We start from the raw sequence: 72,089 nt of genomic DNA, 5'->3' as shown, positions 1-72,089 counted from the left end.
TTTAAAATAGTATAAAAGGATGGCAAAACAACTGTGCACAATAAGCTTAAATGAAGTAAGTTCTCTACCTTTGAAGCACAGTACAAACCAGCCACAATTTCAGGCTCAAACCTCCTTCCAAAGCTCAAACTAGGCTCCAAGGGACGTCAGCTCCACGGTGGTCAAGTTTGGTTAAGGCTCTATGTGCAAAGGTGTAGAGAAACTCGAGTTTAAGGCACAAAACAAGAAGAGAGAGAAAGAGAGAGAGAGAGAGAGAGAGAGAGAGAAATTTCATCCAAATTTTCTAACCCCTCCAAATGGGGGAGAGCACCCCCTATATATAGAAAAACAAGATTAAGGCTTGAAATCATCCTACCATACACGTGTATGGAGATGCACTTCAGTGAACAACAGTTGGCACAGCTGGCAAACAAATATCTGAAAAATGAGAAAAATGGCCAGCAGGCACAAGCCATGGCCGATAGGCTGTGGGGCTAGCCGATAGGCCACCCTCTCCTTTAGACTTGAAATAACAAGCTCTTGGTCCACAACCAAGGTTCAAAGGCTCAAAAACGAGGCGCTCGGCCAGCACAAAACAGATAAGGTTCGAAGGCTCAAAAACAAGGCACTCGGCCAAGATCTTCGGGCACTCAACACAAACACGAGCATACAAAATCATCGAGTATTTAAACGACGACGTCCAAGTCTCGATGACGGTCAAAAATGGGGTGTCTACAATAACCCTCCAATTTTACATTTTCAATACCAATTTCATTATTTATGCAAAGTCAATATTGGAGACAATATAGGAAAAACACTCCCTTTTTCCCAAGTTCATCCCAAACACCAAAAGTCAACTATTTTAACACAATACAAGTTCATATCTACTCTCATAACCATTTCTATTACATTCATTTGACAAACCTCTCTTGAGATTTTAAATCAAAACCCTAGGTTTGTCTAAAATCTCCCAAATCCCAATCTTATCCATACAACATCAAATAACTAAGTTAAAAACCATATAAAAGTGTAGAAAATCTCTATCTCAAGCTTAGAAGACCAAAGGAAAAGATAGAGGAACTTCAAGATGCCAAAACCAAGCTTTAACCGGATGAAAAGAGAGCCCAGGACATGCTCTAAGTTTTGCAGACAGAAGAACATCACTCGAGCACAAGAATGGCCGCTCGAGTGCACACCCACTCGAGATTAGGAAACTCAGCTCGAGCGTAGATTACAAGCTTCCAGTAGTTTTACACACCTACAAAAGTACTGAGAGTTTCCAAAGCCCGCTCGAGCGCAAGAGGTGTTGCTCGAGCGGAAGAGCAAAATTCTAGGCAACAAGAGTTGGGAAACCGAACAACCAATCTGTCCCAAACACAACCACAACAATCCAATAGCCAAAATTAAGGGAAATGAAGATAAGCAAGACATATTCAATAGTACGATACCAAGAAACCCGAGTACAGAATACAATAAGAGTCGGGTGAAAACCGGAATCGCTATATTTTACACACTTTTTTAATACCAACAATAACCCTAAGGCTTAGTTTTTTTAGGATGAAATAGATAGAAAGTGGAAGAAAGAGAAAAAAAAAATTAAAAAAATTTCTATGAGTTTGTTTAGCTTGAAAGTTATGGAAAATATAAGAAAACAAATTTTCTTGTATAACCCATATTAGTATTGCAATTAATTTTTTATTTCTTGCGAAAAATACAAGAAATCACAAGAAAAATTAAATGTGTGAATTACCTATAACTAAACTTCTAAATTTTTCTTGCAAAATTTTCATCTTAATCAAATACTTACAAGAAAATATATTTTCTTTTCTATTTCTTTTCTTTTACTTCATTTTCTTTTACTTTCACTTTCTACCAGATTTTCTTGCTACTCAAACAGAGCCTAAGGGCTGATTTAACATTTTCCCTTACAAGATAAACAAAATTCTCATTTTTATAAGGTTTTTCTTTTGTGTATAATGCAAGTTATTTTTTGTGTTTGGGGTAAGCATTTTTTGATTTATTTATACTTACAAGATAAAATTTCACCTAGTGTACGTACTTTACGAATAATTACCAATAAGTCTTATTGAGTGGTTTTATTTACTCATAAAATCTTATGTGATCATGAAACCTTATGTGGTCGACTAGTTGACTGACAAGATTTGGGATCAAACGATCAGTCGATCGGTAAAGTTTTGTAACAAATTTGTGAAATGTTTTGCATATTCAAAAGAAATTAATTGAAACCATAGTTACTTTAGTTTTTAAATTTTTTTCTATATTTTATATTTATATTTAACTAATTTTTAAATTTTTTAAATGCACTTAAAAAAATTGTGAAATAGTTTTAAAAAATTACTAAATATTAAAACATGAAAAATGTGAACTCCACCCCCCTATAGTGATATATTTTAGAAATTCTCATAAATATTTTATGTTGTAGAAACATTTAGATTAGCAATATCTAATATATATATATATATATATATGACTGAAATATGAAAGATAATAGTTCAGTTAAATTTAAAAAAAAAGAATATATCAATAACAAAAAAATTAGAAAAATTATGAAAAACATCCTAGCGTTTGGCCATTGCAACAAAAATGAATCTTGAGTTTTTAATTTATTCAATTTAAACCTTAATTTTATTTATTTATTTTAATTTAAATCATTTTTTTATTTTCATTAAGTAAAATTGATGGAAAAAAAAATTATTCATTAAAAATGGACGTATACATAAAATTTTTTTAAAATATTTTCTTGTTAGGTTTAATAAAAATAAATAAATTTAATAACTAAAATATTTTTTTTCTATCATTTTTAGTTAACGAAAATAGTAGATAATTTAAATTAAAAACAAATCAAAAGATTAAGATTTAAATTGATAAAATTTAAAATTCAAGATTTATTTTGTTACAAAAATCAAATCTAAGTTCTTTTTTTTTTTAATTCCGCTAAAAAAATTAAAAATAATTTTAATTAAAAAAAAAAACAATGGCTATGCATGTGCTATGAGGAAACGAAAAATTATTTGGTATTCCAAGAATCTCACGTGTCTATTAGGGGTGAGCAGCGGATATACCGATCCGCCGCATTTTGGACGGATGCGTGATGATGAGCGGACGGTTGCGGATTGATTTTCTCCAATCCGCCAATTTGACGGACGGATGGCGGATTTGAGATTTTTTGGCCGCAACCGAACCGCCAAACCGCCAAATCGCGAGCACCTGTAGTAATTTATAAGACTTTGTATTTTCAATTTGTTTAAATATTCACTACAACAAAAAAGGTCTATGGTGACGAAAACGCATGACGAAAAAATATTTCGTCTCCAAATATACATGTTTTAGTGATGAAAATAAGATTTCGTCTCCAATTGTACTATTTTTAGAGACGAAAACCAAATTTCGTCACCAAATGCTTAAAAGCAAATAAAACAATTGGTGACAAAAAATTTATTCGTCTCTAAATTTTATTTTTCGTCACAAAACAGTTTCTCACCCTGGGAAAATTTGACGGAAGATTTGGCGCGATTTTGGAGACGAAATTTTTCGTCACCATTGTAAAAAAAATTTAGAGAGGAAATAATTTCATCTCCAAATGTATTATTGTTAGAGAGGAAAATTAAATTTCATCACCAAATGCTTAAAATAAAATAAAATAAAAAAAAATTGAGCCAACAGATAGATATCTCTCTGTTTAGATGCATGTATTTTACTTTCTATATCTCTCTGTCACCCCCTCATCCATTCATCTCCGTCACATCGTCCGTCCATCTTTATCGCAACGGCTAACCCGTACGTCGCCGGCTGGCGCTCGCTACAACAGGTATCTCTCTCTCTCTCTCTGCCATATTTTGTATTAAAACTACGTAGTTTTGAATGTTTTCTAATATTAATTAATTTTGTTACGATTTGAAATAACTATTAATAATCAGTTGAAAAAAAAATATTAATAATTAAATAATAAATTATTAAGAATATAATAATAATTATTTTTTAATAGAATTATTATTTATTAATTAAAATCATAAAATTTCTTAAATTTATTTATTTTCATTCAAAATATTAATTAAACCTTAATAAAGGTAAAATTACAAACATAAATAATAAAATTTAAAAAAATATAAATTAAAACCAATTTTTACTATAAAATTTTGTGTCAAATTTCCTCTCAATATTTGATACAAGCTCCTCAAAATTTTGCCTCAATTAAAATTTCCTCATAAAATATTGTCTAAATTTCTACTCCCTGGTCTGAAAAAAAAAGAGAAAGGGAAAAATAGAGAAAGACTAACAGGGGAGATGTGTTCGAGAGAGAGAGAGAAGACGAAGAAGAGATGGAGGGAAAAGAGACCATGAAGAGAGACGGAGGGAAGAGCAGTCCTTTGGAGCAACAGCCATTGCTTCGCTCGTGACGGCCATTGCGTTGCTCGAGCAGTCCTTCGGAGCTACCTCCTTCGCAGCCCGGTTCGTCTTCGCTTCTCCCTCCGGTCGACGAAGGCCCGCGAACGAAGCAAACGGAGCCGTCTCACCTCTCCCTCCGACCGGAACTCTCGCACCTCTCCCTTCCACCGTCCAATTTCAGGTGCATGTTTAGATACTAGGGTTTTGAGTTTTGATTTGAGGATTTTCAATTTGAAAATTAGGGCTTAGGGTTTTTCAATTTCAAAATTTGGGGCTTTTGAATTTGGGGTTTAGCGTTTAACTTGGATGCTTGTTATGAATGTTTAAATGGGACTTAATAATGTCAATTTACCAAGTCTCTTAACTTCAATTGTTTTTGGTATTGATTTTGTTAAATTTTAATTTTTTTTTTTGATGGCTTCTATTTTGGTGCCACTGGTACGTATCTATGAAGGTTTCAATTAATGCCAAGACTCAGTAGTGCTTCAAGAGAGAAAACAAAGGTATTGTTGATGTCCAATTTAATTGCTTTATTTACATCTATGTTATGAATTCGTACAAACATGTTATTGATTGCTTTAACCATCTGGTGTGGTGGCTTTGGGGAGCTGTAATAGAAAGGTGATGGTGGTGGAGATGCATAAGTGTAAGGCTTGTAGTCAGCTGCTACATGTGTAGCTAACAAACATATTGTCAAGGCACATAGTGCCATTGGCAAAGAAGTGGCCATTTTCAGATGCACTTCTTAGGCTTTGTTTGTAATACCCAAAACTACTACTACTTGATACTTCTAGAAAGGGAATGCTAACCCTTTTTATAGCCCTTCAATCAGTGTAGGTATTTGTTTAGTAGTTGATTGAAGCTTTCTCCCTCTTAACAAATTATATTACTTTAACAACTGGACGTGGGTTCCCACTACCTATATATTTTGTGTACAAAGCGAATAAACACTGAATATGGGCAATGTGCTGGAATTGAAGAGGAGATTTGACCAGTTCTAATTTGGGGTTACATAATAAAAAACTTGCCAATTAGTTGACATTGAGTGAGCCCTGGCTGCAGCTGTCTGAAATGTGACATGGTAGGAAGTGATTTTAGTTTTGTAATATATGTATTTATATAAATGGACAAGTTATGTATGACATGTATACTTGTCAAGAAAAAAGAAACACAGGTTTTGTTTGTAGAACACATGAAAGATTATATGCACATGCACAGGTTCTATAAACCGACCCTCTGTTCTATGTTCATTTTGCAGGGAATTTCTTTCCTTGAGTCCTTTTTAGGGTGTAAATATGGAGTGAAAGCAATCACCGCATTGCGTCCTCCAAAGCCGAATGAGTTAGAGATAGCTATTACAAATAAAGAATAACATGATAGATTAGTTGAAAATATACGTATGTGGGAGAAAAGGAGCTATATGTTTCATATTGTTTAGAGAAAATCCTATTGTAATGCATTATCATTTTGTTTCTTTGGTTCATGTTTTAAAAATTGACATGTGTAATGTGTGGTTGATGGTATTGTGTGTTCAAATTTGAAAGCAACTTGTAGGATGAGTAATTCACTTGCTCTCTCTCACACACACATACATAACATCAACGGGAATTTACTTTTTGATTTGCCTGGATTATAGAAATTGAGGAAATTATTTATAGGTCTAAAAAGCAATTGTTGTTGAAGTTAAAGAAACATGTATTTAAAACTACGCTAATATTTCTAGAAATAGAAAATGATTTGGAGGTGCCTTAATTTTTAAGTATTGAATATGTAGTTATGGGAACATACCAGGGAAGTGTCTAAAATACTTGTATTAGGAAACATCTGTTAAATGCTTTTGTAAGTAATATTGGGCTCATTTCCTTGAATTCTTAATATTGGGCTCATGTGTGTCTCCGAAAAAATGGATGGTCTATTTTCGAAAACACACTTGTCCATTTTTTGGAGGGGATTTCTGCTCTCATGTTATGAATTTGTACAAACATAGGATTTGGAGGGGATTTCTACTCAAATGTACATTTGAAACGAATAAAGTGAAGGGCTGGAGATGCCTTTAGGCATATTCAATGTGCATGTCCAACTAGACATATTGGACAAATATTTCATATCCTTAATCAAGTGTCGAGTGTCTGATATGGTTAATTAACAAATTTAGAAGAGCACGTGTAACACAAGTTATGATTTTCATTATTAACACAAAATTGAAATTAAAAAATAAAAATAAAGAAATAGGGAATAGGAAAGATAGAGAAGGATTACTTCAGGTTATGCATCATACTTTCTTTTATCTTTTTTCTTTTTTCTTGACAAGTATACATGTCATACATGACTTTATTTTCTAAGGATCCATTATTGCATAGCTTTGAGTTGGTTTTGTGAAAGAGAAAGGAATCGTGAAATCAATATGCTTAAATTATTTATAGCACTCAAGAGGATTCACATTTGCTGCATATCACTTGAATATAAAAAGGCATTGAGTGCAAGTTTAGTGCATCTTACACCTTTGCATCTTACACCTACCTTTCTTATTTTCTTTATTTAATTCGGGGTCATGATGGGAGATAGGCAAGATTTGTACCAAATTTTCTACTTCTTTCTACAGTTTGTTGTGGTTCACCATCTCCATTTTCTCTCTCTTTTCTTTTCTTTTCTTTCCCCTTAGTGTTTCTGAGAATCACATTAGACCTCCACAAAATTGGAAACTCAACTTTTTTTTGTTAATTTTGTCCATTTTTTCAAGTTATAGCATTGATATTGATGACCTTGTGTAGTGATACATACATTACTAGGATAAACAACAATGAGTATCAAATAACAAGAGGAACAGTAAGTAATTTTCATGTTGGTGGATAGCAGAACTATTTCTTCATATCTGCATTGATTTTGAATACATTCTATTATAGTGGAATCTCCTAGTTAAAATTCAACTATCTTTCCTCTTCATAACCACTAAAACAGTTAAGAGTTTTTTTCTTGTTTATATGCTTGGAGTGCTTTGGTTGCTCTGCAGGAACTGAACCGCATTGCAGGAGTGGACAACAACTGCAACTATGTGAAGGCTGACTTCATGAATATGCCATTTTTTTACAACAGTTTTGATGCAATATTTGCAATAGAAGCTACCTGTCATGCACCAGATGTGGTATGCTGTCAGAATGCTCGTTAGGTTCATGTGTAAATTTGTCTAATCTTACATATTGGGTTGTATAGGTCCCTCTATTTATATATAATTTGTTTAATCCTTTTTGTGTGTGTGTGTGTGTATGTGTGTGTGTGTGTGTGTGTGGGTGGGTGGGTGGGTGGATGTTAACTAGGTGGATTGCTACAAAGAGATTTTCGGAGTGTTGAAGCCAGGCCAATGTTTTGCTGCTTATGAGTGGTGCATCACTGATTCTTTTGATTTGAACAATGAAGAGCACCAGAGAATCAAGGTTTTACTGATTCAATATGCCTTTTGACTTGCTTTCTCTGTCGGAAGACAAACTTAATTTCTTTGGAAACAGGGTGAGGTTGAGCTTGGTAATGGACTTCCAGATATCAGGTCAATGAAACAATGTCTTGAAGCTCTGAAACTTGCACTCAAGTGGATTCACATTCACTAATGTAAGTCGTAAAAGTTTTTGGAACAAGCACGGTAAAATTTGGTTTAAAATTTACTTTGAAATTTTTATTTTTTCTCTTCTAGGTTGCATATTAATATATTTAGTGAATGGTTACCTTAACCTTTTGTTGTTGTTGTTGTTGTTTTTTTTTTTTTTTTTTTCTTTTTAAATGGCAGATTGAAGATGAACGAATTTGGTAACCTGCATAGCAAGAGTTTTTTGTTAATATTACCAGACACATCCATCACAGTGTATTTATACTTTTTGTTGATATTACCAAACATGTATTTTGACTCTGTTGTTTTGGGTTATGATTATATTGTGATGGATTTTATCTTTTTGTTGATATTTTATTGAATAGATTAAAATGAACAGGTTTTTGTTGATGTTACCAAATGAACAAGTTTTTGTAATGATTTGTAATGGATATTATATTCAGCAGGTTATTAAAATGCACAAGTTATTTTGATTGTGTTGTAGTTTTTTATTTTACTAGAATAGATGTTATAGTTTGGATGTTATATATTAATTTCTTAATACTATGAGACATGTATTTTGCTTGGGTTGTTTTATGATAATGAACAGTTTAATTTTATATTGATTTGTATTAGATGTTTTATTTAATAGATTATTAAAATGTACAGGTATTATTTATTGAAAAAAATATATAAATTGCAAATATAACCCTCCCCTTAATTTTTAAAATTTATTTATTATTGGCGACGAAAAAAATTGACACTAAAACTTTCTAATCCCAACAAATAATTTCGTCACACACATTCACTATTTCATCACTAAATTAAAATATTTGTTGACAAAAGTTTTCGTCATTGAAGGATCTTTTTTTTCCATCTTTTGGTGACGATATTTTCGTCACTAAAAATTTTATCACTATTTTTAATGACGAAATATTTTGTCACCCAAAACAAATATAATAGAAGTTTATTTAATTCTAGTGACGAAATGGACGTTATAGGTGACAAAATATTTAACATTTAGTGACGAAATATTTCGTCACCAAATACCAATAATAGGTGACAAAATAAATTTTCGTCATCGGGTACTTTTAGTGACGACGAATTGATGACGAACGTGGTGACGAAATTATTTCGTCACGGATCAATTTAGTGACGAAAATTTCACTATTAGAGACGAAATGATTTTGTCATTAAAATACCATTTTGTTGTAGTGATTATGTTTGTGTTTTCAATTGAAAAAGAGTTTAAATATTCTGTTGAAAAAAAAATTTCAACTTGAATATATTTTTGAATTGAAAAAAATAAACATATTATTCATCTATATTTTTTAGTTTTTAAATCTAACTCTAAAAATAAAAAATAAAAAATATGATATATGCTGGTTGGTTTTTGTTTTCAAAAACATATGTAGATGTAACAATATAGAGACATTCAATCTCTACTACTGCTCTGTTTATGGTTTTGGTGGTTTGAATTGTTATTATATTTTAAGAATCACAGATTGTAATACTTTATAGGGATGAATCATGCTGTAATTGTAATATGTGGATGAAGCATACAGTGATCGTGATATTCTAAAGTTTCAAACTTTCTTTCTTTGGATAAGGCATACAGTGATTGTAATACTTTTTTAAGTCATTGACTGTAATACTTTTTTTTTTTTTCTTTTTTTTTTAAGGAAGTGCACAAGTTGAATTATGTTGAAAATTTATAAAATTTTAAATCGCCAAACCGATTCGCATCCATCCGCCAAACCGCCAATCCGCTCAATCCACATCCGCCGGATTGGCGGACGGATGCGGATTGATTTTCTTCAATCCGCCAATCTGGCGGACGGATGGCGGATTTGAGGTTTCGTGGCCGCAACCGACCCGCGCCCACCCCTAGTGTCTATGTTTCCATCAATCACCATAAACCATGCTCCATGCTATTTCTTAATCACCAACATAAATCTCTAGAGTGAGGATCCTCTCCTTGCACCTCCCGTGCTTGCGTCCGTCCTTGCAGGCCTTCGGGTCTACTTTTAGGTCCAATTTTGATAATCCGAACCGTTCATATTTTATGATTTATTCAGTATATCATACCTGTAAAAAATCAAGTTGATCGGATATTAGAAAGCATGTGTTCGGAAAACTGTTTATTAAATTTTTTAAAAAATAGTGTTTAGTTCAATTTTTCAAACACATACTTTTTGATATCCGATCAACTTGATTTTTTACAGGTATGATATACTGAATAAATCATAAAATATGAACGATTCGGATTATCAAAATTGGGCCTAAAAGTAGACCCGAAGGTCTGCAAGGACGGACGCAAGCACAGGCTTGCAAGGAGAGGCTCTTGACTCAAATCTCTAGGCCTATCTTCTCTTCTAATCACAAATCCCTGAAGCACTATGTGATTATACTTCATAATTATTAAGGGGTTATTTGAGATGACCTAAATAAATATATTTTTTGTCTTTTTATAAAATGATGTGCAGAAAAATAGAAAAGTGATGTGATGAAAAAAAGATAAAAAGATAAAAAGATGAATTATTTGAAGTATGTCAAACTTGGCCAAGTTTGGCATGTGTCCAAAAAGTTAAAAAGTCAAAAAGTTACTTAAAAAGTTAAAAAGTTATCATTATTTACCAAAAATCAAAAAATACGACTGCACAACTCTCGATCCTAATTTTTTCTTACACATTAGTTTATACAATTTTTAATATATATTTTTTCATAAAAAGTCAAAAAGTTAACTCAAGCAACCATATTTTTTTCCTCAATCTTTTAGTCTAAAAAGTCAAAAAGTACACTTATTTAGAACATTCCAAACAACTCCTTATTTTTGTCAAAACAAGAAATATATATATATATATATATATATATATATTGAATATTGAGTAGGGTAGCAGTGCTGCAGGTGGAAAAGTGGTGGTTTCACCAGGTGTGGGTCATTCATTGGCTACGTTAGCTATGAATCTGGTCAGGTAAACACCGGTGACCGGGTTCATCCAGAAGGGGGAGGTTATTGATTGGTTTGGGTACCGTAACGTGTCTCAATAATATTGTGATTGGTGATGGAAGTACAGTCTATGCACATGGTTGATTGGATGGATTAGAGTATATGATTGACATTATTAATTCGTTGGTCTAATTATTTTATGTTTGTTTTAACATTTTAGTTTAGAATTATTAATTCAATAGATAATTAATTCAATAAATTTGTAGGATTATTACTAATGTGGTAGGGGTGAGATTATTAATCTAATAGATAATTTATCCTATTAATCCAATTGGATAATGAATACCACACTAATTTGATAAGATTATTAATGCCTCACTATTAGTCTGTGAATAAAACATGACTTATAAATATTATACATAGTAATTGATATATTAATTAATGTAACAATATATATTATGATATTGACACTATTTATTATATAAATTATAAAAATTTAAAATTATGTCACATTATAAATTAACATACTAATTAATATATCAATTGATATATATAAAATTATTCATTGTGATTAGTGAATGGCATGGCCATACACTCCTAAATCAACCAATAATTTTTCCCTATACGGATGTAAATACAGCAATCCGACGGTTCACATTGCTTGCAACTGAGATCTGCACATTTACCGATCAATTTCCAATTTGGGTGGTGTTTGGGATGATGTTTATAGTGCCCATGTTATTTTAATAATTTTTAAATATTTTTTATAAAAAAATATGTAAAAAAATAAAAAGAATAATATGATAATTTATAGTGTTTTTTTATTTTTTTTGACTAAATATTTAGTTTCCAAATGAGACTTAAAATAGTTGATAAAGATTAAAAAGAATTACAATAGTCAATAAAATAAAATATTATATCTTACATATTAATTAATTATTTTTTCTCTCATAATTATCTATTAAACTATATAAAATATATATATATATATACAAATCATCTCAAAATGTAACTTTTATTTTTCATTGGAAAAAATAGTAAAAAAGCTGACTACAATAGCAAATTTCCCAAACCAGCGTACTCATTATAGGGATTTGCATTTGCAGGCTTTCTAGATAAGTTATTTTTAATATATCAGTATAGGGCTCATTTGAGAATTTAGCAATTTTAAGTTAATTTTTTAGTTTTTTTTACTATTTTATAAAATCAAAAATGTTGTGTTTAAAATGATTTGTGAATTTTTTTGTAATTAAACAAATACTTAGGAGAGAAAAAGTGATTGATTGATGTGTATAATGTAATATTTTATTTTATTGATTATTTTAACCTTTTTTTTTTTTGTCTTGATTAACTATTTTAATCAAAAAAGTTATTTCCAAACAAGGCCTTATAACTTAAAAGATTTATCGCTGCTCTATCAACTCGAATCCTTGATCGCCCGCTTGGATCTTAAGGTGTGACTATAACACCATTGGACCAAACCTTAATGTCGATATTCAATAATGTTAACTTCAAATTTTCTATCAAAAAATCTACCAAGCACGCAAATGAGTGTGGGTCAGACAATTTTTTTTTAAGGAGATTGATCAATAAGTCTCATATTTTGAACTTGTAATCCATATAGTTTTTTTTTTTTTTTTGGTGTGTGTGTGTGTATTTCATTTAATCACTTTAGATATGTAATGACTCATTTACTAGCCACATTGAAGTATTACATTTGAGAAAAGTACATGAAATAATTTTTTAGTGTGTCACATCATACTCGCTATATTGAAGTGTCAAATCTGAGAAAAGTACACTAAATAATTTTTTAGTATGTCACATGATACTTGCTAGATTGGAGTGTCACATTTAAAAAAAAAATATACTAAATTTTTTTTTAGTGTATCGTATCATACCTGCCACATTGGAGTGCCATATATACTTGTCAAATTAATAAAAACGTATAATTGTCCATCAAAATACTACCAAAATTGAAAATAGGGCCACAGAAGAAAAAAAAAAAAAAAAAAAGTCTCCACTAATAGAACTTAACGGATTAATAAAAAATATTTGAAACTAATTAGAGTACTTATTTGTGAGATAAGATTTACTGGCACATATCTCAATTTTTTTATATCCCTAGTATTATCTTATCCTATTTTTATCTAAGGGAAATTAGAACATTTCAATAGGTATGCTACAAAATTATAAAACAATAGAAAATAATTTTCATTATAATAGAAATAGAAATAGAAATGAAAAAACATATATGTGTAGTAGTAGAATTTCACCCTTTGAATTTACAAAACTAGCCTCCACTCTTGTTTTCCGCGTTGCTATTCCGACCATCACTCATCCCTGTCATGGCCTCTCCCACCGTCACGAAGCCTTCTCTACTCTCTCTGGATTATTTGGGAAGTTACAAAATAATCAAAAAGTTACTATTAAAAAATTATAAATATATATATTTTATAAAAAATAAAAAAATTAATTAAAATATTTAATTGTCACGTCTCAAACCTAGGTATGACCGGCCGAGACCCACAGGACCTTAGCTCAAGGCACACGCAAGTCTAAACACGAATCTATAATCACATTGAACAACTATACAATAGTCCGATAATAAATAACCAAACTCAATCTAGTGATATGCCACGAGTTTAAACTACAAAACCAACTGTAATCAATACCATTCAAATTTATGAGATATAAACAACTCACATATCAAAATAATCCTAAATGAACCCCAATAAAAATAAAAATAAAAATAAATATGCACAAACCTGACATAACAATCTAAATCAAAATAAATAAATGTCTTAGAGGTCTATGCAATTGAGTCTCCGCTACACCATGAATCCACTCTAAGTCCTTCTAACATTTAGAAATGATAAATAATTAAGTCAGCTGATAGCTCAGTGAGTAGCAACATGAATACTAAATACAGGTTTGAAAATAAGTTTGATTCCAAAATAAAATATATATCACAGAAACTAGATTAGTAGATAATTTATTTCAAAAAGAAGGTTCTACAGTTCAACAGTTAAAATACTCATGTCTCTCAAGAACATAATAAATGACTTTTTTTTACTTAAAACAGATTACAACATAGACATCAATAATTTTATGGGTACCAAGAATAACAAGGAATATGCCACACAGTTCTCAAGGCAATAAGCACGTTGTATCCAATATCGAACCAAGAGTGATCATCGAGGTGACAACCTGGACCTTTTTTCTAAGATGATCCGATTGAAGGTCACCTAGTCTAGCCTAGGTCTTTTCTTTACAATCGTTGAGCACCTAGAGTCATCACGGCCCAACCCGAATCTGTTCCCTAGTAGTCAAAGTCACCATACACAGTGGAATAATTTCCCTAGACTAAAATATATAGATGGTCCAGATAAGCAATATAATTCAGTTTCGCAAAGCATGGTAGTTCATCATTATAAACATGAAACCGTAACAAATAGTTTATAGTATGCCAAGTTTATACATGTTTCAAAAATAATTTAATTCCATTGATAATATAATAATTTATCAAAATAGTTTAGTCCTGAAACAACAATTTAATTTTTCAACAGTTTAGGGTAGGGGAACATTTATAAAAATATGTAGCATGGAATTACTCACTTGAAAACGAAATAATGTTAGCCTCAAATAGAGTATAAAGTCCAACTAGTGCCCTGAATCAAGTATGAAAACTACACGTCACTACTATAATTTAAAAATACTAAAGAATAAGAAACTAAGTAACCTCAAATTAAAGCGCACTACCACAACTCAACTCACTGTTACTCTTAAATATTACCTAAGCTCATGTTCTTTAAGGTCTAAAATCACCCAAGACATAGGTTCAAATCGAAACTTAATTAAAAGTAATTTTAAGATAAAATAGAATTTTAAAGAAGCTTTCCTAATCTATTCGTTAACTTTAAAAATTACAAAACCTACTCCACACTGTTCAAAAAATTCCAAGACCCTCCAGATATCAACTAATATATCCCAAGTTTCAAACCCGATTGATTTTACTTGATTTGCTTATCAAAATAATCATTTATAATTAATTATGTCCAAACAGGTTATTTTCTGCAACACTTTAAAAAAATTAATGGTTCTCTTAGTATACACGAGCAATCAATGCCAGGCCAAAAATGTAAGAAAGTAGACTCGTAACCGGTTCTAATAGCACTAATTTGATAATTTTTGGATTAATACCCAAAGAAAATGACACTTTCGAAGTTACTGTTTTATACCAGTTTTCTGGATAGATTTGAACGCACCAGTTAATATAGATTTTAACTCCCAAACATGATGAGAAAATTATGATATTCAATTCAATATGTAATTAATCTACTGTAAAAATTTCAGTTCAAAATTCATCTATTTGATATGATTTCTTGATTTTTAAAGTTTGTGATTCTGTACAAAAAAAAAAAAAAAAAAAATTGAACTAAGAATTATACCCATTATTTCTCATAACCAACCACTGACTTGGCACCCAAACAACAGACCCGTTTCTCCTATTCCTTCCCAAGAACAAGCAGATTACACACATGAACCGTCACAACATATAGGACAATACCTTAGAGTTTAGGACAATACCTTAGAGTTGTTGACCACCAATGTTGCTAAAAGTTTCTCTCAAATCTCTCTTCTCTCCCTCTCTCTCTCTCTTCCTCTTTCTTCGTCACGACTGCCGCTAACTGGTGATGAACAAATAAGAAGGTAGGGTTTTGTGTATATTTTATTTAATACTAGTTGTTGGGCACACCCAAAGCATGTGTGGGTCAAATAAATAAATAATATACAAAATGTTTAAATATGTTGTAAGCAACTTAAATGGTAAGACCATTATTTATCAAATTGTGGACTAGAGTTCAAGTCACAGCCTCTTCTCTATTTATTTTATTTTTTTTAATAATAAATCTTGCTTCTAAATTAAAGACTTTCATCATAAATTTATTTTAGGTTTTAAAATTAATTAAAAGATCCCCTAATAACTTTTAATTTACACTTAAAGATTCACAAACAAAATATTTGAGATTGTAAAATAATTATTACTTAATTATTTATTTGATTTGTATATTCAGGTTCTCACATTAATTCCTAAACGAATCTTCTATCTAAAGGAAAATTTTACGGTACATGCAACTCTAGTTATGATTGTTGTGACATTTGGTAGGGCTGAATAAGGAATTCGTGAAATCTGTAATCAAATCCGGTAGGTTTAGATTAGTTTTTTGAATCCGTGATTCGGTTTTGGATTGAAAAATTAAAAATCCATAGTCCACGGATTGGTTCGGGATTGAACCCCACAATTCTGAATTGGAATCGATCTAGACCGTATACAAATAGCCTATATTTATATTATACACCCTCCTACATAGTATCTTCTCTTATTCCATATAAAACCTAAATCCGCATAATATCTTCTTTTGTTACTTTTATTTGTTGGTTTTTAGTTTTAATTTGTAATGGTCTAAATATTTATGGTGGAACCAATTTTTTTATGGTTGTTTAAATTCTAGAACAGTATGTCGCTATTATGGAAAGACATGTTGCTATTGTGGAACTAATATGATGCTATGTTTATGTTTTAATGAAATTAAATGTTCTATGTTTTTTTTTTTTGGTTATTTAATTATGTGAATCCGTGGTCTTAAACCAATCCAATTCATGTTTAAATGGATTCGTTTGGATTGGTTCCACAATTTAAAAGGATTTGATTGGTTTCAATTTTTTAGGAACCATAGATAACGGATTGGTCCTGGTTTTACCCTAATTCGGATCATGCTCACCCCTAACATTTGGTTTTAACATGTTGTTGCGTTAATTATGACTCATTTTGATATTAGAGGTTATTTGAGAATGATCTAAATAAATGTACTTATTTGATAAGTGAATTCATTCGGGTTATATCATCTGTTTACTTTTCTCAATATCTTTTCGTAAAAAGTCAAAAAGTGTTGAGGGCTTGTTTTGGGAAGTAGGAAAAAAAAGTTAGTTTATTGGTTTTTTTTTTTTAGATTTTTTTTTTAAAAACGCGTAAAAAAATAGAGAGGTGATGTGATCAAAATAAGCAAATAAGCTGGCTTTTTTCCTAGTTGCCAAAATAGGCTTAAATAAGCAAACGCCAAACAACCCTTAGTTACAAAATTATTTTGGTTATGATCTAAGAATTTTTTACTTATACCTTAGATAGTGTTTGGTTATAACTCATAATTTTTATTTTAGTTATGACTCCTATAAGATTAAGTTATAACATTTGTAGTAATCAAATTCATAAATATCATAACTTACATATAGTTTACATCCTTTTGAGGGTGTGCACCTAGCAATACCCATCATAAAATTTAGAATTATTTACATGAAGACCTTTTAAATTATTAAAAAGTACCACTTGGACTCCCTAAAGTATAAAAAATTACAAATGGACCCCTAAATTATTGAGAAGTATCACTTTACCTCCTAAATTATAAAAGCGTACAAATGAACTCCTAAACTATTGGTGTGTTTCAATTTGACACCTTCCATTACGGGTCCAATTTGTATTTTTTATAATTTAGGGATTCTATTTATACTCTTTTATAGTTTTGGAAGCAAAGAAATACTTCTCAATAATTTATAAAGTCTATTTATATGCTTTTATAATTTAGAGAAAGAAAATAATACTTTTAAATAATTGACAATGTCTATGTTTAAATAATTTTAAAATTTAAACAAAATTTCATTTTTACCTCTATACTTTGCCTCGATTTTTAATTATAGCCCCAGATTTTGAATAATTTCAATTTTATCCCCAAAATTTTTGAAATCGTATCAATTTTGCCCATGCCGTCACGTTTGAAATGGAAAAGTTAAAAAAAATAGATTTTGGCCCCAAATTTTAAAAGAAAGATGCAGACCCACCATCTCCTACCACCAAACCACCACCACTAACCATCACTTCAAGCCTTTACATATCTTCTTCGTCATAACTTCGTTTGGCCTCATTTTTATGTCGTTTGATTCAGCTCATGGCCTAGTTTTTGTATCACCTTTCACAGGTCTAGTTCTTCTTCTTTTTACATGCTATTGGAGCTCTGAAAGTTTTGATAAAAAAAAAACCATTTCTTTTCGTTTCTGACTTTTCTTCGAGCCATCTTTTGGACTTCATATCTTTCTCGATTCTTAATGGTTCTACTGCATTCTTTCGCCATTCTCTTTACTTTACTTCTTATTTCATCTTACACTACCTCGCGGTCTCATTTCTTCGTGTAATAAGCGGTTTCGATATGCCGAAAGTTGTTCAAAAACTGACTTCAAAAATTTTGAAACATTTATCTTTTGTTTCTTTCTGCTCCATCTTCCTCATTCTTCTCCTTCTTCTGCTTCATTTATAACATGATGTGGAGTACGGTTCATGGTAGTAACGGACCACCTGAACCCCTAATTTCACCAACATCACCACTCGTACCAAACGTACCAAATGTGACTTTCAACGTACAACCCATCGAAGACTTGTTATCACAAAGATCTGTCACAAATGAGGAGCTAGTTTTTGTTATGATTGTGTTGTATGAAATTGGTATTATTGAAAGTGATGTTGCAATTGAAAGTCATGTATTTGTATTCAAGCTTTGAGAAAACTATTCTCTCTCACATCTATATTTTTTTTTTTTTTACTGTAATTTTTTTAAAAAAAATTTAAATGGTGATTGGCTTGTTCATATATTTATTGACAGTAGAGATAGTGATAATTTTTCAGTTGAAATTAGAAAAAACATGACATGTTCCATAGATTTAACCCACATTGATGGCTTAGTGATTAATAGCGTTGAATGTGGTGTTCTAATAATAGATAATTTCTTGAGGTTTCTTGGGTCTAGATTCATGAGGTCCAACACATTTGGACTTAATCACTGGTTATATAAGATTTGGAGCATGTTTGGTATGGAATGCCAATGCTCATTTTAGTTTTGTATTATCTTCTTAGCACCTGCCAAACCACCAATTTCACCGCCATGGAGCTCCATTACCGCCACTATGAACATTACCATCACCACCACCTTTCAACACCAAACCCACCTCCTTCCCAACCAAGTTCCATTACCATTACCATTAAACTCCATGACCACCATCACTGTGAGCTCCGTCACCATCGCCGAATCGTCACCACCACCATCACCAGCTCCATTGGCACTAGAACTGTACTCCACATCATGTTATACATGAAGAAGAAGAAGAATGAGGAAGATGAAGGAGAAAGAAACAAAAGAGGAATGTTTTAGAATTTTCAAAGTTAGTTTTCGGACAACTTTCGGCATACTGAAATTGGCCATTACACGAAGAAGTGAGAAAACGCGGTAGTCTAAGACGAAGTAGAAAGTGATGTGAAGAGAATGATGAAAGAATGAAGTAGGACCATTAAGAATCGAGAAAGATATGAAGTCCGAAAGATGGCTCAAAGAAAAGTTAGAAATGGAAAGAAAAGTTATTTTTTTTTATCAACTTTTGAATCCCCGATGGCATGTAAAAAGAGGAAGAATGGGATGTGTGAGAGGTGATACAAAAATTAGGCCGTGAGGTGAATCCAACGACATAAAAATAAGACGAAACAGAGTTATGACGAAGGAGATAGAAAGACTTGAAGTGATGATTTGGTAGTAGGAAAAGGTGAGTCTGCATCTTTCTTTTGAAAAATGTAATTTTTTTTTAACTTTTTCTATTTCAAATGTGACGGCAGGGGAAAAATTGATACAATTTTAAAAACTTTAGAAATAAAATTACAATTATTTAAAGTCTAAATGTATAATTAAAAATCAAGGTAAAGTATAGGAGTAAAAATAAATTTTCTCTAAAATTTAAATGCTAGAACTTTGTACACTACATATGACTTGGTTTTGTCATGGTCAGTGTGGGTGTTGATTTCTGACCACACAACCAAACAGGAAACTTAGCTGGAGAGTACTGGCAGAATAGATTGAGCCAACAAGAAGATAAGAATAATGTGGTGGTTCGTTCTCCTAGGGGCACTCCGATGATCAAGTCAGTAAATCTTATCTCTCACAGATATCAAAACAGTACTTAAACTTACAAGTAAAAACATATACCTCAGACCCATGTGGGTGCGTTACTTTTATAACTTGCAGTGACCAAGTCCCCTAGAAGCCTCACTTTATTGGACCAAAGCTCAATGCTTATCCTGGACTCTCGGCTAGATAGAGATAAGCTCCTCATGAGCCTTATCCTTATCCAGACTGAGAGCCTCTTCTATTCTAGGACTCTTGTCATTTATCCGGATACCTTGGGATTCCGACATTACTGCAGAACATCTCGGCGATGCTGTGGTCACCTCGACAACATGACTTATCCGCGTGGCACCTTAGCTGACATCTCAGGGTTATCTTGGCCATGTGACATCATTTGCAAAATACTTCCCCACAATTGTCCCCTAGGTTCTATTACCTCGACAAACTGAGGTGATGGAACCTATATCGTCTGATCTTCTAATATGTCAACTAAGCAATATGCTAGAGATACTCTTCCGACTGAGATCATGATTCATCGACTTCAAGTAACCAGGATTCAGTTTCCCATTTTATCAAGAATCAATAACCAAGAACCAAGTTCTTTAAGCATCTCAACCAAGATCGCTAATCTAGCCAAGGTTATTGTCTCATTATTTCAAGAATTTCAAGGGCTTCAACTACGCATGAGTTGTCACGCAGTAAGATTTCAATCGTTTTGTCCACATGTCGCATTCCAACTAGTCCGTACCTGTCACACGTCATTATGTCACATCAATTCTGCCACGCCGTTTGATATCAGTGTAAGCACTTCACCCTAGGCAGTAACATCAATTTTTGCCGTCTTTTCAATTTTTTGGCAAAATTACCTTCCCTCTCACTTCGTCTCTTCACTTAGCCATTACAACTCTCCCTCTTCTTGAGCTTTCTCTCTCTACGAAACCTCTATCATTGTGTTTTCAAGCTTCTGCAACTATTTTATTCTCTGCTTCTGGCAAGCCTTCCATTGTCTTACTCTGTTTGACGTCACCGTTTGATTTCGGTGAACACAAGTCTAGTGACCATTTTTTCAACTCCATTCTGTAAGTGCTTGGTTGCTTTCTTCTTAATTTCTTCTTCCATATATATATATATATATATATATATTTTTGTTCATGTGCATATCTTTGCTTATGGGCATTAGATCAATCCATTCTGTTTGTACTTTGAATGCCTTGAGTTTGTCAATGCTTCTGACTATGTTCTTAAATGTGTGATACTGCAATTGTCGTATTTGTGTTTCTGTCTCTGTTTTGATTTTGAATCTTGTCTCCTTTATTTTCTTTGTCTGTGTTCTAGATTCTTGCCTTTGCATTTCATTCCCATAGATTTAGAACATTGGTTGCCCTAGGAAAATTGAAACATAATCTTCCCTAGGCAACCAGAATCCTCGCCCTTGTGCCATTAGGGTCTAGCCGAGGTCTTCATACCCATACCAATCACCTTTCCCCATAATCCGGTACCAAATACTCCAAACCAGCATTATGAAAATGTTCAAACGGAGGGTTGATTCCCTGACCAAACTAGAATATTTTCGCTAAGAGTTCTCTATCCCAGCCGACGTTCAACTCAAGCTGGCTAGAAAGGAGGATTCCATTATGCCCGGAAAGGACTACATGTCTTTCCCAGTTGTGTCCATTATAGAGGGTGGAATTAGGTTTCCCTTAGACATCCTCTTTAGAGAAGTCTTACACTTCTACAAACTTAACCCCATGCAACTAGCCATCAATACATTTAGGGTTATCAACGGTATTCCCAAGCTGGTACGCCGAGAGAACGCTAGGATTACCTTTGCTGACATCCAGTTTTACTATACCATGTGTGGCCTCAAGTCCACCAGTGGTTATACTTACTACCTCAAGCCTAGATCCACTGTATACAAACTTATAGCTGACTTGCCTGACTCCAACAAAGGTGCTGCAGATGACTACCTGATTGTCTCAGGCAATTAGGAGTTCATGCCAGACGATGATCTTCATCTCTACCCCTTACGATGAGGAGTCTTTAGGGAAGATGAGAGTAAGAACTAAGTTTCCATAAAGCATTATTTTCTTCCCCTGTCTGCTTATATACATTTTTTTTTTGGTGTTCTAATGTCTTCTTTTTATTTTTGGCTGCTCTTCCTCAGTTGAGCAAATCATTTTGGTAATCTTACGTCCCCAGCCCAAATCTTAAACGGCTATTGGACCTTCCAGCCCTCAAACAAAAGGCCTCGCTTCTATTGAACTACATGCCAACCTATTGCTCTCCTCTCCCTGACGTGCTATGGAGAAACAAGACTCCGCCATCTACTTCAACTCCACCTGCTGCTTCTTCCCTGAGGCCAAACCAAACCTTATTGCCTGAACTTGTGCACCAGCTATCCACCTCTGCTCTAGTACAACTCATTCCACCATTACAGCATCAAAGTCGTTACCATCCTCCAAATGCTCTGGTCGGTAGAACCCGAAGTCTTAAGCGCCGAGGTTTAGACATGTCGATGTACGATCCTGAGAATCCTCCTATTGCCCTTTTTGCCATTGGGTTTGGCACTGGGGTAACTGTTGCCGCCACATCTGAGGAAATAGGGCACAAACAAGCTGTAGTCGAGGATCTGCTAGCCGACATACCGGGCGTTGTGACTGTTCAATCTTCTCCCTCTTAATCATAGCAAAAACTCAAACAAAAGAGAATGAAGAAGGCTAAGGCAAAAGCTAAGGTTACCACTATCTCCTCCGTCTCAGAGGACACTCTTCCTATCTCTAAGTTGGTTGAGGCCGAAAAGAGGCCTGCCAAGGTTGAGAAGCGTTCGGCTGAGGCCGAGTCATCTGAGGTGTCGCTGTCAAAAAAGCCGAGGTCAGAGGGCCCAGAGGGTGGAACCAGTTTCCACCTTGACGATACTTGGTGCTCGAGGTCCTTTTTGGGGGACCGACCCTTAAAGGCGAGTGACAACTCCGTTGAGAGTCTGGAGGTCGGCGCTGCACTATCCACGACCTTGCTCCTGTCTGCCGGTATGAACCAGCTAGCCGATTTCAACCAGTACAAAAAAATTTCCATGATGATGCGACATTCTGTTTCGGTAAATCACTTAAAACTTTTGTTTTTTCATTCAGCTTTCATTTCTGTCTTTTACACTTAGCCAAATTGCGCTAACATGTTTCCTTCTATGCAGGCCATCTAGCATGTTCATCCCTACGCTGTTAAGGCCGAGATGGTGAAAAAGGATCTCGTCAGGAAGACTCAGGAAGCTACGAGTTTTCTTTCTTTACTCAACAAGGCCAAAGACAGGATTAAAAACCTAATGGACAAGGCCAATGCCACTAAGGCCGCTCAAAATATGGTTGAGGTTAAGGCTAAAGCTGTAAATGCCGATGCTGAGGCTGCAAAGGCCAGTGCCAAGGTTGCCGACACTAGGGCAGCCGATGCCAAGGCCATAGCTTGCAGAGGCACTTGACATTAAGAAGGCCGAGATAAAGGCCGCTGACGAGAAAGCTTATGTGGTAGGGCAAGCTGATGTTCGAGACCACTACAAATAGTAAGTGAACCTGGCCTGTAACAAAGGCTTCTACCTCAGGTGGATGGCGGCACTCAAAGAGCTATTTTTCCCCGAGGACTTGCTATAGCTTGCTTTTCGTGCTCCTCGAAGGGGTTTAGTCTTCTTGGATACGATAGCCCTATAGTTCGGACTCCCGTGGTTCTAAATCTGGTTTCACAAGTGCAATGTGAAACAAAAAAACACAAATGAGAGTCCAAATTCGATAAATCTTAAAAGTCCATTTATCATCAGAGATGCCGAAAATGGACTGCATTGTCAGATTTCAGAGTCACCACCTAAATAGTTTTGAGAAATTTAGGAAACCCGTGACTCGTGCCAAAGGCTACTTGTCTGTCATAACCAAAGTGTCTCGACTCAGGAACTTAGGTATAAGAGGGGAAGGTCATGAATTGAGCACCCTACTCACTCGATCAAAGATCGGCCTCTACTAATCATGATGTGATTTTTATGTACATTATATGCTCTTGTTTTGTTTATTATGCTAACTTACTATGTGAGGCACGCAAGTATAGACTAAGTCATCCACTTTGGAATGCTTTGATTTCATGTTTGTTTGAAAAGAGTTTTGAATATGCGCTTCTTGAAAAGGTGAGCTCATATGTACATTCATCAAAGTCATTCCAATTTAGGCAAATTAGCCTTCATCCACAGGCATTCAAAGTGTTATTCCAAATAAGCACTTAGCCTCATGGTATTATGCTTGATATGGAAAATGAACATACATGCAATATGCTAGAGTAAGAAATGCTCACCTAGTACTCAACCGAGGCAAGCCAAAAGAAAGGAAATGATTAGAAAAATGGATGCTCTAATATGCAAAGTGACTAATGCAACTCATAAAAAATGTAACTATCGGATTCGGCTTCTCAACATGACAAATGGATCAATTCAAGGCACATGGTAGAGCATGTATTCAAGCAAGAAATAATCGATTTTTATCAAGTATGATGAGCCAAATCCTAATGTATGCAAAAAGGTGTACAAGTCACGATAATGATATGAAACCAAAATATGATACCACATGCAACCATAATAAGCAAGTAAATAAAAGTGAGAAAGAAATGCGGTTTGGAAGACATACACAATATTACAAGTGTCACAAATTTGCCCTCGCAAAAGAGGGTCCAAATGAATGTCCTAATGTTTAACTAGTTATTACAACACCAAATGAATTAACTAAATTAACTATCTATTACAAATTCAAATAAAGCCAACTAATTAATTACACCTGTACTAATATTAAAGTACTAATTAAAGGACTAGAATGGAAGGCAAGGAGCCGCATGCACACAACTAAGAACATCCTCCCGGAAGCTTCTCTATTTGTTACCAGAATCTTCTCTGTTTCCAGTCAAAAAATTGTTTTGTTTTGGCCTCAGGTTTTGCTCTGTTCAGCCACAAAAATACCACTGCCCGTACAAAAAGGTGGTTGGCCGGCCTTGGAAAGTGGTTGGCCGGACAGAAAGGTGGCCGGCCGGCCACTGCTTTTTGGGAAATGTCCTATTGCCACAGAATTGAAACATAGCAAAAACAAAGTGTTTCCAGGAGATGTTGATCCTCTCTGCCCTTCCCTATTAGGAAGATGATCAAGAGAGGAGTAGATTTGGTTCACAAATTATCAATTTTCACACATTTGTTGTGTGATGATCTATGAGCCGATAGGACAAGAGCTCAATAAAAGGAAATGAAAGACCAACAACACCTCCTCCCTATCATGGAGTTACCTTAAGAGAATGGGTGGACATTACTTATTGAATCATTGAACATCACTAAAGAGTATGTAATAATTCAAGACGCAATGGGTTCAATATAACGTTCGATTGAACCCAACTCAATTTTGTTACCTTTTTTTAACCAATTTTATTTGCCTTTTCTACATTACCTTTCCATTTCTTATCTTTTATTCATTTTTGTCCAAAAGTGTAGAATACATCCACTAAGTCCAAAAGCAATAAAGATAGCATCAAAGAAAAGATTGGGCTTAGCATAAAAAAGAAGTAATGCCTTGGTAATGAACTTCCGAAGAGATTAAACCATTAAGTATGGAAGGTCTCTTTCTTATGCTTTGAACAACAATCTTTTCTTTGATTCAACTCTTCATCAAAATAAATAAAGAATGGAGAGAGGTTGCAAAGATGATTATGAAAAGGTGATTATAATGGTATGAACATGTATTGAAAGCTATAAAAAGGTGCAAGAAAAGACTATTAACTCAAATCAATTGAAGGCTATTGTAGACACCCCATTTTTGACCGTCCTCAAGACTTGGACGTCACTGTTTGAACACCCGGTGATCATCCATGTTTGTGTTCGTTTGGAGTTCCCGGAGGTCTCGGCTCGCGCGCCCCGCCTCAGGATCCCCGAACTCGACTGTTTAGTGTCTGGTTTTGCACCAAACACTTGCATCTTGCCTTTGAGAGGCAGGGTGGGGCTTGTAGACCATCCCCACCCACCACCGGCAGTGGCTAGATGCCACCGGCTGGTTTTTGCTGCCACCGACAATATAGTTTGCCGGTCGGCACTATTTGTTGCCGGTCAGCACTTTTTTGTGCCGGTCGGCACTTTGTTTGGCCAAGATGGCATTTTTTGCCGGCCGATTGCTGTTCATCTGCTTTTGTAGATATTTTAGGACAGCTGTATAACTTTTGCTCCCCTCCATACACGTGTATGGAGGGATCTCCCTCTTGCAAAGCTTGTTTGATAAGCTTTACAAGAGGCTTATAGGGAGAGGCTCTCTCTAAGGCAAAGAGGAGGGCCTTTAGACATTTTTGAGGAGAGAAGACAGAGGAGAGCTCTGGTTTTTCTAGGGTTAGGGTTAGACATACACAATCTATCTCTCTTTCTCTTCCATTTTGTTCACTAGGTGTTTTGTGCCTTACTATTGCACACAAACACCTAGTGTTTCACCTTCCTCTAGGAGCTGAGGTTCTAAAGAGTGTGTTTTGAAGTTTTGGTCTTGGATTCAAGCTCAAGGAGGCCATTGGAGCATCTTTGTTGAAGAAGGCTACAAGGGTGAGAAACTAGTCCCTTTTTCCCCCTTTTTTGCATTGATCTTTCATCTATCTTAGAGCTGTTTTTGTGATTATTGTATAACATAAAAAAGTTCTATTTTTAAGCCCTCTTTATTGTTTATTAAGAGTGTTTTGTTGTTTGAGGGTTGTTGACCACCCTTAGGCCTCAAAAGGCCTCATTTTGAGCCATTTTGTGCTAGCTCCGGGATTTTGGTGTTGAGGTCTCTTCACCACTGAAATCTTGAGGGATTTCAGTGGTGAAGATGATGCTTTGAAGTCCCAAGAAGGAGAGGGCCACCCCCTCTCCTTGTTGTCCTTGAAAAGGGCACATTTTGGCCTCTTAAAGAAGCCTATGCTTGAGTGTGTGTTGAGCATGCTTGGTTTGTTTTTCATGCTTATATATCCATGATATAACATGATTTCAAGTTGGTTTTGGAACCTTATGCATGTTTAGCATAGTTGCCATGTAATGCCTTATTTGCGCCTTAACATGTCTAGGTTGTTAGCCTTTGTTGGAGCATGTTTTAGGCTTGTATTTGTGAAGATTATATGCTTATTTTGCCATGTTTTAGATCTGTCCATAGTCGTTTGGGTCGATTTTAGCATGCATTATATGGCTCCTTTGCATTTGGGCTTGTTGGCCTTGAGTATGTGTATGTGTAGCATGACATCTTTGCATTGTTTTGGTGATTTGGGATCATTCTATATGTCATTTCAGTCCCATTTCCATGCTTGTTTGATTGCCTTGCATGCCTCTTTAATGCTTTGAAAGCATATGTTGCAATGCTCCATGTTTTGGTGCCTTTGCATGCCTTTGTCTTTGAGCCATCTAGACGCCATCTAAGTGGTCTTTTGGGCCTCATGTTATGAGCTAAAAACCTGTTTTAGGTTGTTCAATGCATGCCATGTTTGTTGTGATAAACATGCTTCAAAGCTTCATGACTTGCTTCAAGTGCTTAGACCATGCTTACATGCATTTGCTTGTCTTGCTTAATATGATTTGGCATCATTTTATGACATGATTTCAATGCTTAGGTTGCATGCTAGTTGCTCTCGTTTATCCCTTTTAAGTGTGCTTGAGGGTTGTTTAAATTGTGCCCAAGTGTAGGCCTTCCATCATGTGTATGTGTGCATGCGTTTTGGCTTCTTGTTTTGGTCATTATGGCCACTGTTTTAGGCCTTATTAGAGCTGCCTAATTCATGTATAAGTCCATCTTGCCATCCATTTGCATTGCCCTATGTATGCTTGCATGATTGCATAAGTACATTGCCATGTCATGTTGCATTCCTAGCTTGTATGCCTAGGTTGCATTGCATTTTGCATGCATGCCTTGTTCCTTGAATTGGTGATAGGAATTGGGCCTAATTTGTTTGATTGGTTTGCATGCATTTGAAACCAAAGTTGCATACTTGGTTCCTTGGGCCATCATGCATGGAAATGCGTGATTGGTGGTCCGAGAACCGAGGCACATGTCCCTTTGAGTCATCACAATGATAAGAGACATGGTTGATGCATACATGCCTTGAAATATGCTGCCATGCCTTGTTTTGCCCTTTGTTGCTGTGAGTTGCAGGTTCTGCAGGAATACTCTGCCGACCGGCAGTGTAATGTGCCGACCGGCACAATTTTCTCTGCCGACAGACCCTATTTTGTGCCGATGGCCATACTACACTGCCGGTGGAAGTTTCATTCAGCCGGTGATAATCCCCTCTGTCCAAGGATGCATTCCTGAGGCTTTGACAGCCTCCAGAGGAGGAAAGGAAGGAAAACAGAGGCAGCTTGCGCATGGTGGCGCGTCTCCCGAGACGCTTTCCTGCTTTAATTAATTTGATTTAATTTGTTAATTAAATTAGTTAATTTGTAATATTAATTAGCTTGCGTAGTTAGTTAATTTGTAATATTAATTCGGTCCCTCCGAGCGAGGGCAAATCTGTAATAAGTGTGTGTGGGTGTGTGAATGTCTTCCAATCCCCACTTCTTTCTTCCCTTTTACTTACCTGCTTTGATGGTTAGTAATAGGGCACGTCTAATTTAGCATACCTTATGCTATGCATGTGTGCATCCATGCATTTGTATTGCATGCATTAGGCTCGGTACATCACGCTAACTGCATCAGTACTTCAATTCAAAAATTGAATATGTGTTAATCGTGCATTTTCACATGACATGTCTAGGATTAGCCGAGCCTATCTTAGCGACATTTTGTATGCGATGCATTAGGCACTTAACATGGACTAAGACATGCATGTTTGCTAACAAGTTCTTTGTTTTGGCATGGAGTACTATGTAAGTATTTCCGCTTTAGCATATCACATGAGTGTGAATGTTACCATGACAGCATGCTTAACATGTGGCTAGATGCTTATGTGTTAAACTGTTTTGAATGCCTGTGGGTGAAGGTTGGATTGTTTGAGTTGGAAAAACTCGTTGAAATCCGTATTTTAGCCTACTTGCGAGTAGCAAATCCAAAGCATTTTCAAACCGAACGGATATGCAATGTTTATTTCCAAATTAGGCAATCTAGTCTATACTTGTTTGCTGCGCGCATAACATAGTAATTCTAGGCTAATAAATGGAATAAGAACACGTAAAGTTTTCAAACACGGATATCATGGTTAGTAGAGGCCGGTCTTCGGACCGGGCGAAAGGGGGTGCTCATAGCTGACCTTCCCCGATCGTACCCAAGCTCCCGAGCCGAGACAACTCCGGTGATGACGGACATGTGGCCTTCGGCACCGAGTCAGGGTTTCCTAAATTACCCCATTTTAAAATATTTAGGTGGCGACTCTGTATCTGGCAAAGCAGTCCATGTTTGGCACTACTTTTTCAAAAAAATCTGTTTCTCAAAACGATTTGCCAGATTTGGACTCTTTGGTTCAGATTAAGAACCGTGACACAAATCGAGTCCGAACTGTAGCACGAGGTCCCACGCGGGCGCGTTTACAGTTTCTGGCGACTCTGCTGGGGATTTTTTAGAGAGTTTGACTCGAACTCGTGATATCCTGTTTTGACTTCATTTATGTGTTTCTTTGCATTGCATGTGCATTGGTGCGCCTAGGAACACAGTGTTTGCCATCTGCCATTCCTGAACGGTTTGCCGGAGGCTTGTCTTGTCAAGGCATGTCCATAAGGCTGACCGGCTATGGGCTCTGACAGTATGGGGGCACAAACCCCGGTTTATCCGGGGCACCCTTTTTGACCATTCGACCTAGTGCATATTCGGATCCATAGTGACCATTCCAAGCTAGGACAGGTTGCTTACCCGATATTAGGTTGTTTGAGAACCGCTGTGTGCGTAGTGAAACCCTAGCTCCTGACAAAATAGGACAGGGAAACCCTACCCCAACATAGGGGTGTTTTGTTCTCTTTACTTGTTATGTGCTTTTAGAGTGTTGCTCTACAGGGAACGCACATGTCAGTTTGCAAGTTTGAGTATCAAACCTGGGGACACCAGTATCAGTATCAGTTGTGAGAATCAGTTATCCGGGGGTATCGGGTTCAGTTTTTGGGAACAGAAATTTGGGAACAGTGATCAGCAGTAGGGTACAGTTGTTTAGCTACACCCGTGTTTGATCAGTTTGGGCTGAAATGCTGTCTGTTTTTTCCTTTCAAGGTTCAGAGAGTCGCAGAGTTGAAACAGAATAGCCAGTGTCCCCTTTTGCTGAGGCAAGATTTATGGCGGCACAAAGTTCAGAAGAAATTGTGGTTATGGCAGCTGTATCGGAGCAGGGGACCGCTCCGCAGAGTGAGGCCAATATCAGTATGTCATACCCGCCCAGGTCGCCCGTTGTGCACCCGGTTTGGGCTCCCCAGTTATACTAGGCTCGTGAGCCCACCACCTTCGAATTGATGGGGATGATAGGCGATCTCCAAAGGTCTGTGGCAGACCTCGCCTATGGAATGTTGGCTTCACCGCCAGCGGCGCCGTACGCCGGGAATTTTGTACCACAGGAGCCCCCGCTACTGGGGCGGATTGTGATAGAGCTCAGCCAGCCAGAGGTGGCTTCCGGCTATAGCCACGACATGTCAGCACCAACCCAGACCCTCGATCAGGCTGAGGCCAAAGGAAAGGACAAGGCAAAGGTAGACGCCGACCCTATTGAGCAACTGCTGTGGGCAGTCGAGGCTTTGAAGGCCAGAGGGATGAACAAGCAACAAACATCTGCAATAGTGACCAAAGCTGTAGATGATGCTTTCCCCGCTCCAACCAAGGGCAGTTCAAGCCAGACAGAAAACCGGGATGGGCCCCGTCATGCCCAGACAATTCCAGTAGCTCCCACCCCTGCACCGGGAAAGGTTCAAAAAGCCAAGGCAGCGCCAGCCGATCCTTTCGCCAGCGCATCTGGCAAGAATCCTCAAACTGCAAAGTACCTGCCCCGAGGGCGCAGGGTCTTTCACGACATTCACATGCCTTTGTCTAGGGCATTACTAATATTGGCAAAGAATGGGCATCTTAAGCCTTTGGAGCCCCGGCCACTCCCGAAGAATCTCCCCACCACCCATGATGCTACCTTGTACTGCGCGTACCATCAACAGTCCGGTCACAGTACCGATGGATGTTCCCGCCTTCGTCATGAAGTGCAGGATTTGATTGATAACAAGGTTATCCTACCACCCACCTCGGGCAAGCCCGTTACCACCCAGTTGCTGGATTTCGAGGGCTCAGATACTGCGAGTATGTGAAGTGAAACGCCTGCGGGCAACATTTGGTACATTTTGGATGAAGCGTCTGGCACGTATTTTTGAGCATCGGTGAAACCGAGTTTTTGTAAATCCTGGCTTGGATATCGAGTCGGTCTTTTGTTTTGAGTTTATCTCTTTGTCTTGAGTCAGTCTTTTTTGCTTAAGGGTCTGTCTTGTTGTATCGAGTCAGTCCCCGTTGTATATAATACCAGGTGATTCTAGGGTTGTTGCCTCGAACACCGTTTTGTTTTGTAATTATCTGTTTTTGTTTTGAGTCTGTCTCTACCGAGGGGCCAGTTGCACCAACAAAGCCGATTGAAACAGCTGTTGCTATCTCAACCTTCATGCTTGCTTTCAGCATAAGTGCCAGAGAATCTGATTGGGCTGACAGTACATCTCGCCTGCTCTCCTGCGCGCCAAACTCATAGCATTAACCTAAGTTTTTCAAAAAAGAAAAACCTTTTGAACACTGCGGTGATGAAAACGAAGAGGAAGGAATTCCTCGGGTTTTGCAAAATTTTGATCATTTTGAGAGAAAGAGAGGCGTGCTAAGCCTTTTTGTGAATAAAGCCATGCTTGTCGGCGTGAGTACTGAGAAGGACCCTGGCCTGATCCAGATTGGTTCCACACTATCTTCGGCGCGAGCGATTCGTCGCCTTCTTAAAAGCTTTCAAAAACAAAAATTTTACGCGGCCCTGCGAAGACCTGTGTGGAATCGCTCTTGAGATTGTGCAGCCTAGGATCGCTCTCAGCCTCAAGATTCGACCTGTTGTCTTGGACCTCGAACTCATCCGGAACATTCAACAGTCAACCGCCAGAAAAGGCCCGTGTGGCCAGTTTTGAGGTAGCCTTCGATCAAGAAGCATCAAGGCCGAATCAGAAGGAGTAGATCTCGCCGGAAGAAGCTCGTAGAGTAACCTTGATGGATTCTTCTGCAAATCAGCGCAACAGCCGTTCTCCTGGACACAGAGAGGCTTCAATCCCAAAAAACCATTTGGCATGGACTTGCTACACTTTTACCCCTTGAGAGGCTCGCTGGGCCGAAAACCCGAAAGGGCGGCCCAGGCAAAAGTTAGAGCAAGAGAAAAATACAAAATAAAAAAAAAATGCAAAGAAAAGAAAGGAAAAAGCAAGAAAAGAAGAAATAGAAATGAAAAGAATAAAAAAAAAAAAAATGAAAAGAAGCTCGCAAGGTCGAAAACCCGCATTGGGCGCCTTGGCAAAAGTTAGAGCGCAAAGTGAAGGTTAAAATACCCGAGTGGACCTTAACCGGAACTACGTAAGGCTTGATTCCCATGTTTGGGATACGTAGGCAACTTCATCATGAAGTCCAGCCCCCAACGCTTTCATAAGCGTCTCAGTCCATGCAATGGTTTCGATTTCATCTCCGAAGTCTAGTGGCCAACACCCTTCAAGGTGATTGTGTCCATATATGTGTTGTAACCGTCTTCGTCATCGCTGTGTCCGCGAGTTCGACCACCGCCAATGAAGACTGTCTGCGGATTGCTGCGGCACCATCCAAACAAGGGGCAACTTTCCGTTGCCACGAGCCGCTGTGAGCCGCCATTCAAACTAGGGGCAACTTTCCGTTGCCTCTCACCCCCCTTCAAACCAGGGGCAATTTTCCATTGCCTCCGATCCGAGGTTGCGCATCTCGAAGGGTAAGTTTCATGCTTGTTGAGCATCAGCTGTTTGAAAAATAGTTTTTGAAAATTTTTACTGAGGTTGACTATTTTCTCGAAAACTATTTCGTTTTCCAAAACCGGACCATTGTCTTGGACCCAAAAAGGAAAATTTTCAGTGCTCATTGCCTGACTTGCATGCTTTTCAAATCAAAAATCGAACAAGTACGTTAATCCAACTCTCGTTTTGATCAAAACCGTTTTAGTAGAAGGCAAAAACGAAAAATGGTTAAAATGATGAACTAGGGGCACAGTTGAGCCAGGCGTTCTGTCTCTCCCCCGTCATCGACGTACTTTCCAGAAGAGCACTCTGCCCGCCGGAAGAAATAGCCGTGAGCTAACGGTGTTGAGCATGAACCCGCACATTTCCATTTACCCATCAAATCACCCCGGGGAGGGATGAAAATGAGAGAATGAAGAATAGAGAGGTGTGAGTTGAGAGAAAAGAGAGGAAAAGGGTTTTGAGAGAAAATCCGAGCTTGAGAGCCGAGTGATGTGAGAATCACAAATCAGAAAGGGTGGGAAACAATACCCAGATTGAACTGGCTCCTCGTGGTCCGAGGTCCCCCATCTTTGGTTACGCGTCTGTGTGTCGTGTCTCTTTCATTTGACGGTCTCGTCTTTTGTTTTGAGTCTCTCCCGAGCGTGTCTCGTTGTGTTTAGGTCATGTACCTCTTTGTTTAAGTCCTCCCCGCTGTGTTCAGTGGTAGGCTCGATATCCCGGTTTGAAAAACCCTCATTCAATTTCAAAAATCATCTATGCTCAGGATGCTGTGCCATTCTCTACATTCGAGCGTGTTTCGACACCAACCGGTTCCATCTTTGAGTTCCGTCTTGTCAGATTGGGTCGTTTGTTCAGAGTTTGCTGTGTGTAGAATGAACCGAATGCTGTGTTTTGGGCTGTATGCAGATCAATCCCCAACAGAGTAAGGGCCGTGTGTCAAGAATCAGGCAGTGGGTTGCTTGGGTGTATTTTGTTGTTGGCTGTTTAAGTTATCTGATTATTACAGTGCAAGTATTCAATTTTCAGACAACCAATCAGTTCCATTTACATTGAGGTGTAACATGATGAGATGCGATGCAATGCATGAGATGTGTAAATGTAAACACTTTTTCAGATAAAAAGTCTGTTTCATTTCACTATCTTTTCACATGTACAAGCTTTGGAAACAAAATCTGCCTGCGGCAGTACATGGTAATCTATCTACCAACAAAAGGAAAAGTACAAGAAAGAAAAGATAGCAAAAATCTGCATCTATGTCCAGCGACTCCAAGGGCTGTCAGTCCGTCCTGATCCTCTTCCTGGACGAGGGTCCAGGAGCATCAACAGCGTCGTCATCAGAGCCCGAGCTAGAACCGTCTCCGGTCTCCTCCTCCGATGACCCTGCCTCCGCCTCTGACTCCTCGTCGTCGTCGTCATCGTCGTCCGGGACTGGAGCTCGCGAGCTGCTCCCGACATGAGTACGCCCTCCCCTGGTACGGGGAAATATCCGGCCCTCCTCATCTCTCCCCCGAGCAGGGACAGAAGGTCTAGCTGGAGCACCTCCTGCCATGGGAATCTGGAAAGGAGGCTGAAAAAGTACACAAAAAGGGAAATGCATCAGTACACTGTGAACAGTTTAACAGTGCAGAATGCAGCGTGTAAGTACAGTGTATGAATGCCGTGAGCAGTTTAAAGGTGCAGAATGCAGTGTGTAAGTACAGTGTATGAATGCCGTGAGCAGTTTATCAGTACAGTTTAACAGTGCAGAATGCAATATGTGAATACAGTGTATGAATGCCGTGAGCAGTTAAACAGTGCAGAATGCAGTATATGCAGTGTTCAGATACTGTGAGATCAGTGTGTCAGGTGTTGTGCCGTGAATCAGATTATGCGAAGCAGTGTATGAATGGTTTGAGGCCAGTGTCAGAAGGACATACCGGTATGCTGTAGATAGCCAGAAGGTCAAATGTCCGCTGGAGCATCCCCATCATCGAGGCATTCATCGCCAACGACTGACGGGTGTACTCAGAAGAAGCCTGCAAAGGTATCAGATGCATTAGTATTCTGTGGAATATCAAGTAAACTGAAATGAAATAACTGTACGAAGTGCAGTGATACATACCGGCGGAAGGTCGGGGATGTCAATGAACTCATGCCCAGCCGGTGGAGGGGCGAAGGGGATCTGATAGGTCGCCCCACCCTGCCCCTAGAAAGTCAGTACAGCGGGCAGGGCAGGCCAGCCAGCTCCTCGTCCACCCCGCACTCCGCCCCTGCCACGGACTCGGGCCCTCCTCGAAGATCCAGCCCCTGCTCCCGTTCCGGCCCCAGCCGCCGATGCCACAGGCCTGGCCCCCTCTGCTCGACGACCGCTCAGGGGACGCATCAGGTACGTCCGCACGTACTCCTGATAGTCTCCAGTGCCTCGGAAGCCGGCCTCCTCCCAGCCGATGGAGTAATCATCCAGCTGCTCAGGGGTCAGCCCCTCGGTCTCCCTCATCTCTGCAGGAGGGTGAGCCGGGACTATCTGCTCAGGTAACCCGCGGGTCTGGCGTAGAAAACGCTCCCCCAGGTACCAAGCCCGACAGACCGGGCCCTCTAGCAAGATCCGGAAACGCGAGGTCTCCTCAGCACCAGGGAACCGACCCCGCATCGCCGACGGCAAGGAAGCCCATGGCTGCCAAGTGATCTGAAAATGGCAGACAGTTTGTTATCTACTGTTATTGAAATATGCAGTGGGAAAGCGAACCCTAAATGAACTGAAAGTAAAGCATACCTCCGTGGGGGTGATGGTGTCGAAATATCGGCGGAAGAAGCCGAACGTCTCCCGTGGTCGCCGGGTGCATCCCCCGTCAAAGCGACTCGAAAAGGGAACAGCCGGAGGAGGCTCCGCAACTGGTACAGGTGCAAGCCTAGGGAAGTAGGCGTAAACCCACAACTGCAAAACAGATGTCAGTATGACCATCAGATAAAGCAGGATATACAGAATGAGGCAGAAATGGCAGAGCCGTGTGTTGTGCAGCGTATTGTTTGCAGTGTACAGTGTGAGCAGTGTACAGTCAGTGTAAAACAGAATGTATGTGTGTGCCGTGTGTACAGTATACAGCAAGTGTAAAGCAGGCCGCAGTGTGTGCAGTGTACAGAGTACAGAAAGTACGAGACAGAAATGAAAAAGTGGAGAAGAAATGTACCTCCCAAGCCCGCCAGTAACCTCCAAGCAGCTGGCCGCTGCCGCGAGAAGCCGAGCTCATATATCCGTACAGGGTGGCCAGAGCAGCGCCGCCCCAATCGAAGTGCAGAATATCTCGGACGTCCACCAGTGCGCTGAGAAGGCAGAGAGGCACGGTGTTCGCCCGGTCGGCGAAGATAGTAGTCCCGAAAAGGAACATGAGGAAGCCCCGAGCATACCTCTCCACGTCCTCCTCGGTCATCTGAGTCTCCTCCCCCAGTGCGGGCTGGACCCTGAACTGTGCCTCGAACCAGGAATATCGGACGAAGCCTGGACGAGCTAGCGGTGGGGCCTCCCCCAGTAGATGGACCTGAGCGGCGGTCCACTCATCCATATCAGTGTCGAAAGGGATCGGATCCCCCCCTACCCCGATGCCTGTGAGCATCGAGAAGTCATGAGGGGTCATCGTCATATCCCCTGTAGCAGAGAAGTGGAAAGAATCGGTGGTGTCCCACCACCTCTCCGCCAAAGCGGCGAGAAGAGGTCTGCAAGTGGAGAGCCTGGAGAGTCCTCGGCAGAAGGTGCCGAAGCCCGCCCGATCCACGATGCGCTAGACCGCATCAGGGAGCTCGTCATACCACTCCCGAGCACCAGTATTCCCATACCCGCGAATGGTATGGGAACCCTCCTGCAAACAGAAAATGACAATTGCAAGACAACATTCAAAATGCAGTTGTGAAAAGACAGATATGGCATGTATGCAAGTTTGTCCAGATTTTGATAAATACCGGGTGCCGGTGTGCTTACAGAAAATACGTGTGCTGTGTCAGCGTGTTTGAGTGTTTCAGAACAGATATGGCATGTATGCAAGTTTGACAGATTCTGACAAATACTGGGTACCCGTGTGTGTGCAGTAGAATACAGTGAGTGCCGTGTGTTTGGGTGATTCGGGATTAATGCAGTGTGTGTGCATGTGTCAGTCTCAAGCAGATATCAGTTGTATGTATGTTTACAGTCAACTACGGTCTACGGCATATCAGATTTCAGCAATTAAAGAATACAGCTAACTATGGCAGTTTTGTATCCTACATTGCAGAAAGTAAAGCAGAAGATGAAGAGTTACCTCGGGAGTGCCGAATGAAAGGTGGGAGGTAGGCTCGCGTAGTAGTAGCTCAGGGGCCGCGTACCTCTCAAAGCTCCGGAACTGACGCAGGCCGTCTGGGGGCAGAACGTGGATCGCCGGCCGGTAGGTCGCCGGGTCGAACGGGTGCTCGCTCAGTGGTAAGAGCTCGACCCCGGGGTCCATCTCGTGGTCCGGGGGAGTCCCGACATGTGGAATGTCGTCCGCCATGTAGAGAGTGGTGTGAAAATGGTCGGAAAAGGAAAACCGAGCCGGAATGCGAAGAGTCAACCGAAAAGTCAACTCCTGAGAGGGTCGGAAATGGCCGGGAAGGCCGGAATGTGAAAAGGCACGGAAATGAAGAGGAAAGTGAGGGGAACAAACCCTGAAAAGGCGAGAACGCCGAACGAGGCACCGAAACGAAAATGTGATCGGTGGAAAATGTCCGAAACGCGAAGAGGATCGCGAATCCGACGACGAAACGAGCGTAGAACGCGAAGAAACGGGCGAAAAATAAGAGAGAAGCACTCTAGAGAGAGAGAGTGAAGGATTTCGGCGGTGGAAAAGTAAGGAAATAGGGCATGAAGCCCTATTTTATAACACCCAAGGTGAAAAGACAAAACTGCCCCGCACCAGCAACTGTTTGCCGGTCGGCAATGTTTTGTGCCGGCCGGCACTTTTTTGTGCCGATGGAATTGTTTTTGTGCCGATGGCCAGCCGGTGGCCTCCTCTTTCTGCCGGTGGGGTTCCCATAGCCTTGTTTAGGCCATTTGAATTGTTTTGGGTCTTCATAGCTCAAGAAAGTGCAAGAAAGTGCATCTCCGACGTTCAACCGGCCTTCGTTTTGACTTCGGGCCGTATCTCCAGTGCGTGGCACTCGAATTCGTGCAAGGTGTATCCTTTTTGTATCCTTTTAAATTCGAAAGTTGCCCCGTGTGTGTTGCACGAGTTCATCACACTACTTCGGCGCATTGCATCGCGCTGTCATGCGCCACACATTTGCATTGTTATGCACGTGTTACATGCGTCGCAACACGCACCCCTTTGCATTGTCGTGCACATTTCTCATGCATCATCATTGCATTTCCATTCCATGCATTGTCATGCATTCTGGAATACGTGCGTTGTTGCGCAGTTAAGCCCATTTACATTCCGTATGGCATACGTGTCGCACTTAGCATCGCACTGTTTTGTGCATTTTAAACCTCGCGCTGTTCTGCGCATCGCACTGTTTTGTGCATTTCAATTTCGCGCTGTTTTGCGCATCTCATTGCATTTTGCATGCATTCCATCGCACTGTCCTGTGCACTCGCGTTGCCTAACGCATTGCGCTATTTTGCGCATCATGCCGTCGTGCAATACCAGTGGTCTGGCGAGACCTTAAACACGCACGGTCTGGCGAGACCTTAAACACGCACGGTCTAGGAGACCTTAAATCCTTTGGAGGTGCGAAACCTTCAGCGCATTATCATGCCGTCGTGCAACCACCGTGGTCTGGCGAGACCTTAAACACGCACGGTCTGGCGAGACCTTAAACACGCACGGTCTAGGAGACCTTAAATCCTTTGGAGGTGCGAAACCTTCAGCGCATTGTCACGCGTCTTGTAAATACCCCAGCGGTCTGGCGAGACCTTAAACACGCATGGTCTGGCGAGACCTTAAACACGTACGGTCTAGGAGACCTTAAATCCTTGGAAGGTGCAAGACCTTAGTGCATTGGTGTGCACACTATTGCTTTGTACATATCTTAAGCCGCGTGTTGCCGCGCATCTCATGCAACATGCATCACGTGCATCATTTGCATTTCAAAAACAAAAAAAAACATGCATTGTCATGCATACATTTTGCATTCCGGTCTAGGAGACCTTAAATCCTCTGAAGGTGCAATTCCTTTGGTGTTCGTCGTGCCCGAACGACTTTTCGGTGGTCCGGTAAAGCCACCAGTCTGTGCTTGCGATGAGTTCCTAGAAGACCAACTGGGACGGTGGAAACTAGAGTTCGAACGGCTTATGCCTAGAACGCAAAGGTTCGGGAGTTCCGAGACTAAAGTCTGGTTTAAATACCCAGAGGTTTACCCTCAGCTTGAAATCTGTATGGAAGCCCCATAGGTTGAGGCGGCATGTCTACGCCTCAGTTCTGGATACTGAACCAACCTAGTATATCACCCTGTTGGTAAGATAGGGAAAGTTGCAATCATAGTCATTGCATCATAGTGCATTGTCATGCATTTGCATTGTAGTTTGCATGCATTCATTGCATCACCTTCCGCCTATGGCTTGCGCCTTTCCAGGTTGAGCTTGGTCTGGTATGTGTCCTTACATTTCATGTTAAAACACAGTTCTGTATGTGTATCGCGCCGATTCCACGTTGATATGTTGGTTGTGGGTTGCGGCACCTTTTCTGTGTTACACATGGCTCGTATGTATACATGCCTTTCCTAGGCAAGATTTGGTTTGGCTTGTATGCCATATCCATTGTATCCATTCCATTGCATATTTGTAAATATTGCATTGTAGATTGCATGCATTCATTGCATCACCTTCCGCCTTTGGCTTGCGCCTTTCCAGGTTGAGCTTGGTCCGGTATGTACTCTTACTTTTCATGTTAAAACACAGTTCTTGTGTATCGCGCCGATTCCACGCTGGTATGTTGGTTGAGGGTTGCAGCACCTTTTCTGTGTTACACATGGCTTGTATGTATGCATGCCTTTCCTAGGCAAGATTTGGTTTGGCCTGCGTGCCATATCCATCCATTACATTGTAGTGTAATTTTTGCATCCGGCATTAGGATCGTAGTCCTTCCTCCAGCGGGTTGTTTCCCCACTTATGTCAATTCCACCCAATGCTTGTTCTTGCGTCTGTCTACAATACTCATAGTTCAGTTGACCGTTCTATGGTAGACAGACTTGTTACCTCCATCAATCTATTTGACATAGGTGTGGTTTCGAACCGCTCGTGATTGGATCACGATTCAAATGCTTTGCATGTAGCTTGCATTGTTTCAATTACATTGCATCTTCATTTGCATTGTTTATACATTGTTTTGTATATATTGCATTTCGTTTTGCATCCATTTTGCATTGTCATGCATGTTGCTAACGATTATTGTACCTGTTAAGTTTGTTTTCTTTTCAGGCACGATATTGTATGTACGGTTCATTTGAAGCTGGTGCGACCAGACGAACCGGACAGGTATTGTATCTCCCGAGTGAGACATTTTGAGAATTCCATAATTCTCTTACATCCTTTCTGCATTATAGTGTAGTTTGGTATGCTAGCTTAAAACTGTTGCATGTTTGCTTCGTTACAGCTTTCTTTGCATGATCATAGATATGCTCGGCTCCGTGCATTGTCTTGCATTTTGCCCCTGCCTCCGGGCGCATATCTTATTTGTATTGCATGTTTGTCTAAAGTCTTCGGCCTTGTCAAAAATGGGTCGCCTCTGGGCTTTGACATTCACTCCCGTCATTGTTATGACTTTCGAGTTCTGTCAAAGAGGGGCAACTGTAGACACCCCATTTTTGACCGTCCTCAAGACTTGGACGTCACTGTTTGAACACCCGGTGATCATCCATGTTTGTGTTCGTTTGGAGTTCCCGGAGGTCTCGGCTCGCGCGCCCCGCCTCAGGATCCCCGAACTCGACCGTTTAGTGTCTGGTTTTGCACCAAACACTTGCATCTTGCCTTTGAGAGGCAGGGTGGGGCTTGTAGACCATCCCCACCCACCACCGGCAGTGGCTAGATGCCACCGGCTGGTTTTTGCTGCCACCGGCAATATAGTTTGCCGGTCGGCACTATTTGTTGCCGGTCAGCACTTTTTTGTGCCGGTCGGCACTTTGTTTGGCCAAGATGGCATTTTTTGCCGGCCGATTGCTGTTCATCTGCTTTTGTAGATATTTTAGGACAGCTGTATAACTTTTGCTCCCCTCCATACACGTGTATGGAGGGATCTCCCTCTTGCAAAGCTTGTTTGATAAGCTTTACAAGAGGCTTATAGGGAGAGGCTCTCTCTAAGGCAAAGAGGAGGGCCTTTAGACATTTTTGAGGAGAGAAGACAGAGGAGAGCTCTGGTTTTTCTAGGGTTAGGGTTAGACATACACAATCTATCTCTCTTTCTCTTCCATTTTGTTCACTAGGTGTTTTGTGCCTTACTATTGCACACAAACACCTAGTGTTTCACCTTCCTCTAGGAGCTGAGGTTCTAAAGAGTGTGTTTTGAATTTTTGGTCTTGGATTCAAGCTCAAGGAGGCCATTGGAGCATCTTTGTTGAAGAAGGCTACAAGGGTGAGAAACTAGTCCCTTTTTCCCCCTTTTTTGCATTGATTTTTCATCTATCTTAGAGCTGTTTTTGTGATTATTGTATAACATAAAAAAGTTCTATTTTTAAGCCCTCTTTATTGTTTATTAAGAGTGTTTTGTTGTTTGAGGGTTGTTGACCACCCTTAGGCCTCAAAAGGCCTCATTTTGAGCCATTTTGTGCTAGCTCCGGGATTTTGGTGTTGAGGTCTCTTCACCACTGAAATCTTGAGGGATTTCAGTGGTGAAGATGATGCTTTGAAGTCCCAAGAAGGAGAGGGCCACCCCCTCTCCTTGTTGTCCTTGAAAAGGGCACATTTTGGCCTCTTAAAGAAGCCTATGCTTGAGTGTGTGTTGAGCATGTTTGGTTTGTTTTTCATGCTTATATATCCATGATATAACATGATTTCAAGTTGGTTTTGGAACCTTATGCATGTTTAGCATAGTTGCCATGTAATGCCTTATTTGCGCCTTAACATGTCTAGGTTGTTAGCCTTTGTTGGAGCATGTTTTAGGCTTGTATTTGTGAAGATTATATGCTTATTTTGCCATGTTTTAGATCTGTCCATAGTCGTTTGGGTCGATTTTAGCATGCATTATATGGCTCCTTTGCATTTGGGCTTGTTGGCCTTGAGTATGTGCATGTGTAGCATGACATCTTTGCATTGTTTTGGTGATTTGGGATCATTCTATATGTCATTTCAGTCCCATTTCCATGCTTGTTTGATTGCCTTGCATGCCTCTTTAATGCTTTGAAAGCATATGTTGCAATGCTCCATGTTTTGGTGCCTTTGCATGCCTTTGTCTTTGAGCCATCTAGACGCCATCTAAGTGGTCTTTTGGGCCTCATGTTATGAGCTAAAAACCTGTTTTAGGTTGTTCAATGCATGCCATGTTTGTTGTGATAAACATGCTTCAAAGCTTCATGACTTGCTTCAAGTGCTTAGACCATGCTTACATGCATTTGCTTGTCTTGCTTAATATGATTTGGCATCATTTTATGACATGATTTCAATGCTTAGGTTGCATGCTAGTTGCTCTCGTTTATCCCTTTTAAGTGTGCTTGAGGGTTGTTTAAATTGTGCCCAAGTGTAGGCCTTCCATCATGTGTATGTGTGCATGCGTTTTGGCTTCTTGTTTTGGTCATTATGGCCACTGTTTTAGGCCTTATTAGAGCTGCCTAATTCATGTATAAGTCCATCTTGCCATCCATTTGCATTGCCCTATGTATGCTTGCATGATTGCATAAGTACATTGCCATGTCATGTTGCATTCCTAGCTTGTATGCCTAGGTTGCATTGCATTTTGCATGCATGCCTTGTTCCTTGAATTGGTGATAGGAATTGGGCCTAATTTGTTTGATTGGTTTGCATGCATTTGAAACCAAAGTTGCATACTTGGTTCCTTGGGCCATCATGCATGGAAATGCGTGATTGGTGGTCCGAGAACCGAGGCACATGTCCCTTTGAGTCATCACAATGATAAGAGACATGGTTGATGCATACATGCCTTGAAATATGCTGCCATGCCTTGTTTTGCCCTTTGTTGCTGTGAGTTGCAGGTTCTGCAGGAATACTCTGCCGACCGGCAGTGTAATGTGCCGACCGGCACAATTTTCTCTGCCGACAGACCCTATTTTGTGCCGATGGCCATACTACACTGCCGGTGGAAGTTTCATTCAGCCGGTGATAATCCCCTCTGTCCAAGGATGCATTCCTGAGGCTTTGACAGCCTCCAGAGGAGGAAAGGAAGGAAAACAGAGGCAGCTTGCGCATGGTGGCGCGTCTCCCGAGACGCTTTCCTGCTTTAATTAATTTGATTTAATTTGTTAATTAAATTAGTTAATTTGTAATATTAATTAGCTTGCGTAGTTAGTTAATTTGTAATATTAATTCGGTCCCTCCGAGCGAGGGCAAATCTGTAATAAGTGTGTGTGGGTGTGTGAATGTCTTCCAATCCCCACTTCTTTCTTCCCTTTTACTTACCTGCTTTGATGGTTAGTAATAGGGCACGTCTAATTTAGCATACCTTATGCTATGCATGTGTGCATCCATGCATTTGTATTGCATGCATTAGGCTCGGTACATCACGCTAACTGCATCAGTACTTCAATTCAAAAATTGAATATGTGTTAATCGTGCATTTTCACATGACATGTCTAGGATTAGCCGAGCCTATCTTAGCGACATTTTGTATGCGATGCATTAGGCACTTAACATGGACTAAGACATGCATGTTTGCTAACAAGTTCTTTGTTTTGGCATGGAGTACTATGTAAGTATTTCCGCTTTAGCATATCACATGAGTGTGAATGTTACCATGACAGCATGCTTAACATGTGGCTAGATGCTTATGTGTTAAACTGTTTTGAATGCCTGTGGGTGAAGGTTGGATTGTTTGAGTTGGAAAAACTCGTTGAAATCCGTATTTTAGCCTACTTGCGAGTAGCAAATCCAAAGCATTTTCAAACCGAACGGATATGCAATGTTTATTTCCAAATTAGGCAATCTAGTCTATACTTGTTTGCTGCGCGCATAACATAGTAATTCTAGGCTAATAAATGGAATAAGAACACGTAAAGTTTTCAAACACGGATATCATGGTTAGTAGAGGCCGGTCTTCGGACCGGGCGAAAGGGGGTGCTCATAGCTGACCTTCCCCGATCGTACCCAAGCTCCCGAGCCGAGACAACTCCGGTGATGACGGACATGTGGCCTTCGGCACCGAGTCAGGGTTTCCTAAATTACCCCATTTTAAAATATTTAGGTGGCGACTCTGTATCTGGCAAAGCAGTCCATGTTTGGCACTACTTTTTCAAAAAAATCTGTTTCTCAAAACGATTTGCCAGATTTGGACTCTTTGGTTCAGATTAAGAACCGTGACACAAATCGAGTCCGAACTGTAGCACGAGGTCCCACGCGGGCGCGTCTACAGCTATATCCATGAGGACTTACAACAACACATCTATAGTATTTAAAGCATAAATTAACATATAAAACAACACTGAAACAACACAAAAACAGTGCTGAAAATTGAGTTTTTGAGGTGGAAAAAGTGAGCAAAAGTGGAGTACAGCCAAGAGGTTTCAAAAAACCAACAAGCCTAAGGAAAGGTGGCTAACCCATCATATTTTTTGTGACTTAAAATCACATTTTTAAGCTTAAAAACACTTTGAAAAATAGTGTGAAAAAGCAAAGAAAAGAGATAGAAAAAGATGGTATAAAAGCTCAAAGATTACCCTTTAAAGAGAGAATGCTCTTCTAGTTCACAAACCACAAGTTGAACACTCTCAAGAGCTGAAATTTGTGTTCAAGAACCTCAGCAAAAGGCCTCAAGTTTAGGCTTAGGAAGTGTATGTATAGTGTATGTATATTGCAAAAGAGGAAGGAAGAGTGTTTGGCAAGTCTTTGGCTCTTAGCAAAATTTTCTAACCCCAAACCATGAGGGGAGGGCTTGTATTTATAGAAAAAAGCCTTTCATGTCAGAAATATCTGTAATGAGACAGTTGGTCATGGGGACAACTGGCTGTAAAATATCTGTCTTCCTTTAAACATGGTCAGCCGGCCGGCCATGGAGAGAGACTGCCGGCCAACAAAAAATGGCCTACAGGCCACTTGTTAGCCAGCAGGCCTCTAAGTGGTTAGGCTAGAAAAAATTAGGTTTTGGTTCAAAGGGGGTGCAAGGTTTAGGTTCTGAAACTTGAAAAATTGAAGCCTTTTGTTGAAGAAATTGAATAATTTCATAGCGTGATAATTCATCATCGAGTGTTTAATGTGAGGCGCCCAAATCTTAAGGGCGATCAAAATGGGGTGTCTACACTCACCACTTCGCGATATCAGCTGACTTAAGGTGTCGTTTCCTCTATCTCCTGCCTAGTCTGAGGAAGAAGAGAAAGATGACAAAGCCGAGGCCAATGATGTCAAAGAAGGGGTTGGCAAAGAGGTTGCTGTTGGGGCCAAGTCCCCCACTCTAAATCCTCAAGTCCTGGCCTTAACTGAGGAGGATGGAGAGGAGGTCTCCAAGAGAACCTCGCTGAAGAAGGCTGACCTTGTTGAGACCGAGATCACTACCACTACCAAGAGCCTAGACCAGACTCTTATGGAAATTGACGTCAAAATCGCGACTAAAAAGGCTACCCACCTGTCTATCGAGGCCAAAACAATGCCAACAGCCGACGTTAAACAGTCTGAGACCAATGCACAAGACCTCATCACTTAGGAATTTTTCTTTCCCTTGTACTTTTTCTTCAAACTTTTATAACTTTGTTGTTTTGGAATCATTTCTGTTAAACGATTTCCTCTTTTGTCAGGCCGATGTGCCTTCTGTTGTAATCAAATTTCCTCTATGAATGTAAGTCTTTCTCTTTTCAATGCAAGTCTTCTCTTTTCTTTTGAATGTTGCTTTCATGTATGCTCACTACCTTTCATTTATGCCTTTCATACTTAGAATTTTTCTTATCTTTCCAAGTTTGACAACTTGGTTTCTGACCTCAGATCCTAAGACCTCAGATACATCCACATCCGAGTAGTAACACTTCGAGTACAGTACGGTACAGTAATCTCAAATTAACTTATCTCATATAATATTTCTTGTCAATGATCTCGGATAACATCAACTTGTGAAATTTTTTTGAAAATTTTCACAAGTGTTATGCTCATTCCTATTTCCTACCCCCTAATGTAAACCTAAGTAGCACTTATGTTCACATTAAGGACGCATCACCTGGTTATTACCTAAGTCTTATTTGTACATTGTTGACCAATGTCATCATGTTTGGCTCACCTAAACGAAGCACTTAGGGCTTAACCGTAGTGCACCAAGAGTACTTACTACCTCAACTTTTTTTTTTAAGCTGACCAAGTCATGGCCAATTTCGCCTTGTTTCTTACCACAACATCGCAGACTTAGTTCAACTCTACTATCATGGCAAGTCTAAGTTATTCGTTATGTTTCATGCTAAAACATCACAGACTTAGTTCAACTCTACCATTATGGCAAGTCTAAGTTAATCATCATGTTTCATACCAAAACATCGCAGACTTAGCTCAACTCTACCATCATGGTAAGTTTAAGTTATTCGTCATGTTCACTATGGGAACATCTCCTTAAGACTTTTCAGTCTTATCAAACAAATTTCAATAATATTTCATAAAAACAAAATCGAGCTAGTATTTTATTAATACTTCGGCTAATAAATCTTTACATAAAATAAACTCAAAAAATAAAAATTAATGGTAAAAAAACTTCAAATTGCTTATGTACCAGGGTCACGGTAACTCTTTGTCATCAATGTCCTCAGCTTTATTGCCTGCGACTGAGATGATGTGATATGATCCTTCCCAATTTGGGCCAAGCTTGCCCTTCTTGGGATCTTTCTTATTGCCAACAACCTTCTTTAGGACGAGGTCCCCAACCTGAAACTTCCTGGGATTGACCTTTTTGTTGTATGCCCTATCAAGTTGCTGCTGGTATACCCCCAGCTGAATTGCTACTCTCTCCCTTTTTTCTTCTATCAGATCAAGATCTCGGACAAGAAATGCCTTATTTGTTCTATTCTCCACTCCCTGGGTTCTGATTCCAAGGATGTCGATCTCCAATGGAATGACTGCTTCAATGTCGTATACCATGGCAAAAGGAGATTCTCCAGTAGATCTTCTTGGCGTAGTCAGATATGCCCATAGGACATTAGGCAATTCCTCCACCCACTTGCCCTTGGTAGCTTCTAGCCTTTTCTTGATTCCATCCAAGATGGTCTTGTTGGATGCCTCTGCATGTCCATTGCTCTGGGGAAAACTAGGAGTAAAATAGTAGTTCTTGATCCGCACAGAAGTTTTTGATCAACTTGTTGTGGAATTGAGTGCCATTATCTGCTACAATGGCTCTTGGGATTCTAAATCTGGTGATTATATTTTTCTAAATGAAATTCTTCACATTCACATCTCGGATTTTGGTTAAGGGTTCAGCTCTACCTATTTCGTGAAGTAGTCAGTTGCTACCAATAGGAACTTCCTCTATCTAGTTGCTTGGGGCAATTGCCTAACCAGATCCATGCCCCACTGGGAAAATGGCTAAGGACTAGATATTGGATTCAGATATACAGTTGGCTGGTGTATTAAAGGTGCAACCCTTTGGCACTTCTCACACTTACGCACATAGGTTTCAGCGTCTTTCTACATATAGGGCCACTAATATTTCTGAGATATGGCCCTGTGGGCAAGTGATCTGCCTCCAGCATGGCTTCTACACACTCCCTCATGGATCTCGTACAAAAATTACTCTACTTGGGATGGGTGCACACATCGCAGAAGTGGTCCACTGAAGGATCTTCTGTATAGATGGCATTCTGCTAACAGATAGAACCTAATCGACTTTGTTCTGATCTTATGCGCTTCCTTTCTGTCTGCAGGTCGTCTGCCATCTCTGAGGAACAAAACTATGGCGTCCATCTAGCTTGGACCCATCTCTACACACATCGCTTCATACTCTATTATTAGGGGCCCTATACTAGGGCTCGATAGGTAATCCACCATTATTGTCCTGGCCTTTCCCAACTTCATTATGCTGGCGAGGTTAGCCACTGCGTCAGCATAGATGTTATCATCTTAGCTAACCTACTGCAGCCGATAGTTTTGGAAACATGTTAACAACTTGACAATCTCCTTTACATAGGCTATCATCCTTTTATCTTGGGCTGCGTACTCGCCCATCGTTTGATTTACAATGGGTTGGGAGTCACAAAAGACTACCACCTCGTCAGCTTCCATAGTTGCTACCAATTTTAGTCCAGCAATCAATGCCTCATACTCTGCTTCATTATTTGAGTCCTTGAACACCAAACGGATGGATTGTTCTATCATTCGCCCATTTGGCGATACCAAAACCACTCTTGCTACTGCTCTTTGTCGGTTTGATTTGCCATTGACAAAGAGGTGGAAGGAGTCGCCGATGTAAATATCGTAGGGTTTTAGCATTTCTTCTCTCTTATTTTGTCCTGCCAGCATGGAGTTCGGTGACCCCAGTTGATTTTCCTCCTTCTCTCCTAGACATCCTAGGTTGCAGCTCATCGGTGCCCGCCTTAGGATTGCGCCTAGTGAGGATTCTGCCACAAAGTCGGCCAAAATTTAGCCCTTGATTACTGTTCTCTGCCTGAATTCTAAGTCATACTGACCTAGAACTATAGCCCATCAAGCTACTATGCCTATCAAGTCTCCATGCTACAACACGGAATTTAGTGGATGTTCAGTTAGCACCACAATCTTATGGGCTTGAAAGTAATGGTTCAACTTTTTCGAGGACATTACCAGGGCCAATGTTAACTTCTCTAGAGGCAGGTACACGGTTTCTGCATTGTCTAAGGTCTTGCTCACATGGTACACTACCTTCTGCTTACCTTCTTCTTCTCGGATTACCACGACACTCACGGCGTGGTCTGAAACTGCCAAGTACAAGAACAATTCTTCCCCTAGTATCAAGTTTGACAACACTAGCGCGGTTGCCAAGTACTTCTTCAAGTTGGTCAGAGCGACTTCACATTCTTCTGTCCATAAAAGTTTGTGCCTTTCTTCAATAAGCTAAAAAACTGTTTGCATTTATCTGAACTTCGGCTGATGAACCTGTTCAGGGCTGCTACCTTTCCAGTTAAAATCTGGACTTGTTTGGCAGTTGTTGGGCTCTTCAAGTCAAGGAAGGCTTTGATCTGATCTGGGCTTGTTTCAATACCCCTCCTGGTATCCAAATATCCCAAGAGCTTACTGGATCCAATTCCAAATGCACACTTTGAGGCATTGAGTCGAAGTCGATATGTTTTCAATATGTCAAAGACCTCCTTTAGGTCGGCCAGATAGTTCCTAGGTTTCTTGGTTTTAACAACCATATCGTCCATGTAGGCCTCCACTGTCCTCCCAATCAGATGTTTGAACATCTTGGTGACCAGTCTTTGGTATATTGCTCACGCATTCTTTAACCCAAAAGGCATTACTCTGTAGCAATAGAGTCTTTTGGGGAAGATGAATGCAGTCTTTTCTTCGTCCGGTGCATACATTGCTATCTGGTGATAACCCATGTATACATCCAGAAAACACATTCTCTCAAGCCTTGATGTGGTATCTAGCAACTGGGTAATGGGAAATTGTCCTTGGGGCAAGCTTTGTTCAGGCTTGTGAAGTCCACACAGACTCTCCACTTGCCATTCTTCTTCTTTCCACCACTATATTAGACAACCAGATAGGATAGTTCACTTCTCGGATGACCTGTGCCTCTAGTAGCTTGTCTACTTCTTCCTCAACTGCCTGCACATGTATCAATATTGACCTTCTTGCTCTCTGGATGACAGGTTTAGCCGACTTCTCCACGTTAAGTCTATGACAGATGACCTCGAGGCTGATCCCAGGCATCTCATAGGGTGTCCGGGCAAATACCTCTATGTTCTCTCTCAAGAAAGCCTCAAGTTCTCTTTCTTCTTCCTCAGCTAAGCAAGATCCAAGGAGGAAGAATCGTTTATCATCACCTTCTTGTACAAGAACCTTTTTCAAGGATTCTTCACTCTTGTCGGCGGGCTCTTTGCCGACATCATCCAAGACCTTGTGGTCTTCACTTTTAATCTCTGCACTCTCTGCTTCCCTTACATTACAGGTGTACTTCATTTCTACCATGGAGCAATTTTTTTCCCATACTTGGCCTCCCCTTACTTCTTTAATCCATTGTTCAGTTGGAAATCATAACAGTTGGTGCAGCGTTGAGGGAACATCCCTTATTGCATGTAACCATGATCTTCCTAGAATGATGTTGTACGGAGAATGAGTATCTATCACAGTAAACTCCGTTATTACCTTTTTGTTCTTTGCTTGCACCTCCAGACTCGTGGCTTCCAGAGGCCATGTTGGCGTCCCATTGAATTCGACCATTGCACTACCAGATTGCTTTAAATCATCCTGGTGGAGGCCAAGCTCCTTGTAACATCTGACATACATAATGTCACAAGAGCTGCCTTGTTCAATCAGTATGTGTCTCACTTGGCAATCTCAAATCTTCAAAGTTACCACCAGGGCATCATTGTGCGGATGCTACACCATATCCAAGTCTGCCTCAGTGAAAGAAATCATCGGTCCCTGATATTCATTTGTTCTAGGCTTCTTCTATTGGACCTGATATATATGTTACATGTGTCTTACTCTCTAGGTCTCCCTTTGAACTTCATTCTCATTGACCTTTGAGTGAATCACATTGATTACCCAAGGTCCATCTGCCTGCTGCGGTGGTGGTGGTGGAGGTAGTGCTGCTAGTGCTTGTGGCAGCCTCACGTGTTCTTCCCTTGTCTTCGTCTCATCGATTAGGTCTCTCAGATGTCCCTGTCTAACCAGGTCCTCCAAGTGTGACTTTAGAGCCTTGCATCCTTGAGTCATGTGTCCATCCTCGTTATGGTAAGGACAATGCTTCCCAGTGCTCCTGCCCATGAACTCGTCACAGACCTTCTTCGGCACTCTGTAGTATGGCTGGTTTTTTATCCTCTCCAAAACCATATAGATTGGAATTCTGAGTACCGTGCTGACTGCCTGCATAGCCCTTGTTCTTGTTTCTGGTCTGTCAATGTTATTCCCTTGGCCTCACTTCGGCAAGTCGTTTCTCCTTTCTTGTTTTGGTGTTCCCTTTTCTTGTGTGTCTTCCTCTGCTCTGGCAGACTTCTCAATCTGTGCCATGAGCTCTTCCATGCTCATCGATAAGGTTTTTGCAAGTGATTTTCAAAGTGGGCAATTATCATCCAGTCCGTTCTTGAAAGATACGACCGCCAGCTCTTGGCTACAAGCTGGAATCTGGTTGTACACCTCATAGTATCTCTTGGCATAAGCCCTGAGGCCTTTTCCATTGCTAATCTTCAAAGCCAATAGGGAGTCTACGATTAGTGGCTGCGACTTGTTCATAACAAACCTGGCCACTAACATCTCGGCCAGGCATTTCCAACTCTTTACACTCTCTTTCAACAATTTATAGAACCAATACGATACCATCTCCCCAAAGGATGATGGGAATACTTTGCATAACTGCAGCTCATTCTCGTTTCACAAAGCCATTGAATTTAGATATAAGCCAACATGAAAATTTGGATCAGACTTACCGTCATAGATCTGAAACCTTGGCATGTTGAATCTCTTCGGTGCCTCAAATGTACCTAACTCCACCGAGAATGGTGTCCTTGGCTGGACGTTGGATGTGATCTCAGCATTGAGTCTCCTTCTCTAGAGGTAATCTCTCAGGTCCTCCGTCGTTCTACCGAGAGCTCAGCTATCAATAGACTTCAGTCTCTTTAGCGTGCTATTTTCGGTGTAATTGTGCATTCACTTGGACTTTCCTTCACCCATTGCATCAAAACAAAGGCCTTGCCCTTGGATCTGCTGAGATCCCTTAACATAGGTCCACTTGGTTCGTGGTGTCCCCTGCGACTCACCTCATACTAACTTTGTTTATTCTACATCACGTGACGACCGATGTGAGTTTTCCTGTCCCTTGCCATGCTGTGGGACAACTTGGACTGTCTTCTGTCCTCCTTTTTGGCATCAGTTTTGGCTGTAGGTGCCGGCATGTCCTGCAATAGGAACGATGGTTGCATCACGTTATTTTGTATCATAAAGTTGACCACTGTCTACAGGTCTATCAAGTTGTTTGCCATGTCCTTCATCTCCTTATCCTTTTATACCTGGAGGTCACTTTTATTGTAGTATTCATCTTGGCCTCTCATCTTCGAGTTGTTGCGCCCCTTGTCGGCATCATTCGCTCCAGGATTCAGTTCCTGCAATCCATTATTACTGTTTTCTCCTCTAACATTAGGATCCACATGTTCCTCCTCCTCACTATAGATGTCGTCTACAATTCTCATTTCCTGTTCATTGTTAGCCATCTATCATCCTTAAGTTCCTACTGACGACGCCAAATTGTGGGTGTTGATTTCTGACCACATAACCAAATAGGGAACTTAGCTGGAGAATCGATTCTGCCGGTGCTCTCCAGCTAAGTTCCCTATTTGGTTATATGGTCAGAAATGAACACCCATAATTTGGCACCGTCTGTGGAAACTTAAGGAGGATAGATGGCTAACAACAAACATTAAGTGAGAATTGATGACGACATCCACAGTGAGGAGGAGGAAGGATAGATGGCTAACAACAAACATGAAGTGAGAAATGAGGACGACATCCACAATGAGGAGGAGGAACATGTGGATCCTAATGCTCAAGGAGAAAATGATAATGAAGGAGTGCAAGAACCAAATGTTAGGGCGAATGATGCTGCAAGGCACAACGGCCCGAAGAAAGGAGGCCGAGATGAATACTACAATGAAAGTGACCTCCAAGTATGGAAGGATAGATACTTGAGGAGGGATGAGGAGATGAAGGACATGGCAAACCAGTTGACAGACTTGCAGACAGTGGTCAACTTTATGATGCAAAACAACGTGATGCAACCATCATTCTCGTTGTAGGACACGCCGGCACCAGCAACAAAACTGATGCCTAGAAAAGAGGACAAAAGACAGTCCCAGTTATCTCGCAGCATAGCAAGTGATATGGAAACTCACATCGGCTGTTACGAGATGTTGGACAAATAGAATTAATACGAGGTGAGTTGCAGAGGACACCACGGACCAAGGGGACCTATGTCAAGGGATCTCAATAGTTCCAAGGGCAAGGCCTCTGTTTTGATGCAGTGGACGGAGGGAAATACAAGAGAACACACAATTACATCGGACGCAGCACGCTGAAGAGGCTGAAGTTTATTGATAGCCGAGCACCCGGTAGAACAAATGAGGACTTGAGAGATTACCTCCAGGAGAAGAGACTTAACGCTGAGATCACATCCAACATCCAGCCGATGATGCCATTCTTGGTGGAGTTGGATACGTTTGAGGCACCGAAGAGATTCAACATGCTGAGGTTTCAGATCTATGATGGTATGTCTGATCCAAACTTTCATGTTGGTTTGTACATGAATTTAACGGCTTTGTGGATCGAGAATGAGCAACTGCTATGCAAAGTATTCCTATCATCCTTTAGGGAGATAGCATCGAATTGGTTCCATAAACTGCTGAAAAGGAGTGTACATAGTTAGGAAGGCTTGGCCGAGATGTTTGTGGCCAGGTTTGTTGCGAATAAGTTGCAGCCATTGAGGGTAGACTCCCTATTGGCTTTGAAGATTAGCAATTGTGAAGGCCTCAAGGCTTATGCCAATAAATACTATGAGGTGTACAACCGGATTCTGGCTTGTAACTAGGAGCTGGCGGTCATGTCTTTCAAGAACGGCCTGGATGATAAATTCCTTCTTTGAAAATCACTTGCAAAAACCCTACCGAAGAGCATGGAAGATCTCATGGCACGAATTGAAAAGTATGCTAGAGCAGAGGAACACACACAAGGAAAGAGGCTACCAAAATAAGAAAGAAGAAACGGTTTGCTGAAGCGAGGTCAAGGGAATACTGGCATTGACAGGCCAGAAATAGAATCGAGGGCTATGTAGGCAGTCAGCACAGTATTCAGAATTTCAATCTATAAGGTTTTGGAGAGGATCAGGAACCAGCCATACTAAAGAACGCCGGAGAAGGTCCCTGGCGAGTTCATGGGCAGGAGCACTGAGAACTTAGAGATGTAGAGCTCTAAAGTTATAGCTAGAGGATCTGATCAAACAGGGAGACCTGAGAGACCTAGTTGATAAGGTGAAGACAAGAGAAGAGCACGCGAGGCTGCCACAAGCACTAGTAGCACCACCTCCACCACCACTACCACCACAGCAGACAGATGGACCTCGGGTAATCAATATGATTCACTCGAAGGTTAATGAGAATGAAGTTCGAGGGGAGACCCAGAGAGTACGACACCTACAGCATGTATATCAGGTCCAGTAGATGAAGCCCAGAACAAATGATTATCAGGGACCGATGATTTCTTTTACTGAGGCAGACTTGGATAAGGTGCAACATCTGTACAATGATGCCCTAGTGGTAACTTTGAAGATTGGAGATTGTCAGGTGCGACACATACTGATTGATCAAGGTAGCTCTTGTGACATCATGTATGTCAGATGTTACAAGGAGCTTGGCCTCTACCAGGATGATTTAGAGCAATTTGACAGCCCAATGGTCAGATTCGATGGGACGCTGACATGGCCTTTGGGAGCCACAAGTCTGGAGGTGTAAGTAAAGAGCAAAAAGGTAATAATGGAGTTATTTGTGATAGATACTCCCTCCCCGTACAACATCATTTTGGGAAGACTGTGGTTGCATGCAATGATAGTTGTTCCCTTAACGTTGCACTAACTATTGCGATTCCCAACTAAACAAGGGATTGAAGGAGTAAGAGAAGGCCAAGTACAAGTGAAAAATTGTTCCATGGAAACAATTAAGTACACCTGTAATGTAAGGGAAGCAGAGAGTGCAGAGATTGAAAGCGAAGACCATGAGGTCTTGGATGATGTCGGCAAAGGGCCCACCGACAAGTACGCAGAACCCTTGAAAAAGGTTCTTGTACAAGAAGGTGATGATGAACGATTCTTCCTTCTCGGCTCTGGCTTAGCTGATGAAGAAGAAAAAGAACTGGAGGCTTTCTTGAGGGAGAACGTAGAGGTGTTTGCCTAGACACCCTATGAGATGCCTGGGATTAGCCCCGTGGTCACCTGTCACAGACTTAACGTGGATAGGTTGGCGAAACCTGTCATCTAGAGAGCAAGAATGTCGACATTGATACATGTGCAGACAGTTGAGGAAGAATTAGACAAGCTACTAGAGGCACAGGCCATCCGAGAAGTAAACTATCCCACCTGATTGTCCAATAAGGTGATGGTAAAGAAGAAGACTGGCAAGTGGAGGGTTTGCGTGGACTTCATAAGCCTAAACAATGCTTGTCCCAAGGACAGCTTCCCATTGCCCAAGATTGATCAACTGGTAAATGCCACATCAGGGTATGGGAAGATAAGTTTTCTAGATGCATACAGAGGTTATCACTAGATAGCAATGTATGCACCGAAAGAAGAAAAGACTGCATTCATCACCCTCAAAGGACTTTATTGCTACAGAGTAATGCCTTTTGGATTGAAGAATGCAGGAGCGACATACCAAAGACTGGTCACCAACATGTACAAACACCTGATTGGGAGAACAGTGGAGGTCTACATAAACAATATGGTTGTTAAAACCAAGGAACCTAAGAACTATCTAGCCTACCTAAAAGAGGTCTTTGACATATTGAAAACATATCGACTTCGACTCAACGCCTCGAAGTGTGCATTTGGAGTTGGATCCGGTAACTTCTTGGGGTATTTGGTTACCAAGAGGGGTATTGAAGCTAGCCCAAATCAGATCAAGGCTATCCTTGACCTAAAGAGCCAGATAACAGCCAAACAAGTCCAGATTTTAACTAGAAGGGCAACATCCCTGAATAAGTTCATCAGCCAAAGTTCAGATAAATACAAACAATTTTTTATCTGATTAAAAAAGGCCACGGACTTTCTGTGGACAGAAGAATATGAAGTCACCCTAGCCGACTTAAAGAAGTACTTGAAAACCGCACCAGTGTTGTCGAACCCGGTACTAGGAGAAGAATTGTTCTTGTACCTAACATTTTTAGACCACATCGTGAGTGCCATGGTAATCCAAGAAATAGAATGTGAGCAGAAGGCAATGTACTATATGAGCAAGACCCTAGCAAATGCAGAAACCAGGTACCTGCTTCTAGAGAAGTTAACATTGGCCCTGATAATAGCCTCAAAAAAGTTGAACCACTACTTTCAAGCCTATAAGATTGTGGTGCTAACTAAACATCCACTAAAGTCCATGTTGCAGCATGGAGACCTGACAAGCAAAGTAGCTCGATGGGTTGTAGTTCTAGGTCAGTATGACTTAGAATTCAGGCCGAGAATAACAATCAAGGGCCAAGTTTTGGCCGACTTTGTGGCAGAATTCTCTCCTGGTGTGATCCTAAGGCGGGCACCAATGAACCACGGTCGAGGATGTCTAGAAGAAGAGGAAGAAAATCAACTGGGGCCACGGAACCCCATGTTAGCAGAACAAAAGAAGAGAGAAGAAAGGCTAAAATCCTGCAATATTTACATCGGTGACTACTTCCGCCTCTTTGTCGACGGCAGCTCAAACTGACAAGAAGTGGGGACAGGAGTGGTTTTACTATCGCTAAATGGGCGCATGATAGAATAATCCATCCGTTTGCGATTCAAGGCCTCAAATAATGAAGTAGAGTATAAGGCATTGATTATTTGACTAAAATTAGTAGCAACTATGGAAGCCGATGAGGTGGTAGTCTTTTGTGACTCCCAACTCATTGTAAATCAAGTGATGGGCGAGTACGTAGCCTAGGATGAGAGGATGATAACCTATGTCAAGGAGGTTATCAAGTTGTTAACATGTCTCCAAAACTGTCGTCTGATGTAGGTTAGTCGAGATGATAACAGTCATGTCGACGCACTGGCTAACCTCGTCAGCGTGATGAAGTCGGGAAAGGCCAGGACAATAATGGTGGATAACCTATCGGGCCCCAATATGGAGCCCCTAATAATAGAGTATGAAGCGATGCGTATAGAGATGGGTCCAAGCTGGATGGACGCCGTAGTTTTGTTCCTTATAGATGGCAGATTGCTTGCAGACAGAAAGGAAGTGCAAAAGATTAGATTGAAGTCGGCCAGGTTCTGCTTGTCAACAGAAGGCCATCTGTACATGACATCCTTCATTGGACCACTTCTGCGATATGTGCACCCATTCCAGGTAGAGGACTTTCTGTACAAGATTCATGAGGGAGTGTCTGAAAGCCATGTTGTGGGCAGATCACTTGCCCACAGGGCCATATCTCAGGGATACTGGTGGCCCTATATGCAGAAGGACATTGGAGCCTATGTAAGGAAGTGCTAGAAGTGCCAAAGGTTTGCACCTTTGATACACCAGCCAGCTGCAGATTTGAATCCAGTATCCTGTCCTTGGCCATTTGCCCAGTGGGGCATGGATCTGGTTAGGCAACTGCCCCAGGCAACTAGACAAGGAAGTTCCTACTGGTAGCAATTGACTACTTCACGAAATAGGTAGAGCCTGAACCCTTAGCCAAAATCCGAGATATGGACGTGAAGAACTTTATTTGGAAAAACATAATCACCAGATTTGAAATCCCAAAAGCCATAATAGCAGATAATAGCACTCAATTCGATAGCAAGTTGATCAAAAACTTTTGTGTGAAATACAAGATCAAGAACTACTATTTTACTCCTAGTTTCCCGCAGAGCAATGGACAAGCAGAGGCATCTAACAAGACCATCTCGGATGGAACCAAGAAAAGGCTAGAAACTGCCAAAGGCATATCTGACTATGCCGAGAAGATCTAGTGGAGAATCTTCTTTTGCCATGGCATACGACACTAAAGCAGCCATTCCACTGGAAATTGGCATCCAGGGAGTGGAGAATGGAACAAATGAGGCATTCCTTGCCCAAGATCTTGATCTAATAGAAGAAAGAAGGGAGAGAGAAGAAATTTGGCTGGGGTTATACCAGCAGCAATTTGCTAGGGCATAAAACAAAAAGGTCAATCCCAAGGAGTTTCAGGTTAGGGACCTTGTCCTAAGGAAGGTTGTTGGCTATAAGAAAGATCCTAGAGAGGGCAAGCTTGGCCCAAACTGGGAAGGACCATATCGCATCATCTCGGTCATAGGCAATAGAGGTTATCGACTTGAGGAGACAGATGGTAAAGAGTTGCCAAGACCCTAGAACACAAGCAATTTGAAAAAAATTTACCATTAATTTCTGTTTTTCGAGTTTATTTTATGTAACGATTTATTAGCCAAAATATTAATAAAATACTAACTCGATTTTGTTTTTATGAAATATTGTTAAAATTTGTGCGATAAGACTGAAAAGTCTTGAGGCGATGTTCCCATGGTGAACATGACAAATAACTTAGACTTACTATGATGGTAGAGTTGAACTAAGTCTGCGATGTCTCGATATGAAACATGATGATTAACTTAGACTTGTCATAATGGTAGAGTTGAACTAAGTCTGCAATGTTTCAGTATGTAAATGACGAATAATTTAGACTTGCCATGATGGTAGAGTTGAACTAAGTCTGTGATGTTTCGGCAAGAAACAAGGAAAAATTGGCCATGACTTGGTCAGTTTGAAAAAAAGCCGAGGTAGTAAATACTCTCGGTGCACTATGGTTAAACCCTAAGTGCTTCGTTTGGATGAGCCAAACATGATGACCTCGGTCAACAATGTCTAAATAAGACTTAGGCGATAACCAGGTGATGCGTCCTTAATGTGAAGTGGTACTTAGGTTTACATTAGGGGGCAGAAAATAGGAATGAGCATAACAATTGTGAACATTTTCAAAAAAATTTCACAAGTTGAAGTCATCCGAGATCATTGACAGGAAATACTATCTAAGATCATTGACAAGAAATACTATTCGAGATGTCGGCCAGCAGATCTTCGACTATGGCTTGTTTGCGCCCCATTTCCTCAGATGTGGCGACAATAGTTACCCCGGTGCCAAACCTAATGGCAGGAAGGGCAATGAAAGGATTCTCAGGATTGTACGTCGGCGTGTCTGAACCTCGGCGCTTATGCCTTTGGGTTCTGCCTGTCGGAGCGTTCAATGGACGGCGACGACATTGACACTATGATGGTGGAATGAGTTGGGCCAGAGCAAAGGTGGATGGTTGGTGCACAGGGTCAGACAATGAGACTTGGTCTGGCCTCGGGGAAGAAGCTACAAGTGGAGTTGACGCAGATGACAGAGTCTTGCTCCTCCTTGGCACGTCGGGGAGAGAAGAGTGGTAGGTTGACACGTAGTTCAGCAGAAGTGGGACCCTTCATTTGAGGACTAGAAGGTCCTATAGCCGTTTAAGATCTGGGCTAGGGACGTAAGATTACCGAAATGATTTGTGTAGTTGAGGAAGAGCTGCCAAAAATAAAAAGAAGACATTAGAACACCAAAAAAGAAATGTATATACGTAGACGGATAAAGAAAATAATGCTTTATGGAAACTTAGTTCTTACCCTCATATTCCCTACAGACTCCTCGGCGTAAGCGGTAGAGATGAAGATCATCGTCTGGCGTGAACTCCCAGTTGTCCAAGACAATCAGGTAGTCGTCTACAACGCCTTTGTTAGAGGTAGGCAAGTCAGTTATAAGTTTGTATGCAGTGGATCTGGGCTTGAGGTAGTAAGTATAACCACTGGTGGACTTGAGACCGTACATGTATAACAGAACTGGATGTCGGCAAGGGTAATCCTAGCGTTCTCTCGGCGTGCCAGCTCAGTAATACCGTTGATAACCCTAAATGTATTGATGGCTAGTTGCGTGGGGTTAAGTTTGTAGAAGTGCAAGACTTCTCTAAAAAGGATGTCTAAGTGGAACCTAATTCTACCCTCTATAATAAACACAACTGTGAAAGGCATGTAGTCTTTTTCGAGCATAATGGAATCTTCCTTCCCAGCCAACCTGAATTGAATGTCGGCTGGGATAGAGAACTCTTGGTGAAAGTATTCTAGTTTGGTCAGGGAATCAACCCTCCATTTGAACATTCCCATGACACCGGCTAGGAATATTTGGTACCAGATTACGGGGAAAGCTAATTGATATGGGTATGAAGACCTCAGCTAGACCCTAATGGCACAAGGGTGAGGATTCTGGCTGCCTAGGGAAGACTATGTTTCAATTTTTTTAGGGTAACAAATGTTCTAAATCTATGGGAATGAAATGGAAAGGAAAGAATCTGGAACATAGACAAAGAAAACAAAGGAGACAAGATTCAAAACAGAGACAGAGACAGAAACACAAATGTGACAAGTGCAGTGTCACGCATTCGAGAACATAGTCAGAAGCATTGACAGACTCAAGGCATTCAAAGTACAAGCAGAATGGATTGATCTAATACCCGTAATCAAAGAGATAACAAACAAATATATATATATATATATGGAAGAAGAAATTAAGAAGAAAGAGACCAAGCACTTACAGAATGGAGTCGAAGAAATGGTCATCGGACCCGTGTTTACCGAAATTAGACAGTGACATCGAACGGATTAAAATGGTGGAAGGCTCGTTGAAAGCAGAGAATAAAACAGTTGCAGAAGCTTGAAAACACAATGATGGAGGTTTTGTAGAGAGAGAAAGCTCGAGAAGAGACAGTTGTAATGGAAAAAGTGAAGAGATGAAGAGATAGGGAAGGTAATTTTGTCAAAAAACCGATAAGGCGGCAAAAATTGATGTAACCACCTACGGGGAAGTGCTTACACTGATGTCCGGAGGCATAGCAGAATTGATGTGACATAATGTGACGCGTGACAGGTACGGACTAGTTGAAAGGTGACATGTGGACAAAACGGATCTTACTGCGTGACAACTCATACGCAGTTGAAGCCCTTGAAATTCTTGAAATAATGAGACAATAACCTCGGCTAGAGGAGCGATCTTTGTTGAGATGCTTAAAGACCTTGGTTCTTAGTTCTTGATTCTTGATAGAATGGGCAACTGAGTCCTGGTTACTTGAAACCGATGAATCATGATCTCGGTTGGAAGAGTATAACATGTTGTTTAGTTGCCATGTTGGAAGATCAGATGATATAGGTTCCATCATCTCAGGTTGCCGAGGTAATAAAACCTAGGGAGCAGTTGTGGGGAAGTATTTTGTGAATGACGTCATGTGGCCAAGATAACCCTAAGATGTTGGCTAAGGTGCCACATGGATGAGTCATGTTGCCGAGGTGACCACGGTATTGCTGAGATGTTCTATGGTAATGTCAAAATTCGAATGTATCCGGATAAGGGACAAGAGTCCTAAAATATAAGAGGCTCTCAGTCTAGATAAAGATAAGGCTCATGAAGAGCTTATCCCTATCTAGCCGAGAGTCCAGGATGAACATTGAGCTTAAGTCCAATGAAGTGAGGCATTTAGGGAACTAGATCACTGCAGGTTATAAAAGTAAGGCACCATTGTGGGTCTGTGGTATGTGTTTTTACTTGTGTTTAAGTATTGTTTTGACATCTGTGAGAGATAAGATTTACTAACTTGATCGTCGGAGTGCTCCCAGGTAGACGAACCACCGTGATATTCTCATCTTCTTGTTGGCAGGTAGTTGGCTCAATCTATTCTGCCGGTGCTCTGCAGTTAAGTTCCATGTTTGGTTATGTCACTACAGGAAAAATGAGTATTAGCGGCGTTTAAAAAACGCCGCTAAATCCCTGAAAAACGCTGCTAAATGTTACAGCGACGTTTAAATTTTTCGTCGTTGATACGGCCGTCGCAATAGCTTTGCAACGTTTACAAAACGTCGCTGAAACTATTAGACGACGTTTTTTAAAGCGCCGCAAAATCTTTGACATCCGTCTCAACTTCCGTCCCAAACTAACGGATGACGTCACAATGACGTCATTTAGTGGCGTTTTTTCAAAAACGCCACTCTTTTTTTAAAAATTATTATTATTATTATTATTATTATTATTATGAAATGAAATATCAATTCCACCCGCAGCTGTGCAAAAAAATAGCAAAGTTAGTGGCGTTTTCCTAAAAACGCCACTTTTGTTTTGTTTTGTTTTTTTTATTTTTACTATTATTATTAAATGAAATATCAATTCCCCCCACCTATGCTGCTGCTGGTGGTACAAAAGAATATGAAAAAAAATACCAAAGTTGGTATTCTCTGTACATACTACAACTTTGGAAACAAAGTCAAAGAATTTAACTAATTGCACATTTCATACACAATACAATCCAGGTTTTCAAAAACAGAATCCCAAAACATTAAAAACAAAGTTCACTAGAACAATTACAACAAAAATACTCAAAACAATCATCAAACAAGCCTTTATCCCATGAAAATTGTGAAGCTAAAAAGGATTATAGAACTAGCCGCCATAGCCTCCCTAATCGCACCTCTAGCCGCCTCTTTCCTCCCCTAATGTTCCCTTCTTTCATGTTCTTCTGGCACTGCCCAATAAAACTCTTCTTGGATGGTTTCAGTAGGCTTCTCCACCACTTCTCCACTGTCACATTCTTGCTCTCCAGTTTCTTCTCCCTGTATGATATCAAATGATGCTATGCTCTATAAGTTGTGGGAATATAACATATGAAAGTGAAATGCAACTGAAATTATCATGTGACCATAACATTATTAGCAGTGTCATTGAAAAAAAAAAATTGCATAGAAAAGAAGTATACAAAATGATATGATATGACAGAATTCTCTTGCTGTCAAAATTGCTCTATAACATTATTAACATTATTAGAAAACAAACACAAAAATACAACCTATGCTGATTTATCCAACTTTTATCCATCTGACTTCGTCTTACACTACAACTGTCACTGTCAAATCAACAAAGTTCAAAATTATCATTTCATTTTAATTATTCTTAACCTCAATTAAGTACCTTATAATGCATGCGACATGACACCATTTACCTCTAACTCTTCTCTAATAGGTTGGTTCATCCTACTTTCCCATTCAGGAATGCACAGTCTATATTGTAAAAAGTAGCTCATACCGCTCTATCCATCTCTAACGAAATTTCGGCAGCATCTCCCCATGGTTCTCCAAGTACACTACACAGACTGGGTGTATTGCTACACCTTGTCTAGTATGCACCCGGAGAACATGAGGAGCTACTACACGAAATCTCTACGAGATGGACTATATTTAAGCAGTAGAACTACTAATTACAACATAGACTTGTGTTCCTGAACTGTCCGAACTGGACAATCCAAGAAGAGCCTCATCAAAGATGACTAGGTATCTCTGATGAAGATTCTTGGACGGGTCTACGGCTATTCATGCATGCATGGATAATTACTTGCTAAATTAACAACTGTCATGATTTTTGCATCCCGGTGGTGCAACTTGAATCAACACTATCAAGCATACTAGAAGCATTTCTAGCATGAAGCATACTAATGAAGAAACTAAAAGTTTCTACAATGCTCTTGATAGATTATGATATAGAACTTCATCAAGATGACTGAGTATCTCTAATGAAGATTCTACAAGAACAACCAGATTATCTTGATTGATCACAAAGTAAAAAATTCCATGATTGTAGTTGATAGCACATTACAATGACAAGTACTAGATATTAGGTATGCTTCATTTAGTTTGTTCTTGTACTCACAAGTAAGCAACAAGTTCTCACTACTACATGAACACCCACACATACCAATATATCTTAGTAGTTTTCTATTTCATTTGTATAGCACCATTTTTGTGTCCCTATCAAAGCCCAAAAAGAAAACTGTGCAGACGAGGGTAGATTTCAAATTACTTAACAAAAAATTATGATAAACATTAGAAATTCAAAATCATAATGTTACACAAAAAATATAAGCACAAAAAATATAGACCAATCACACTTGCCAAATAGATAATTAATTGCAAACATCCAACTAATCTCATACATTGTCACTTTGAGATCATGAGACCATCTACATATGTGTGTGTAACATCTTACCATGCTTATAAAGGTCAGCTGATTTGTCCACAAAACTAAATCATGACTGGACAAAAACAAAAAAAGTATATTCTTGCAAATTGCCATATTGCAAAAAACAAAAAAGCTAAACTGATGTAGTAATAGTATTTTTAAGTAATAAGCTAAAATGATGTAGTAATAGTATTTTTAAGTATATTCAACTGTAGCATGTTTCAAACATCAAATTAGAGTTTTTAGAATTCCAACCACGTAGCTTTCGAATTTCTTTGGTTTAGATACAATAAAATTATTTTCTACTTGGTCCATTCAATATATAAAGGTTATTGCTTTTCAAAATTGTAGTTATATAACTGGACAATCTATGTTAGAACTGTTGTTCAAACTTCTAAGTCTCATAAGCAAGAAAGAAAACTTCAATAGAAACATTGTTGCTTGCCTACAGCAATGTGAAATTGATGTAAATTGCCATTCATATGTAAGACATGCATCAAAAGAAGATTGAATCCACTTGAATTATGAAATACTAATTACATGTTAGCAAGTTTTGCAGGGAAACATGTTAGCCAAATAGAAAATAAAATTTAATATCAGCAGATCAAAAGATAGTTGACAACAATAACAACAATCTCAACCCCCAAAAGAACTTTTTAAACCTTATGTATCACGCAATTAAGTCTATATCTTATTGCGCCCCGGATATCTCACTGGTATATCATCAAGGTCCATTTTCCATTTGCTGAATCCCCAAGTCTAAGACCCACATACATATAATTTTCATTCCAGCCTCAATATGGGTTGATAACTAAAGGTATCTTGATTCAATCCAACTTTAGACAGAAAATGCAGTTTTTACTTGCCAAGTTTGGGGATAAAATTGGTGCCCTGATTTGTCCATCTCACCTTAGGAGTAGAGACCATCATTCAACTTCCAATATCCTCTATTAAATCTCATGTCATGGAATTTTTTCGAGTCTTTTAAGTTCACATAGCTAGTTCCAATATATAATAAAATTATCTTGCTCGCAGGCAATAAAAGAAATATGTTTACACTAAGTTTTCCACTATACCAAAGTCAACCAAACAGGATTCCCTATAATTGAAGGACACCCATACCAACTTAGCCAAATATGCTTAGACAAACTGCAAAATAACCTGAAGCCCATCTGATCAAAAGTATCAGTACAGAAATTAGTCTTGCAACTATCAATAATTTATTAGCTAAGAAAGCCAGAGGGTTTCTCAGCATTCTATGATCTCCACCAACACAGTTAAAAGAGGAAGAAAGACTGTGGTTAGCGCCTTCCTTCAGAACAAGTGGAGGCAACCCTACAAACTCAATTTCAGACTGATAATCATCAATAATTAATTCTAAGCTTGGGAATTACTAAAAACATACATCTAAATTCGCAAAACAAAAAAAGAATTGCAGCAACACTCGACTACAATTAAAGAAAACTCAATATTTCCATTTACCTAAACGTGAATACCATTAAGATTTAGAATACATTCAATATATTTATATATGTGTCGATGAAACTCAAAGATTATCACATTCTCATACAGGGACATTTATTTCTCAGTAGTTCTGCAGTTCATTACATCTCCAGGATAGTTCAGCCGTCCAAACAAAACAGCACAGAGCTAAAATGGCATTGTTCTAACTGTCAAATAATAAAATGTGGATAAACACTCACCGAAGGAAACAAAAACAAATCAAAATGCCTACTAGCCATATGACAAAGGCATTAGATCAAAAAATTTCTTGACTCCAAAACTGGAGTACTTTGTCAATCATCAAACTTACAGGGGTGATTACAGTGCTATAAGCAAAGATTTAACACCCTATAAGCCTCTATAGATATGTAACCCATTGTTAGAGCAGAAAAAAATAAGGAAAATGACCAAATAGAATTAGAAGACACAGAAACCTCCAGACATCCTTCAAGAGAATGAAAATTGTACCTGAGATAAGAGCAACAGAGATCGATCTGGTTCGAGAATGATATCGATTTTGGATCTGCGATTTGATGAAGAACAGATCGAGTTTGAGTTCAAGTTCGATGAAGAGACTGATCAAAGCTCTCCAGCGACAGATCAATGAAGAGCAACACCTGCAATCGAGCGAGCGAGAGAGAGAGAGAGTGTGTGTGTGTCTTTGATCTGGTTCGATGAATATCAGTCGAGGGCTTTGGAAGAGAGAGAAAGAGAGGGAGAGAGACCGAGCTATGGAAGATATAGAGAGAAAGTGAGAGACGGAAAGTGAGAGACGGAAAGTGGACGGTGTCAAATGTATACACCCAATACGACGCCGTTCAATTGAGCTCTAAGACAACGTTTTGGAAACGTTGTGTTTCATCCATCTATAATGGCGTTTCCTAAAACACCATAAAAGAAACGTTGCGGTAGCCCATTTTTCTTGTAGTGTGTGGTCGGAAATCAACATCCACAATAATAAATAAGAAGTTGACACATATATTATCACATCATTATAGATACCATTGTGAGAGTATTTTGTGGGTTTAAAACATTTTTCTTTCCACGATGAGGCATGTGTTTGGCCATGGTTGTTCTTTCTCTTTTTGTCTCATGGCGTTTTCATTACTGTGTAAATCCTAAATCCTCTTCTATAAAAAAGATTTATGTATTTTTCAAAATTTTCAAATCAAACTTGGCCGTTTATTTCGACGCAAAATATTTTAAATAAAAAATATTTAAAAAAAATTAATTTTATACAAAAAAAAATATATTTTGTGTTTTTATTTTTCAACGTTTGGTTGACACTTAAAACAAAAATATTTTGTTACCTAAAAGAGAAATTTTGATTTAGTAAAGTGTCATTTATGATTTTTTAGTGAGCTAAGATACTTATTTGAAAACGCCAAATCTGTTGTAAAAATAGTGAGTGAGGGTCAACTTTGTAAAAATTGACTTATGGAATCTTTAAAGGTAATTCATTTTTGGAAAAATGATGCAAAAACATTTTTCTTAAAAAATGTTTGAAAAAAAAAAAAAAAAAACCAGAATTTGAGTCTTCTAACAAAATAAATCTCGAGTTTTCATTTTTGTCAATTTACACTTTAATATTTTGATTTGATTTCAATCTAAACTATTAGTCTATTTTTGTCAAGTAAAACTAATAACAAAAGAGTATTTTAATTATTGAATTCAATGTCTACATATATATAAATGTCTAAAATATTATTTTCCTTTGAGTTTAATAACTAAAATATTCATTTTTTTTACCAATTTTACTTGACGAAAACATGCAAATGGTGTAAATTGAAAATAAATCAAAATTTTAGGGTTTAAATTGACAAAATTAAAAACTCATGATTTATTTTGTTAGAAGGGTCAAACTCTAGTTTTTTTTCTTTTTTGTAATTTTGTCATAATATTTTACATATTTTTTGTTCAACTAAACAACAAAAAATAAATATTAAAATATTTTTTTTAAAAAATATTTTATGCCAAAACAAATGGAGTTTTAATTCTTTAAATAAATTTTCTAAATAGAATTGCTGATTCAACACGGGTCATGTACAAGTGGCTGGATATAATCAGTCTAGGAATTGTTCTTGGAGAGAAAATTGTGCATACAATATCACAAATGGAGATGGATTGCCTCTAGTCTAATAGAGGGCACTGTTTGGAGCCGTAACACTTATCATGAATTTTATTCTGATAATTCAAATCATTTATTTTGTCAAACACTTTATATATTTTATTTAATTTATCACATTTATCACTAAAATAGTGAAAAATAATCATTTTTTTAATTATACTATTTATTTTTTTGGTGACAAATGCGAAAATTGAATAGGGTTAAATTATCGGATGACTTAACTTTTTTGGTGGATGATATACACAAAATGCCTAACAAAATAAACGATTTATATTATCAAAACAGGACCTGTAATGAACCTCATGGTGCAAATAGCTCCTTCCAATCCAACCGATTTTGGATCGGAGGCAATCCATCTCTTATCAAAATTGCTCATATTAGAGCATCTCCAACGGTTCACCTAATTTTTCACCAAATCTGAGTAAAAAAATGACCATTTTCTCAATCTGATACAGAATGCTTCAATGCTTGATTTTCATCAAATCTACTCCAGGGACAACCGGTTGGTCGACCGGTAAGGCAAAAAAAAATTTTTTTTTTTTTTGAATTGTTTGAGCCAACCTATTTGAATTGTTTGAACCTTTTAGTGATCGACCGGTTGGTCGACCGGCTGGTTGACCGGTAAGGCAAATATATATATATATATATATATATTTTTGAATTGTTTGAACCAACCCATTTGAACTGTTTGAACCTTTTAGTGGTCAACATGTTGGTCAACCGGCCGGGCAACCGGCTGGTTGACTGGTTCAGCTCTTCCAACGGTCAGGAACAATAATTTGGTAAAATTTGCAATTTATTCTCACTTTGATGAATTTTTTGGTAAATTCTCAATTTGATACCGATTTGGTACAACTGTTGCAGTACCAAACAGTGACTTTTTCACCAAAATTCAAATTTGATGTCAAGTTTGGTGAACCGTTGGAGATGGTCTTAAACTAGTGACTTTAGTCCTATTTGGTGCAATTTACTTAGTAGCTTATAATTTTTATATTTTGAAAATTTATGTTAAGAGTGTTTAATGCAATTTCTATTTATAATTTATGAAATATAAATAATTTAAATAAGTTAGAAAAATATCTAAGAGATACAAGAAAGGTGGTTCTAACTTATATTTTTTACCTATCGACTTTTAGTTGGGGAAAAGCGGCACCAAATGTTGCTTATTGACACTGAAAGTTGTATATACGAGTTGCCCATTTGCTTATTGATTTTTTTTTTTTTTTTTGTCAACTTAATATTAGGGGTCCAAATTTATTATTGTCTTGTTTGATCGAAAAAAATAAATCTTTCTTTGCTAACTAACACTGATAAGAGAATTAAAAAAGAGTAGACAGAATTTAAGGCTAAATCGCTAGATCATTTGAGAATATAAAATTACATGAATCTCAAAATATCATCCAACGACTATGAGTATTTTGAAGCATAGAGACTGGAAAATTTGATCACAGAAGTTCTTGTAACAGAATTTAGATGGAGATATTGGTTGGGAGAGAGCACCTTGTAGGCTTGAAGAGCTGCTGATTTGATTAGGGCCCAAATACTGTTGTAAATGGGACTTCTTGGTGTTTGACTTTGTTAAATAGTTGATTGTCCACATAATTGTCTTTATATTTGTATAAATGTAAATACTCTCTTAGTGATTGATACCAAAAAAAAAAAAAAATAGTAAAATACAATTCAAGATATGAGAACCTAAATTGGGAATGAGTAGTCATTCAGGTTTCGACTGACTTGCGGATAAAAGCGGAGATTGGATTAAATAATCCCTTGTGTTTATTGACGTTTCTTTACTTCAGTGCCATGCACTTTACTTCCCTTCATAGAAGAGAGACATAAATTTCATTTTCCTTTCCTTTGTATGGTGATTAAATGTTACAAATAATAGCTGAAAGGGACTTCTATCCACATATACGAGATTATTGTCTTTAAGAGAAGGGGTATGACAACTCATACTAGAATAACACTTTTTATTGCAAAACTTCATAAATTTTCTCCAACGAAAACGTTATTTTGGAATTATAATCTTCAGATAACGTATCCCAACTAATTTTGCTACTCAGAAAAATCTCTGATGCCTAAGTTAGTAAGAGTTTGAGCAGCAAAGTTTGAATGTAATAGTCAGAATTGTTGTGTACATCTATGTTGGTGAACCGTGCTTATATGCTCAAATGTGACCATTGGAGGTGGTTGAGATCTCCTTACCACTCCTCACATCAGTTCCACTTTATATGGATCATGTCTCACATTCACAGATTTTTAGGAGTGATTGGTCCACTTTACAGCTTTTCGAATCTTTAATCTAGCAAAAAATTAGTTCTTATCTTTGAGTTTACTTGTCCTGCTCATTCTCGAAGTGCTCTAGTTCGTTCGTTCCAACCAACTCTATCCTAGCTTGGCCATTTCTAAGAATAATTTATCTTTCAGAAAATATTTATTAATTGCAATGAGTTGTAATTTTATCTAAATTTTGTATATTTCAGAAAATGAAAACACAACCAAAATGGCCAAACCTTATAATTTTTTCCCCCTTTCTCACAATTGATTAGTATCGTTTGCCACATCATTAGGGAATGTAGCATTGCTCCTTAAGTAATTTGAAATTTTTTTTAAGAGAATTTGTGTTCAACTTATGCATTTTTGTAAGATTAATTATGTAAATTCGTGAAAATCTACGTAATTTTATAATGAGATTGTATACTGTGTGAATTGTACACCGGTACATTTCCCTGTTAATTTTAGTTCTATATTAATTGATAATATCCTCCCATCAACAAACGGGGCAGCAGGTTTTGCTATCATAAAGAAGCCTTTGTTTGGGCTCAAGGTTTTTCTTAAAAAAAAAATGGCAGCAGAATTACAGAGTAATTAAAACGTGTAAATATCGTGCTGGTTTGTAACCCAATTGATAGGCAACCTATGTTGGTTCTACCAAAAGAATAGCAAAAAAAAAATAAAAAAAATAAAAAAAACAGAAGAAAAAAAAAAGATTTTTCTTGCAGGTTTTGCTAAAAAACGAAAAAAGGGCTCTTTATTTGTATTTATAAGGCAAGGACTTTGTTTGGCCTATTCAGATTCATGGTCTACCAGAAATCTACTTGGATGATTATTTAAAAAAAAACAGCAAACAAGTTTCTACTGTGAAAAAAAAAATAGAAAAAAAGAAAAAAAGAGAGAGACAGAAAGAGAAATAAAAAAGAAGAAAAGTTGTCTTTGTTCATACTTATAAGCAGGGACTCTATTTGGGCTAGTTAAGCTCATGATCTAGCAACAAAACGGCTTGCATGACTTCAAGAAAAAAATATATTTATGAGGCAGCAAACAGATCTTTACCGTGACAGACAGACCCAAAAAAAAAAAAAAAAAAAAGTCTTTATTCATATTTGGTTTCATGATCTAACAAAAAAAATCTGCTTGCATGAGTGTATTAAAAATATACATATATATTAAAAGAAAGCCGCATCCCATGTTTAAGGACATAATTATGTATATACACCAAGGTAGCAGCAAGCATAAAGAATCAGTGTGCAAACGGTACAATGGATCAGATTTTTTTTACAGAAGAAAGGGTCTGTTTCTTTTGGCTTTACAAGGAAGCAAAACATAAGAAAAACAAACAAAAGAAGAAGCAAAGCATACCGGATATGAAGGAATTCTTTTGTGTTTTCTTTAAAGTGTAAGAAGAACAGCTTTTGCTGGGAAGAGAAGAAAGAGAATGACTGGAGAACTTCTGCTGGAAATATGCTATCTCATATGCACTAAAAAAAAAATTCTGCTGGAAAAAAAAAAAAAAAAAAAAGTTGCAGGAATAGTGATCTCCTAAAACTCTCCAAAGAAGCAAGAATGTATGTAGGATTTGAAACACTCCAAAGAAGCAAGAGTTCATATAGGATTTGAAATCCTATCAATGTAAATCCATCCTATTCCATCCTATTTCATTTAGGCAAGCTCCTAGCAAAAAAAATAAATAAATATATCTAATTAATTAATTAAAAAAGATAAAAAAAAATGAAAAGGAAAAGCAAAGTGAAGTATAATAGGATTAGGAGTCTCATAAATAACAGACTCCTGCAAAAGAAGTGATTGGCAGGTTTGTCTCACATAAAATAAATCCGCAGGCCTAATTAAATGCTTGTCCTGCTCATTCTCGAAGTGCTCTAGTTCGTTCGTTCCAACCAACTCTATCCTAGCTTGGCCATTTCTAAATTTATTAATTGCAATGAGTTGTAATTTTATCTAAATTTTGTATATTTCAGAAAATGAAAACACAACCAAAATGGCCAAACCTTATAATTTTTTCCCCCTTTCTCACAATTGATTAGTATTGTTTGCCACATCATTAGGGAATGTAGCATTGCTCCTTAAGTAATTTGAAATTTTTTTAAAGAGAATTTGTATTCAACTTATGCATTTTTGTAAGATTAATTATGTAAATTCGTGAAAATCTACGTAATTTTATAATAAGATTGTATACTGTGTGAATTGTACACCGGTACATTTCCCTGTTAATTTTAGTTCTATATTAATTGATAATATACTCCCATCAACAAACGGGGTAGCAGGTTTTGCTATCATAAAG

General features: G+C 39.0%; 1 protein-coding gene across 1 annotated transcript; it reads right to left on the bottom strand.

The window, feature by feature from the left end:
* Positions 1-46,689: 46,689 nt before the first annotated feature.
* On the bottom strand, positions 46,690-47,049 carry LOC145799817 (uncharacterized). Its single transcript, XM_082889446.1, has one exon. The coding sequence runs from the start codon at positions 47,047-47,049 to the stop codon at positions 46,690-46,692; it is 360 nt and encodes a 119-aa protein (XP_082745572.1).
* Between the last annotated feature and the right edge of the window lie 25,040 nt (positions 47,050-72,089).

Source organism: Camellia sinensis, chromosome 9 (assembly GCF_055761805.1).
Source record: "Camellia sinensis isolate YWXY chromosome 9, ASM5576180v1, whole genome shotgun sequence".
Classification (NCBI taxonomy): Eukaryota; Viridiplantae; Streptophyta; class Magnoliopsida; order Ericales; family Theaceae; genus Camellia; species Camellia sinensis.
The sequence above is the reverse complement of the archived record's forward strand: the minus strand, read 5'-3'. Positions and strand labels throughout refer to the sequence as shown.

Excerpts from the sequence above, each read along its gene's own strand:
- LOC145799817 (XM_082889446.1), bottom strand. The coding sequence starts at position 47,049 with ATGGTATACGACATTGAAGCAGTCATTCCATTGGAGATCGACATCCTT.